At 37.4% G+C, this 62,580-nt stretch overlaps 1 protein-coding gene and 1 long non-coding RNA gene across 2 annotated transcripts; one reads left to right on the top strand and one right to left on the bottom strand.

Annotated features, from left to right (window-relative positions):
* Positions 1–3,241: 3,241 nt before the first annotated feature.
* Positions 3,242–8,267, bottom strand: LOC132030197 (2-alkenal reductase (NADP(+)-dependent)-like). Its single transcript, XM_059419723.1, has 3 exons — positions 7,805–8,267; positions 3,932–4,109; positions 3,242–3,454 (listed from the first exon to the last, which is right to left on the bottom strand). Exons 1-3 carry the CDS (start codon positions 8,030–8,032, stop codon positions 3,390–3,392), a joined length of 471 nt encoding a protein of 156 aa, XP_059275706.1. The 5' UTR covers positions 8,033–8,267; the 3' UTR covers positions 3,242–3,389.
* An 11,010-nt stretch (positions 8,268–19,277) lies between these two features.
* LOC132055935 (uncharacterized) lies at positions 19,278–24,430 on the top strand. Its single transcript, XR_009414681.1, has 4 exons — positions 19,278–20,007; positions 20,949–21,007; positions 22,840–23,040; positions 24,136–24,430. It is a non-coding gene; the product is annotated as an uncharacterized LOC132055935 (long non-coding RNA).
* The last annotated feature ends 38,150 nt before the right edge of the window (positions 24,431–62,580 follow it).

Raw genomic sequence — 62,580 nt, 5'->3', positions numbered from 1 at the left:
CATGTTCATCCGGGCAGCAACAAAGATTAAGAGTGGTTCACTATAATGTTCTCAAAAGGTATTCACAAAATATAGAAAGTTATAATAGAAAGTAAAATTGTGTGGAGAAGTTATAATCAGTTTCAAATTCAAAAATATCAATCAGATATGGATTTAGTAATTCAAATTCAATAAAAAAAAAAGAAGAGTAAAATGAGCTTAAATTTAGGACATGATTGAGAGTTTAGTTAATATTTAAATTCAATTTTTTAATTTTACATTCAAATTATACAAAATTGACATAACTTTTGAAGAAAGAGCAAAACATGCTATAAAACGTGATCACCCCATTATAGGATGATTGTGGGTTTGCTTGGCTAATATTTTGGAGCACGTGCTTTTTAATCTAATTCTGTATTTTTTAATTGTAAATCAGTAGATTTATATTACAAATTCAAAAAATTAACCAATTATTAACTAATTAACTAACTTTTGTCCTAAAACTAACACATGACATTTCCTAAGCTGCCACTTGTCACAATTCTATTGCAAACTATCCTCTTTTTAATAATATATAGATATAGATTTTGCAATAGAGTTATTTTCTCTATTTCTTGTTCTTTATCCTTGTTTTTGGTTCCAAGCAAGGTGGTGATAGTTTTTACCTTGTTTTCAGTTGAGTGTGGTGTTTCTTTATCACGTTAATTGATTTCAACTGGTGACTTAGGGACTTTGTTGGTTCTTGATCATTCAAAAACACGTTTCTTGAAAACAAGTTCTATTTCATACCCAGAACCCTAATTTCCTTTCTATCGTTTTGCCCTCAATATTTACTTGTTTTAAACGATTCAAGAGTTAATTTCATAGGTCAAATCGTCATCTTTCACGTTGTTTTTGAATCACTTATATCCGAGACGTATAGCTTGAGAAACGTCCGTTTCTTGAATCTGCCCATCAAATCGCTTCAAGAACAAGATCCTGGTCGATTGGTTCTTTATTAACTCGAAGAATCACATCACATCAGCACCTCTATTCTCTCTCTCAAGAGGATAAATTTGTCATTTCAGTATTTTTAACCATGTATTACTAATACATGTATTAGTTATTCCATCTTTATCCTCATAAATTAATATAGGAATTGACTCATAACTTGTATTATTTATGTGGGAATGTAAAATGATAACCAAATACCGTACTTTGGTGTGCTGAAATTTAGACAAAGCAATTAAGAAGTTGTCAAACATGGTATTAGCTATGCTAGTTTTTAATGCAATGAAGATTTTGACCTTCAGAGAGCGAAAAGAAGTGCCAAAGGAGAATGTAAGATAAATATAGGTTGATTTACATGCATTTACAAACTAACTCCATCCATCCAACATGCCTTACAGTTCTCCAAGGACAATGCTCCTGCCTGTATTTACTTTCCTAGTTTCTAAGTTATGCCTTAATGTTGACCTATGCAGAGACCTCCCACAAGAAGAGAAATCCATTATGGAAATTGGAAAATGATCTTATCATGCTTTCTCCTGGAAGCTCATAATGGATGGGTTTGAGTTGTCAGTTGACTGTCAGCCCATCCAATCTTGCAGCTATAATAAGGGGCAACTCGAAGTTACAAAAGAAGTTTTGAGCATTATTGGCCATGGGTTGAAAATAGGAACTGAACTCTATGAGATCAAATCTCCTTAACCATCAGCTCTCTGGCTTATTGGTAAGGTGAGAGCTCCAAGCCCCATTTCAAGTGGCTCACCCTCCACACAAGCTCCACCTGACAAAGGGAAATGTCTCTCTCATGGCAAGGTTTTACACATAGGCTACGGTGGACACATTGGAATAAATCCTCATTTCACATTCTCTCACCGGCCTTAATTATAATATTCTTCAGAGTGGGCCAGCCGAGCATACCAGAACTGTTGAAGAAGTCCCATAGCTTGCAAATTATGTTACCACAAAATGTAAAATTGAAGTGACTGAATAACAACCTGTAAGCTGCACCTCCTTCTAGTGTTCTAGTGTATATGTCCTAATAGCTTATATCCTGCATGACGAACCTACTTTGGGCAAAAGATACTACAACACCTTGAAGTGAATGAGAAATCCTTGCAAAAGATAGAAGATGGTGTCCATGTGTTTGGACGAGTAGCTTTCCCCATGTAAAAGGGCAAGGCATACACAATGCTTGAGACTTTAACTTTGGGACATGTCCAATAACCTACTCCTAGGACAAATATGAATGAATATCTAATACTGCCTACTAAACAAGCTGCTAAAGTAGAATTTAAAAGACCAAATGGAAGAACAAAGGTAAAAGAACTCTTCTGCTGAGTTAGTGAATCATGGCACAAAAGCTATTTCCAATTGTAACTCCTTTACATACAAGAGAAGATTCCAAAAGAACCATCAAGGCAGGGGTTTAGCTCAGTCAAGATTCTAAGCATTCCAATCAGGTTAGTCAAGCCAAGGGAGTAAGTGAAAGCTGCCATATAGTGGTGGAGCCACTTGGCCCAAGGACGGTCAATTGAATCCCCTTAGTGACAAAAATGTTTTAGGTCATTGAATCAACTCCCAGCTATGACATTTTAGCATTTTTTTTTTTAACCCCCTAGTCTCTAATCCTAAGCTCCACCCCTGCTGCCATAGCAGGAGCATAAGGCCTTTAAAGGTGAAGAAGAGCTAGCAATACCTCATAGTATAATCCTAAGCTCACAATCATACTCCATCTTACAGTTCGCCACAACATATACCAGCGAGAACATACGCAAAGGCCCTTTTCTTTTCAAATGGACAACTGAGTTCTATACAAAATTAACTCACATACATTTTTTTACAAAAATGGTGTCCGAAGCAACTTGCATTCTTCTCTACTATTCCACCAAGTACCTACTACATACCATCAGGTACCAGGTATCTTTGCCCTGCAAGGCTTAGGCAGATGGAAAGAAGCACCTAACTTTTTGTGTCTCAGCTGGGATTAAAACTCGGATCTCTGATTACCGATCAAAATCAAACCATTTGTGAGTAAGAAGAGCTACACTCCCTTGATAGCATGAGAAAATTTAAGTCATCCACAACTGGTGCTTATAGCAGTAGGGTAGGTTTGTATCATCAAGGAACAACACTAGTATAGCAAAAACAAGTTCCAATGCAAAGTTGACAGCAAACAGTTGATTTTATATACAAGTCTAGACAATCCAATATCAGTATGTAAATCTGAACAGAGAAAAAGCATTTGGAGATGCAATTACAAGTATATCAACAGAACAAAGACGAGAAGGCTTAGGAAGTAGACCTGTAAATTAGGCCTTTTCCCAAGCCTTTTGCTATCATTTGACCAGTGAGCATTAAACTAAACATCTTCCAATCACATAACAGAGACCAAAAAGGGTGTCCAAATGTTGCAGGAACATTCCCTACTTAGTTGTACCAAACACCGTACTTTGTTGCATTAAAACGAGCATCAGCAACCAAACAACCCCTAAATACATGAACATGTTGTTTGCCCCTTAATCTTCACAAAAGGTAGATAATCAAAACTCAAACTAAACAAAATCTTCGATTCCAATGACTTAAGGTGCTTATCTTATTGTACTGGAATCAGCCCTTGTGTCTGATATGTCATTAAGGTATATGTCTTTTAGTTGATTAAAACCAAAAGCTGAGATACACAATACAAATTGCATGTACATGGCTTCACAAAAGGAAACACTCAGATTCGTGCTCATAACTCCTTGGTGGAATAGAAAGCAGTATCAAGAAGGACAGAGTGGAAATAGTCGCTATAAGTGTAAAACAGATTATGAAATATCGCAGGATCAATTCCAGCATTTTTTAAGCAGAGAGGGGGCACTATGATTTGATTAGTTACAAGAAGTTACTACTTGAAATTGCTAAACTATATTACCCAGGCACAATAGACTTCTAAAGATTATATTGAGAGAATAACGTAACTCACCAAGGATTCCAGTATAGTAGGAAAGAGGCACATCCTTGTGATGAATTTTAAACAAAGTCTGAGTAGCTGTTACAATACTATACTCCTCCCATCCAGTCATTCCCCAAACTAAGTCACCTTTCTGGAAGTTTGAATCACCAGACTCCAAAACTTTAGCCACTCCAAGTCCCGTGATAGGCTATATAACACAAAAGAAAAGTTATGAGAAGCATTATCATAGGACAGACTGTTAATGACACAGAAGGTCATTTCCTTAACTCCGGCTTTTTCATATTTCCACTCAATCCACTCATAAACATCATGCATAAGGAATAAACATTCAGTTGGGAGAATGAAGTTCACTTGCCCTTAACGTTTCTAACATCTGAGAGGTCTTGAACAAGAAATGGAAAAAGAAATAATGTTAAATTTGGAACGCCAAAGTCTGCACAATTTACTTGGGGAATTCAAACTTACTTGCGTTTTATAGATAGTTAGATCGGTACATAGTTCATGAAATAAGTAGAAAGCTTGTCAATTTTTGTTTTAAGCCAAAAATGTAGTAAAACTTTGTAATCTGTTTCGAGAATAACAAGAAAATGTTCGTATTTTAGCTAGGGAAATATCCACAATCATAACATGGTGAAGGGAGAGATCATTTTACGTCAAAAGAACAGAAAAGTTTATTTGTTTTGTTAGGAGGAGGAAGAAGAACCAATTGAACCCCGTACTAAATTCATTAGAAAACCACGATCATTAAGAATGATTTACTCCAACCTATAAAGTTTACTTGGATTTAGAAATGTATTCTGATGATTTAGTTAAAATAATCAGGTTTAATGATTAGAAGGGACATGGCGCAGAGGAGATGCACGGATGCCCCAGTGGGACATGTGAAAGGTTGGCTATGGATGGTTTCAGGAGAGGTAGAGGTAGGCCGAAGAAACATTGGTGAGAGTTGATTAGACGAGACATGGCGTAGGTCTAGCTTACCGAGGACATGACCTTGGATAGGAGCTTACGGACGAGACGAATTAGGGTAGAAGGTTGGGAGGTAGCTAAGCGTTGTCCTACCTATCCTTTGATCCTACTAGTCGTAGTATTATTCTTGTAGTTTCTTCTCCTTAGATTTCTGCTACTATTTGTTGTTTCTTGTACTTCGATTGTCGTATTAATATGTGGTAGTTACGGCTCCTTTTTCTCAGATAGCTTTATCATGCTTTTTATAATATTTTGTCATGGCTTTTTATATTGTTTTGAATTGCTTGTCCTTGTGTCGAGGGTCTACCGGAAACAACCTCTCTACCTCCCAAGGTAGGGGTAAGGTCTGCGTACACTCTACCCTCCCCAGACCCCCACTTTGTGGAATTTAACTGGGTATGATGATGATGAAGAATCAGTTTTACTTATCTAAATGGGCATAAAAAATTGATCTCTGATGCCATTTACCAAATACCAGTTCTGATAAACAAATGGAATCAATATCATAATGGTAAAATAATCCAAACCAATAGCACCTACAAAGGGGTCATTTGGAACGTGGGATAAGTAACAATCCCGGGATAAAATTTGGAACTAACCTTATCCCATGTTTGGTTTGGGTATTAGCTAATCCTGGGATTAGGATTATTTTTTTATCCCACCATTTGTACTAAAATGGTGGGACTATTATACAGAAGGTGTGGATAAAATAATCCCATGGGATATGGATATCCTTGCTATAAACTATTAAATTCGCCTTTAAAAAGTTACATATCATTTCCACCAAATATAATAAACTAACTATAAACAGGCTTTAAGGGATTAAAAGAACCTTCAAAAACGTTCCTAACAAGGGCAACAAGAAAACAGTTTTCTGGTTTGGATTGTTTACCCATTTTGATTAATAAACTACTTACAAAATTATATTACTATTACATTCAGCAGAAACTGTGGCCCCCCTCCCCCATACAAAATTAAAAATCTTTTTTCATTTAAAACTAATAAATTAACGGATAAGGGCCAAAAATACCCTTAACCTATTGGATTCGGTTCAAAAATACCCTTCATCCACCTATTAGTCCAAAAATGCCCCTCCGTCTACCTATTTGGATCAAAAATGCCCTCAACGTTATTTTTTGGTTTAAAATGCCCCTAAAACTAACAGTTGACTAGATGAAGCTTTATAAAAAGTCACTTGGCAGTGTTTGATTGGTCCAGATATTAATTAAATGTGAATTAAATTACTAGAAGAGTTTATGATGATCCAGAAATTAAATCACATTTTGACATTCTAGCGTGGGTTACTGTGTCAAAGGATTATTGTATCAGAAAAATGCTCCTACATCTTCGTTGTGTTCCATCAACCAAGGAAATGGATGATGGTAATCTAGCTAGCCAATTGAAACAGAGGCTGTGGAAGCGCATGCACCTAGTTTTTTCATTTTTTTTATTTTTTTTTTATAACGGTGGTGTCCGGGCCAACTTGCTCGCATCCCGACTAATGTCACGAAGGAGTTGCTACCTCCTACCAACACAGGTATCAGGTAACTCTGTCCACCAAGACTTAGACAGATGGAAAGAAATCACCTAGTGTGATTTAATTAGAGACCTCATAATTCTCAACTCACTTCATTAACCAATAGGCCACGCCCTCTGGCGCAGGTACCTAATTGGCGTGAATTCAACATTTTTCTCAACGATTTGTTCAGTCGTGCTAGATACTGATCTCTTATTGTGAATTTATATTAACAGTCGAAATTGCTTTGATTTGCTGCCCTTGCTAGTGGTTCACGTGTGAAATGCTGCTTAGAATTGTGATATGAGTTGATTGAAGATCTGGAACCTCGTTTATGATATTGGCTTCAATAATTGAACTTTACTTTCGGTGTGACTCTACTGTAATTAATGTTGCAGTGAGCTCCATAGTGCAGAAAAAAATCAAGGAAGTTGGGTTTAATTTAGTTGTTGGGTCGGGTTTAATTGAGCGGGCAGGTTAAAATAATTAAAATGGTGGCCAGAAATAATTTGGAAAAAATATATGTTACGTATGCGCCACGTTGGAAAATTAAGATGGGACATGGAGATATAAATACATATGAGTTGAGTAATTCAATTCACATTGAATTAGTATCTGGACTAATAATACACTACCACGTGGCTTTTTATAAAGCCCCATCTAGTCAACTAATCAACCATTAGTTTAGGGCCATTTTTAAGCCAAAAGATAACATTGAGGGCATTTTTGGTCCAAATAGATAGACGAAGGGACATTTTTGGACCAATAGGTGGAAGGAGGGTATTTTTGAGCCAAATACAATAGATTAGGGGCATTTTTGGCCCTTTTCCGATAAATTAACAATCCCAAAGCAACATTGTCCGACTAAAATAATCATATGGGTCATGTAAATTCATGAAAACTAATATACCGTCAACCAAATTACAGCATAAATTTAATCCCCGACTTAATCCAGGACATCTTATCCCGCATACCAAATGACTCATTAGTATTACATTCAGTAGAAACTGGATCGCTCCTTGCCCCATAAAGAATACTCCCTCCGTCCCTGTTTATGTCCCTCCGTCCCATTTTATGTGATATAGTTCGAATAGGATGGAATTTAAGAAAGAAAGACAAATGTTTGAAATTTGAGTTTAAAACAAGTCATAAATATTTGTGTTGTTGTAAATTATTTCATGGTAAACGGGTATGTTTTAAGTTTAAGTTATTTATAAATATAGAAATTTATGATTTCTTTTTGGGACAGATTAGAAAATATATCACGTAAATTGGAACAGAGTAAGTATAAAACTTTTTGAATTAAAACTAATTAATTAATAGTCCCAAGACAAGCAAGAGTAGCAACTAACATTACCCGAATAAATAATGGGTGATGGTAATTTCAAGACACTTACAGAGCCAGGAGTGAAGGACTGAACATAACTACCCTCAATTTTCTTCATGCGAGAACGCATGTAAGGATCACATGACAAGTAAAGATTCTTCAAAACAACACCATTCCTGCCTTCTCCAACATTCAGTTTAATGCTGCTATTCTTGATCTCCATGTCAGATTCCTTAGGGTAACCAGTGATATAGTGCTTCAGAATGATCTGTTTGTTGCTCACTTCTTCTTCTCCCATTTTTTGTTGTGTTTAATGTGAACTGGTTGTCGTACAAGTGAGTGTGTTATATAGAAGAGAGAGAGAAAGGGTCAAGAAGGGCAAAAGGTAACTGATGATGTTTTCACATTTTGGAGTTGTGTGGAAGGACTTTTTCTCCCATTTGGACTGTGCTGACAAACAACCGTCACAACTTCTGACGCTTTCTGTACTGTCTTCTTTCTTGTTTATATTCGTTCCTTTTCAAATTCCAAATCAAATGCACCATTCGTCTCAATTTAAGTATCTTATTTTATTTTATTTTTATCGATCTCAAGAAAAATATTTCTTTCTATATTTAGTATATTTATAATTTAAGCATTCTACGTGGTAGGTTTATAACCACACGATCCAAATAACCTTTTGCTATTTTACACATATTTAATTTAAGACCATAAAATTCAAAAGTCTCTCTTTATTTATTAAATTTCATGTCAAGTCACACTAAGACACTTAAAATGGGACAGAGGGAGTTCTAATCAAGACTAAATTACCTCGTAGGCCTCATTTGTTTGCACTTAATGGAGGTCTAAATTTGAATGGTTCATACCTTAGGTCATTGAGTTTGTCTTTTCGAATTTAGAGAGACTAGGCAAAACACAGATTCTGAGAATCTTTCTTTTTTTTTAAACAAGAGGAACTTGAGGAAAAAGAAGCAGGGAGAGAGAAATATAGGTCTGAGGAATGGTTTAACGATTAATCTCACGAAGGTTTATGAGTTTGTACAGTGTTTGTATAAAAAAAAATAGACAGAGACTAAATTTGATAAGTTTTTGAATAGTTAAAGGACTAAAACCGGTAAGTGTATCGTTAAGGGACCATTTTAGACCTACTCTCATAGATAAGGGACTATTTATGGCTTTTTCTCTCAATTGTGGTCACCAGTTAAGTTGTCACCTCGGGGTCCTCAAATTTCCCATTTGCTCTTTGCCGTTGACATTATCATATGTGCAAAAATAAACAATTCCTCTTGTGACTTCATTGCAGATATCTTGACTCATTTCAGTAATGTTTCTGGCCAAAAGATTAACCTATTGAAATCTAACATCTTTTTCTCACAAAATGCTACTGCAAATGGCAAATCCTCTGTTCTTAACAGTTTTAACATCTCTGAAGGGGCTACTTTTTGAAAGTATTTAGGATTCCCGATTTTACAAAGAAACCCAATAAGAGTGACTTTTAGTTTCTTTTAGACAATTTTAAGGCTCGTTTAGCTGGTTGGAAAACTTTCTTACTAAGGCAGGTCGAGCAACTCTGATTCGATCGACTCTGTTGCTCCCAAACGCACACGCAAGTATACGTGGTCGTACAAGTAATATAGACTGTTAAGTCCAGATATCGATCCCACAGAGACTTAGATTCTACTGTTAAACTAATTCAAATTCGGATGAAACTATTCAAAAGTGAAAATCAAGATGTTGTTGAACTAAACTACAACTGAAAAGTAACCAATTTGTGATGGGTGTTTGTTATAATCGGAATATCTTGACAAAGATTGTAAGAATTATCGGATGAGAGAGAAGATACTGTAGTCGCGCTTTCGACAATCCGATTGATCTTCGACAATTTCACCTATCTTAGTTCTGGGTTACTAGTTGACGGTTAATTATCTTTATGACATTCTATCGAACTATGGCTTTGTAGATATTCTTCTTTACTATATCTCTATGGTCAGAGGTAACAAAGAACGCATTTATTTCTCCGTATTCAACTAAGTAGGGCTAAAGGGTATATCTCTATCCTCGGTAGCGAATCGATTAAATCGAACAAACTATTTATTCTTATTACGTACGTGAATTCCTTTCTCAAGTCGATTGCGCACCATGGGATAGTTAATCTAACTATTGGCCGATAATCAAACAATTAAGATCAAGAATAAATAACCCAAAATATGGAAAATCAATAGATAATAATTGTCATCACATCAACTTTCAAGTCTTTGCCACAACCACTGGTAAGAAGTTTAGCTACCTAAGCTGATTCGTTCATAGACAAAAAAGTCATGAATAATCTAGGTTGAAAAAAGAAGAAAATAAAAGAAACCTAGAGAGAGAAAAAGAGAACGGTGGCTTACAAATCCTTGAATAAATCCCGAACACCGTTCCTCGGCTATTAAAATGTCTATATATATAGCTAGGTAAAAATAATTATTAAGGAATCAAATCTAGTCTAATCGGGAAAACATCCGCGATCCCCTCGCTTTTCCTCACGCGATGCGGAAGGATCGCGCGAGGATGCTTCTCGCCTTTTTTCCGCGATGCGGGCCGATCGCGGAATCGATGAGCGAGTTTGGTTGTTCCGCTTTCTTCAGCGCGATGCGGGATGATCGCTTTGACTTTTGGAGCTTCTGCGCGATCCTTCCGCGACGCGGAAGGAAAGCGATGTTCGGATCGATTACTCTCTTTTTGTTCGCCTTTTGCGGTTATCGACTCGTCACCTCGACCAACCGACATCATCTTGGGCGACTTCCAAGCATTTCAAGCACACTTTCCATCGTTTGTCGTCATCGTACCTATACACGTAAAACATAACGACATAAGTTCAAATACGATTGCCATTTGCGGAATTAGGCGATACAAGTCATAATAAGAGGTTGTAATACGACACAAAACATGATATTTGTGCCAAATATCAGACTCTTAATAGTGTATACGGTAAAAACCGGGTATATGCAAGACCGGTGAGACCAGGGGCCGAGGGTAGGACCAAATGAGCACGAGTATGTTCGGTCTTTTCGTCAGACCGTGGGGATTGCACCGAAGGCGGCTGACCCGAGATGAGAGAAGTGTATCCGTTGATTTTATCTGAGACATGTTTTCTTATCAAATACCCTATACCGGGGACTACCGTTGAAATTCGGCATCTCTTTATTAAATACCCTACATCGGGGACTACCGTCGAAATGCGACAAAGGCAACAAGGTCACGTCGAACCGAGCCAAAATCCTTTAACACCCTCGAATGGGGACTGCCGTATCAAAATTTGACAAGGCAGGGATTCAGGTGTCCGAACCTAATCTATGACAAGTAAGCGATCGGAAAACCTCGGCCCTAAAATGCCTAACGTGATTTGGAGACGTCTGAATTCACAAAGCATAAATAAGTCCCGCGGGCGAATCACTCAATCAAATCCTCAAACAAAAATGTACCGAACGAAGAGAAGCCAACACTTAGGCACAGTCCGAACCTTTGACTATTCCCAACGGGATAAGTGATTAAGGCAAATATCATAACAAGTATTCGGATAAAATAATGAAGAGACAATCAAAAGGGAAATGCTCATTTCATATATGAAGAGTTTTTTACATTTGAACTTTCCACAAAGTCAAAAGCAAAAACAAACCAAAAGGCAAAAACAAAATAAAGGCTAGTGCAGGTCCTGATCTACCCGGTACGACTGGAGCCGGAGTTCTCGAAAACTGTCCGTTCGGAATCCTCAGACTCAGTGTCAAGGGCTTTCTTAGCCTCCTCCTCGATTGCTTTGGCCTCGAGTATCTAGCCCGAGGTCCCACCCCAATCCTTGTTGAGCCCTCGTTCGGGTAACCCTCTGGGATTTTCACCGCTCATACTCGACCTCAATCGTAGTACGAGCCTCGGCAGCCTCCACATCCTTAAGAGACTCTTCTAAGTCAGCCTTGGCTTTTGCCAATTTAGCCGCTAGTTCGGATCTCTCTTCGAGAAGAGTTCTTTGAATTTGGTGAGCCGACTCAAGCTCGGCCTGAAGTAAGTCATTGGCCTCGGCTGCCTCCTCGAACTTGCTCTTAAGCTCATCACTAATCCGGGCTCGAGCCTCGGCCTTCTGCTCGACCACCTTCAACTTCTCCTTGTCTTTAGCATTTTCGGATTCAAAGCGACCGATGCCCTGCGCCATCTTCACGGCATCGGCCTTGGCCGAATCAAGTTCAACCGAAGTTGGGAGATAGTGGCCTCGAGTTCCCCGAGCCTCGAAGTAAAACGGGCATTATCACGCTAAGGCCGGCCTTATCCACTTCCAGGAGTCAGTTCTTTTCAACTATTCCAGCCAACTCGACCTTCAAACGAAGATTTTCGGCCTTCGACGCTTCAAGCTCAGGTTGAAGGTTGGAAAGAGACGGCGCCCTCGGATCTTCTTTTTCTCCCGTAAGATGTCGGAACTTCTCCGTTTCATGACCACGGGCATCCGGTGGCCATTCAGTCGTCAACCTCGTAACTGAGCACGGATAAAGGCCTCATTGACGAGCATAACACTCTGCAGAAGAAACAAATAAAGTTAAACTTGGATAAAGCTAGAGGTGAGGATCACATTGAATTATGGAAAGATTGGATGATAAGCTTACCCGATTGCCTGCGTGTATGCCCTCATTAATGAGGCACTGCCAGGGGACTCCGGCCATATCTTTTCTTATCAAGTCCCGAAATAGAGGGCCTCGGACTTGTTACTCCCACAGACGGGACAAAAGGCATACAATCCTCGGGGACGGTGACCATGGCCGACCTTGTCCTTCTCGGTTCCACGCTAGGGGCTGGAAAGATACCTACTAGGCTATCTCTTGCACCCGTTTTGGTGTCCCGGTTAGCTGCCCTCGTGGCCCGAGGGATAAGGAGATGTCCGAAACCGACAGCTTCTCCGGTTGCAGGTGGGATATCCGAGAACATGTCGTGCAGATTATCGGGCCTTGCCACAGGAGTAGGCTAAGCCGGAACAGCCCCAGTGGCCTCGGGAGAAGCGTACATCGGATGTTGCGGCTTGGTCGGCCGGGCGGTGGGCGGTACCACTGGAGCTATGGTATCGGGGGCCAACTCTTCTCTTTTTTCCGCCTCAATAGTCGAAGCTAGCCCGGATCTTCTAAGCCTTTGCAGGGGAGTCTGCGGATAAGCGTCACACTCGAAATGTCAACGAATTGACCTTAGAGGAGTTGGAAAAAGAACTTCTTCCCCACCTGTGTGCAGAGTCGGAGCGGAAGGTTCTTCCTCAGTAGTAGGAAAGGGAGGAATGGTGGCTTCCTCCTCCAGAACAAGGGCGACGGAGGGGCCCTCACCGACCCTTCTAATAAGAAATTCGGGCTGTGATTCATCCCTCAGAGTCCGAACAACGCTCCTTGCCCTTTTCTTTGGTTTCTGACCTTTGTCCGAGGGCTTTCTCGGACTGCTACCCAAGAAAGAATGGTCGAGATGACCTCTTGAAGTATCAAATTCGAGGAGCGGGTGCAGAACGAGCTCGGACCGGTTCCGGTCTTGGCTCCACTAAGCCCTTAGGTAAACCTAAATACCGAAGGGGTTATAAAAAGAAAAGGAAAAAAGAGAGGATGCAATATATACCAAATCAAGGAGAAGATTACCGTGATTTTAGGCAACCCATTGGCCACGCGACAGGTCCCCCCATGTCCGTTGTTCATAAGAATGTTGACCGATGATTGCTCCAACCCATTCAGTCATGTTCCGGACGGCCGGAGGTGTCCATGCCTCGGCTGATAAATAGAAAAAGGGGAGAAATCACATGTATGTAAGGGAGCAAATGTTGACAAAGCATGGAGGAAGAATAATTACAGAAGGGAGAACTGAGAAACTTACGCCTGTCGTTCCACCTCTCCGGAAAGGGCATGTACTCTAACGGAATAATGTCCGTAGTTCGTACCCGGACATAACGTTCTAACCACCCTCGATCTCTGTCCTCGTTGAGTTTGGAAAAGATTGAGTTTTGACCTCGCTTTGCGAGCTTTATCACGCCACATAAAGAGTCTCTGGAATATAACCGGATGAAGTGCGCCATTGTGAATTCCCTTCCCGACGTTATTGGCAATTAACCGAGCGAGCCATGGGTCCTCCGTATAATCGGTCCAATTTGGGCTAAAGTCACATTATACGTCCGGCACATCTCCAAAATAACCGGGTCGATTGGAGGGTTGAGTTTGAGTGTAAATGGATAGGTGTAAACGTATAGAAAACCTTCTCTATGATCGGTAATAGACTCGTCGGGCGCAGGGGAGGACACTTGCACCGGACGGTTTTCCCATCCGCAGTCGGCCCGGACCTGGTCAAGCTTCTACTCCGTAATAGACGAAGGATATCGCCTTACGTCGAAACCTCTATCCGCAACTGGGGATGGCTTCTCGACGTCAAATTCTTTGTTGTAGGTGGGTTTGGTCGGCACTATGTCCAAGGCAATCGGTTCAACGAAAGTTTTCCCCTTGGGTTGTGAGGCTGGCTCGGCTCCCTGAGAAGAAATCGAGGGAACGTCCTGGGAACTAGTTTCGATGTTGGCAGACATTTGGAAGATGTGAAAAAAAAGGTTTGAGAATTTGAAGTGGGAAACGAAACAGTTGGAGGAAATGTAAGAAATATGGAAAAAGCAGTTGAAGAATGCAAAATGACAAGTGAAAGAGGTAACAAAGGAGCACTTTCAATCAAAATATAGCAAATGGAGAAGATGGTTTCTTACGAGCAAATGAGCAAGAAATGAAGTGAAGAAGTGAAAATGAAATGGCCAAGGGCCTTATATAAGCGTAGGAACTGTAGCGGTTACAGAGAGCAACCAATTGGGTGGCGACACGTGTCCCACAATTAATGAGACGTGATATGAAGCGACGTGTGTTACGGCGGTTCCCGAGGTCGGCCATTCGGGACGAGACACGTGGCTGATGTCAGAAGGACGTGACATAACTGTTCCCGCCAAAATAAAAAGATAAGAACGAGCTTATGAAACCACCGATTTTGTGACTCATCCACTTCCCGTTACTCCGGTTAAACTACGGTCCGGAAGGTGTGGGTACTATCTGTATACGATAAAAACCGGGTATATGCAAGACCGGTGAGACCGGGGGCTGAGGGTAGGACCAAATGAGTACGAGTATGTTCGGTCTTTTCTTCAGACCGGGGGGATTGCACCGAAGGCGGCTGACCCGAGATGAGAGAAGTGTATCTGTTGATCCGGCGTCACCGAACCAAACTCAACGTGGCCGTTAGTCCGGTTTCTCCAAGTCAAGTTTACATGGCCGTTAGTCCGGTTTCTCGATGTCCGAACTGAACATGGACATTGGTCCGGTGAACCAGTTGCGGTGCTGCCACGCGTCAAGACCGTTCTGTTATTTTGTACTGACAACCGTACGGGTGTCGGACCGTATGGTCCTATCTTATCCTTTTAGGGTTTCTTTATTCTAAAAGTCTTTGCATTGTATTCAAGGCTCATGAGGCAAACTTATAAATAGAGGACATTTTCCTACTTTTAGGGGTTGATTTTTGAGATCTAGAACATTGTAATAGAAAAATATATTGAAGCTCACTCTCTCTCTCTCTCATTTTAGTCCGGGATTTGAAGTATACTTTGGTTTGTTCATCCACTCAATACAATATATTATATATATATATATATATATATATATATATATATATATATATATATATATATATAATATATTGTATTGAGTGGATGAACAAACCAAAGTATGTTATATATATCTATATACATATGTATATATATATATATATACATATGTATATATATATATATATATATATATATATATATATATATATACATATGTATATATATATATATACATATGTATATATATATATGTGTATATATACATATGTATATAAATAGATGTGTCTATATACATATGTAGATATACACATATGTATATATATATATGAATAATAGATTAAAATCTATCCACATATCCTATACCTCACTTACAAATTCAATTGTTACCGAGATGCAGGTAAACAAATAGCCTACCCAATCATGTTATGCAAATTGTTAACATTCTTGATCATATTATCAATGGTATGGAACTTTATTAAAGGAATTTTAATTGGGGAACTACTCCCACACGAAAGAAATTGGGCAACTTACATAAATGACTACATTTTGAGGTTTTTTTTAGGCATAGCTACACTTTAGCTAATTACATTTTGTAGCTACATTAGATTGTATTGGCGCGCTACAGTAGATTGTATTCAAAATTCGACTGAGTCAGATTTCGCTGTATTCAATTTCAGATTTCACTGTATTCAAGTTCAGATTTCGTTGTATTCAAGTCAGATGTATTCAACTCAACTGTATTCATTTGTAGCTACTTTTACACTGTATTCACTTTATTATATTAAAAATTGGTTGTATACAAAAAAATATTCTTCAAAATACAAGAAATAAAAATACACCCCAAACACAATTTTGCAGTAAAAATTAATGAATACATTCAAATACTGAATACAAGAAATAAAATACACCCCAAACACTGGATTGTATGCTAAAAAATTAATGAATACACTGAATTTTATACTAAAAAATTAATGAATACACTCATAAAGAAACACTATTTTCCAGATCCGGCACCGAAAAATGATCGGATTTGGAATTACCGGCTGAAGGAGACATGATGCTACCGGCGGCGGAGTTGTAAGTCGTCATCGTTGCCGTCAGTGAGGGATAAGAGAGAGAGAGAGAAATGGCGAACAACAACAACAACAAACAACACCGTCAAAACGGGGAAGATCTGGCCGTTCAGATCTTTTCTCTTTTCTCTGCTTTTCTTTGATAATTTCCAAGTCATCTGGTGGTTGGTGGGGGTCACGGGGAGGAGCCAGGATTTTCACTAAGGGGGTTCAAAAATGTAAAAGAGTAAGAAACGAGGAAGCCAAGGGGGTTCAACATCTACTATTTATACATAAAAAATAATTTTAACTTTATGTGTACATGGTAATTTTTGGTGAAGGGGGTTCGGGTGAACACCTTGGCCACCACTTGGCTCCGCCCCTGGTCATGGCATCGTTGTGTAAGTTCAGATCTGGTGTTGGCGTTGGGTCACGGTGAATGGTGCACGAAGATAAACAGTGAACGATGGAAGGGGTTGTGACGGCGGTCGTCATCGTTGCCGGCACAATGATGGCCAGAGCTCGCCCGGAGTTCTGGCGGCGGTCGTAGGCTGAGAGCATAAACAGTGAAGATAAATTTTTTTTATAAATAATTATAATAAAGTATTCCACTTTAAATCTATATGTAACTATTAATTGTATTTAACATATTACTCTTAGCTATAGGATGTAATTAATCTAAACTATAGTTACTAAATATAAATATGTACTACAGTTAGTTATGCCATGTAGATTTTCCAAGAAACTTCATTTCTTTAAATGGGGAACAGTTACTTCACCTAAAGACTCGGGTGGCCTTGGGATCCAATGTTGGCAAAAGAGAAGAAATATGTGAAAACGAGCAATACATGTCTTTAAATAGTACTAGCAAAGCAACAAACTTAGAGAAGAAATAGAGCACTAGTTTAACACTATCCCATGACCTAAAATATTGGCTAGATAATTGACCTACTACTTATTTTCAACTAATTAAGACTCCTAATGCTAGTTAACTAGAAACATAAAAAGCTCTTAAAAATACTGACATGATGTTTTGAATCAGTCAACTGACACTCCCATTTGATTCAAAATCACACACTCCTAACTTGACCTGAAAAATTCATGCTTGGCCTGAGAAAGAGACTTCGAAAAAATATCCGCTGCTTGCTCATTTGTGCCACAAAACTTCAAAGACTATTCTTCCATCGCCTACCAAATTAGAATGAATTGATATTTCACATCAATATGCTTAGTTCTTCCATGAAAAGAGGGATTCTTAGCCATAGCAATTGCTGATATGTTATCACCAAAAATCTTTGTAGCCTCTTTTTGGTCGTAACTAAAATCTGCAAGAAGTTTTCGGAGCCATAAAGCATGACGCGTTGCTAAAGTTGCTGCTATATACTCCGCCTCCGATGACGACAAAGCTTCTGTCTTCTGCTTCTTTGAACTCCAGAGTTGTAACAGCTCCAGAACCAAAGCTGAAACAGCTACCGAAAGTGCTCTTCCGATCATCCAAGCAACCTACATAATCGTTATCGGTAAAGCCAACCAATCTGAAATTTGACACCTTTGAATACCAAATACCAAAGTCTAATGTTCTAGCAACATAGCGAAGAATTCTTTTTGCAGCACCAAAGTGTTTCTTTGTCGGACTTTGCAAAAATCTGGACACAACACTAACAGAAAAGGCAATGTCAGGACTAGTGTGCATTAGTGTTACACCTCGGAAAAATTTTCGTTGATGCACAGTAAATAGGCTAATGAAGAGCACGAGGTATTCGATGTTTCAATAAGTAAGAAATAGCGTTTGATGGTTTTAAATAAGATTTGAAAGACATTCGAGGTTAGACGAGAAAAAGTTACCAAGAGAAGGCCATGTATGCGATATGTATCGGAAAGGATTTACGAGTAACGAGTTAATGGTGAATTAAAGATATTTTGGAGAAGAGTTATAGCATCCCTTAGATTGGTATTGAGGTGTTAGACAAGTTCCAAGAAGGTTCCATAAGGATTGGAGATCAAACGAGTCGACGAGAACCAGATCGGAATCACTGGGCATCATACGGCCAGACATACTAGCCATATAAAAGATACGGACCGTATGTCCAGCCGTAGGTTCAGCCCATAATGGCATACCTCACTAGACCAGATATACTGTCCGGACATAAGGCAGTGAAAATTATACGGACCGTATGTTGGTCCGTATATTCGGTCGGGGCAGTTTGTGTATTTAATGGGGATCCAAGTTTTATTTCATTTCATTTCCATTTCACCCCCTTCTCTCTAAAACATCTCTCCACATTTCTCCCATAAGTTTTCAAGAGAATTAGTGTTCAATTTCATCAAACCAAGAGAATCAAGTATAAGAAACCCATTAAAGTTCATCCGAAGCAAGAATCCAAGTGAAGGAAAAACTAGGGTTTTTTCTTTTTTTGGGGTATTTGCACCCGAGGTCCATTCCTACACCTTTTAAGGTAAGTTTTATGATGTTTCCATGTTGTTTAAAGTATTTGGAAGTTGAAACACTTGGATTGCAAAAAAGGATATAAGAAATGGGTCATAAATGTGCAATAGTGCCACTTTTGAATAGATGTTGGAATGAGTTATGATTCTTGATACATTATAAATATGATCATGTTATAAATGGTATTGAAAGTATGGAAATCGAAATTGTATGTGAATAAACGTGTTGTTGAGTTATGACTATGAATGTGGATAATTGAAGTAAAGTGTGAAGTAAGAGTAATGTGGTTGATTAAAGGCTATTGTGATGATATTGTGAATGTTATTATTAATGTTTGGGAGTTGATATATGATATAGACACTACAAGAAATCAGACATTTAACGACCACTTCTTAACGAAGGGACATGAAAACGGTCGTTACAAGTGTACTTATCGCGACCAACTATTTTTCCGGTCGTTAAACTTAATTTTCTAATAAACAATAGCGAGAAAATAATATCCCATCGTTAAAAAGTGCAACATCCGGTTGTTAAATTACATTGAAGAAAACAAAAAACCGCCAAACTTTTCCCCTCTTGTTTTCTAATTCCCGCCTTTGCCCACCCACTCCCTTAAAAGAAAAAAAGAAAAAGAAAAACCCTAGACCAAATAAAATGACAGCGATTCCGACTGCTACTTCGTCACTCACTCCGATCGCTTTCTCTATTTGTTCGCTTGACACAAAGCTCCGGTGAAGGAACCATGGTCCATGGACTCAAATTTCTGAAAGCGCAAAATGTTTTGTCAGACAAATGCTGGAATGAGACCCTAAAAAGCGGTTAAGAGTCCAACAGGTTCTTGGTAAGGTTTTTTCAACATAAAAATTGTGAGATTCTGATTAATTCAGGCTTCCCTGTTACGTAGAAAACTATGTGTCGACAAAGAGATGATTTGAGATGGTGCACCCTTATTTTTCAAGTCGAGGATTGAGGACCCATAGTGGTACTTAAGGTTAGAGGAGAAAGAAGAAATATGCGGGTGTGGTTTGGAATTTATCAATCGAAAGCATTGGGATTTTTTTTTTTTTAATTGATGCAGCTTTATTTACAAGGCGTCTCACCTATAGAATACTTTCTTAGTACTCTGGAGAAGAAATACTCTTCACCAGCAATGTCTAGTAAGTAGTCAATTTGCTTTTCTATAATTATATATGCCTTTAATTGAAATGGATGTTTCAAAAGTTGGAATATTTTTTTATAACAAGTGTGCAAAATTATGAAATTATATCGGAAAATGGAATAGAGAAAGGTGATATTCTTGTTAAAAAGATAGTCCCTTTATCATTAGCAAGATGTAAAAAGGTAGTGATTCAATTTACGCCATCAATATTCATAAAATAGTACTCCTTCTTGTGTGAAGGTGTTTGACTGGAGTCGGAGTTTAAGCCATAGATATTTTGTATGACTAGATATCATCTTATTAAGGATAAATGTAAACTTTAAACTTAGATTGTTACTTACTAGCTTTTATGACCTTAGACCTATGCTTATTAATAATGTTTGGAATTTTCTTTAGGCGATTGTTGTTACTCTGATGCAGTGATGACTTATTTATATTTGTCCAGTTTGTTTATGATCCGACCTTCCAGATCTGTCTTCTTAAATTAATTTCAGTATGCTTGGTCAATAAAGAAAATTTAATTCCAGTATAAAGTAGCTTTCATTCACTAATTAGAAAACAGAAAAAAGCTTTAACGGAGATTGGATTGGACTGATGATAGAATACAATCCCAAGAGAATTCATTCACCATTCACTAAGTTGAGCAGATATATATTTTTTCTCAAAACATGTGATAGGACTAGCAGATGTGAGTCTGGATTTGTTGGTTATTGATTAATAAAACAAGCGGTGGGGCCACCAAGTCCTGATAGGAAGTAAGTTTTAGTATGTGATCTTGGAATAGCCTTTCCACATCAGTTTTTAGTGTCTGATTTAGTGTTTAGTAGATTCTCGCCTCAAGCTTCAATGTTGGCTCTCTTGTTTTACGATTGCCCATTTACTTTGTGTTCTTCTATCAGCTGTCAATTCACAATTATCATGAATTATGCCCCTACGTAGGAGAGGAGAGGCTTTCCCGAAGGATAGCTTGACTTTAATTTCATGGATCCAACATTCAGGTATAATGATTTGTGAATCTAATGTTTACTAATTACCCGCAAGGGTGGCTCAGTTGGTTGAGCATGAGGCTTTCATAATGGAGATCTCAGGTTCCAAATTCCCTGCCTACGACAACAGGAGATTTGCCTTCTGGGTCGAGCTCATCGCACGGGGCTTGCCTAGTGCGGGTTATCTCTCCTATGTGGTTTGTGAGCTATTACACCGGAGCTGGGTTTATCCTGAGGGTAGCGGCTGCGGGTTCCCATGTCATCAAAAAAAAATGTTTACTAAATTAGTATGTTCATTGCTTTTTCTATGGGATTTGGAGTCGGTTTGGAAAGGTTTTAAACTTTTTTTAAGAGAGCTATCTACACACACCATAAGCCAAAAGCATTTCTCTTCCTTGAATTTTAAAGTTGCTTGAATCTGTTTCTTTTCTCCTGCTAGTTGATGAATGTTTAGAAATCCTCCCTTTGGGAATTGAGGTCTGGCTATTTATTGGTAAAAATAGTGTGTTGCATCAATTTTGTTTTTGATGTTTCTAAAAGAAAAGAAAGTATGCTCGCTCGACTGCGTGTCTTGGTTTTATAAGGAAAGTTTATCCCTGTATAAAGGTTCAGTGTATAAAATACAGCTATAGTTTTATTTGTTATTACTTGAATTTGATAAATGATTTGCACAAGTTATGGTCCCCAAGCTCCAGTTTAGTTGATATCTATTCATTTCCTAGGAAATTATTCCCGGATCCTCTTCTATTTTAGTTTGAGAGATATGCCTTAGTCATGAAATAACTGTCATCCATGGAATTTATTGCGTCTAATTTTGGTTGTTGTCACTTTAAGTGGGATAAAAAAAAAAAAAAAAAAAAAAAAAAAAAAGCATAAGTGTATATGTGATTTCCTGTTTGTAGAGTCATGCTAGAACTCTTTAGTTGTCTGGAAAGTTTAAGTTTGTAATAAATTCTGGTTAACTCATTTTTGTTGTCTCTGGTAAGTATAAGTTGGGTTTATGAAGTGAAATCTAAAGCTACAGTTGGGTTTGTTGCATAAATGTTTAAGAATCTTTAACAATATACATGCACAATTGTTAAAGTCATTTGCATCTTGAAATGAAATTAGGTTGACTTGAGACCTGAGAGATTCCTTGCTTTGTCTTGACCTGTATGTCTTTAACAAAAAAGGTCGGTATTACAAGGCACAATTGGATTAATAGGAGTACTACTTGGTTGCTGGCATTTAACCTTCCCATGATACCTCTGTGTATTTCTTTTTTCTTTTTAAAAAATCATGACATTAAAAAGTCAATTGGCAAAGATGCAGAAAACCTTATTTCTCTGTTCATGTTCTCGTAGCTTAGCCGTAGGTGCTAGACATAGCTATACATGCTGAATCTTAAATAATTTCCATGTTTGAAGCTTTAGTGCTCTTCCCTTGTTGAATTGGATTGCGTAATTTAACAATATATAGAGAAGTATATTAGAATTTAGGCTATGGACATTAACAGTTTTATTTGTTCTATTCTGTTAGTAAACCTGTTGCCATTGCAATTATTTGGTAATTAGCTCCATTGTTGTTTGCTTATGCTCCCTGTAAGAGTGAAAACCTTCAAAGTTAGTAAAATGACTTGTGGGGATTAAGGTCTATGCGGTCAAGTCCTTAAACCACCATGAAAATCTATTGTTTTTAAATGACTAAGCCGTTCCTTCTTCCAAATCTTTGCTATTAACTTTTTCCGCTATAAAAATATTTATTTGCTATGTTAAAGTGTCTCAATACTAGCTAATTGCCAAGTTCTCAATTACTGGATTAAAGTACTTCTTTAAGTATTTGACATTTTTGTTTATTTTTGACAGACTAGGTAAATGATGTGCTTTATGTGATTTTGTTACGAAGCTACACCTCTAAGGTGGCGTAATTTTCCCGTAACAATTCATTTTCTTTTGGAAGGTGCTGCTTTTTACCAATTAAGAGCTCGCTGTCACTATGTTCGTGATCTCAGAAATGCTCTAGAGTCTGGATTTTTGACTTACTCTATTCTGTTACACGCTTCAAAGGTTTCATCTTTCTCCTTTATCTAATTGTATGCTGTCCGTTCTTTGAAAGTATGCGATCTTTTTATCTGTCTACTGAGTGTAAAAAAATAGTGAACAGCAGGTTCACTGTTGTTATTTGCTTGTTCCTTCCATAGAATCTATGATCTGGTTGTGAATTCTTTTATTTAGAAAACTCTGAGCCATGAAGTTTTAATTATGGGAAAAGGTTTCTTAGTATTTCTAATTTTAGTAGATGGTGTGCTTCACCACTTCTCTCTATACCTATTGTTGACTGTGTATTCTTTGGTTAATAACATATTAATTTTGTCATATTTCCTTGCTAGATGGTGTGCATGTACGAGGATATGCCTCATTGTTTGGACACAATAACCATGTCTAGAGTTCCCTGAAAACTTAGCATAATGGCTATCTGTTTAAATATACGTATTTATGAGCTGGAATTAGGTGCATACTAAAATTTTAGTGGTTATATGAAAGGCAAGGTTGTATTAAAATGCCAGATATCATTCATGATTTTCAAAAGAATAAGAGGGAAAACTTTATTTGAATCTAGCTTACCCCTGACATATGATGTGTATTACTATTGTCTGCTAGCTAATTAATGAAAAGGGTGCTAGGACCTTCTTTCAGTAATTTCCCAAGTCTAGTTATGTTGCCATTTTGTGGTTGATTTTATTGTCTGCCAACAGTGCCAAGTAGATGCATTTACAATATGTGAATAGCCTGTATTGGTTTAATTGAGAGCTAAGATGCCTTTTATTATCATATAAGTACGCGTGCCGTAAGGATTGCATCTTTAGCTTTAATAATCAAAATGGCAAAAAAACATTCCCTGAGACTATACATGTAAAAGCAACACGTCTTAGGGAACTCTGAGCTATTCAAAGTTACTCCCTTCGATATGACTACTCCAGTTAGAAAAGTTGCTATTAAATTGTTATGTGTAAAGGTTGGTTCTGAAACTGTCTTTCATTACTTATTGGAAAATAAAAACAAACTAAGACTTGAATATGTGGAGAGAAAAGTAGTAGCTATTAGGAATAAATAGCTAATTAGTATGTTATTAAATTAACATGAACTTGTTCGTTTCAACAGATCAAGAATCCAAATTCTAAAGAGCTCGTCTTGGAAGAAGGTGCAAAGCAAGTTGAAGCAAACGAAAGTATTAGAGAACGCGTTGAAGAAACGAATATGTTAAATAGGTTGAAGCAGCAAAGGAACATGTTTGCTGCTTCATTAGAGATTAGTTAAAGATGTTCGCATTTGTGCATGCTACAATAATAATTGCTCTTTTGTTAAGAGTTGACAATAGAATGTTAAACAATTTGGATGTATATACATTATGGTTGTGGAAGCTATGAATTGTTTTATGAAGATTGTTATTTTCTTGTTCTAAGATGTGTATGTATATGAAAAATGGCATATTTAAATATACGGTACTTACCACATATCCTCCATGAAAAAATATATTTAATTATTTTTGTTAGAATTTCATATTAACGAAGGGAAATATGGTCTTTAAAACTCTATAACGACGGGTTTGTCAAATGGCTAAAGAGGCATTAGCGAAGGGAAAATTTGGTCGCTAAAAGTATCAATGACTGGATTTTTTGCTGTCGCTAATGGGTTTTTAACGACCGGATAAAGACCGGTCGTGAACTTTTAACGACGGAGCTTTTAATGACCGGCGACGACCGGATTTTGTCCAGTCGTTATCGATTAATAGCGACCGGATTGCGACTATTAACGACCATATTCCCTCTCGCTAAAGGCCACATTTCTTGTAGTGAGAGGAAGTCGTGTATATAAAGGAGATGCTGTCCGATTTTCTCTAGAATTAGTCATGAATGCTAAAGCTATCCATTATCTAATGTGAGTACGCACTTCAATAAAGGTAGAACGTGATCCTTGAAGAAGAACGTACAAGTGATAGAATAGTTGCACGGAAAGGTATGTAAGGCTAACCCTTCTTTCATAAGGCATGGTTCTTTGGCCAAATGGTTATCTTCCTATGAGTTCATGATACTCTCAATGATCCTATCTCTAGAAGCTATTAAGCTTACGATGCTCAAATGATACGATTGTACGAAGTTCCTTATATGACGAGTAATACTCTAAGAATAGAAAGTAATGAATGACGATAGTAAAAAGGTTAAAGATAGATATAACGAATATGTATGTGTGCCCAGAGGCTATTGTGAACACCGAGCTTATATGGCTTCGGTAGAATATAATGAATATGTATATATATATATATATGACGACGCGCGCGCACCACTTGCAGTTGGTACGAACAACCACAGAGCCTTGGTAGGGCCGAGTGTACGTAAAACATCGAACCTTCGTGGTCGGGTATGCTATATAATGAGCTATATGTATGACATCTATATAGTACGAATAAGCTATATGTATGACATGTATATGAGTACGAATGAGCTATATGTATGACATCTATATGAGTACGAATAAGCTATACGTATGACATCTATATGAGTACGAATGAGCTATATGTATGACATCTATATGAGTACGAATGAGCTATATGTATGACATCTATATGAGTACGAATAAGCTATGTATATGACATATATATGAGCATGAGTATGAAAGGAAATATGAACACGAATATGAAAATATATACGAAAGGTAAATGAGCAAGGATATGAATGTACGTACGTGAGTACGCAATAGAAATGGAACGTCCCTATGGAAAGCAGGTAAGTGCTATGACGATGATGCTATTATCTCCCATCCTATGTTATTTCATATGTTGACTATTATGCTTTCATGTTGATATTGATCATGCTTTACATACTCGGTACATTCTTCGTACGTCCGTCCTTTTGTTTGTGGACGCCGCGTCATGCCCGCAGTGGCGGGGAGACAGACTTGATCCATAGCTGTATTTTCTCAGGGACTACATAGCGGAGCTCCATTTCATTCGGAGCTGCAGCTTTTGGTATAGATTCTTTTGTGTACATATTTATGGGCATGGCGGGGTCCTGTCCCGCCCATATGTTATGATATGACGTACCCTTCTTAGAGGCTCATAGAAATTGTGTATATGGTTAGATATGTTCGGCCTTGTCGGCCTATATTTTGGGATATTATTTTGACAGCCTTGTTGGCTTATGTACATTTATATGGGCATAGTGTTAATGATGATATAGACGTGTTGTTGCCCGTTGAGGCTAGAATGATGATGAATAAAAAGCATGATTTAGTATGTGGCTCACCTAGATATGATGTGAAAGTATGCTAAGGGGTGCCCGGGTGGGATAGCACCGGGTGCTCATCGCCGCCCTCTAGTTGGGTCGTGACAAAAGTGGTATCAGAGCAGTTCAGTCCTAGGGTGTGTCTACGAGCCATGTCTAGTAGAGTCTTGGTTATGGGTGTGTTGCGCGCCACACTTATAAACAAGGAGCTATGGACATTTTAGGAATGAATTATCTTCTTTCTTCATAAGAAATCGTGCGATAGAGCTATGATGTAAGGATTTCTTGTTTCTTAACGGTGTGTTGTGTATTTCAGAAATGCCTGTGAAGAGAAAGGCTTCAACCCCGAAAGGGCAAGACGGTGGCGAAAAGCGGGCAAAGAGAACGCCACCGGTAGTAGAAGAAAGTGAGTCCCAAAGTGCGGCTCAATCTCGGTCTTCCCGATCGGTGCCTATATTAGAGGGGCGTGAGGGAGCCTCGGCCCCGGCTCCGGCCAAAGACTCGGCTCCTCCACCGGATGCTTGGACGCCAAGATGTAAAAGAGGCCATAAATTTGCTGACTCAATTGGTTGCAGCCCAGACTCAGAGACCAAGTTCAGGGCAAGGTGATAGGGCAGTTAGTGCAAGAGCCCGTGATTTTATTAGTTTGATCCCTCTGGAATTCTTTGGATCAAAGGCGGATGAGGACCCTCAGAATTTTATTGATGGTATGTTGAGGACGCTTCGGTTGATACATGCTTCAGACACCGAGTCGGTGGAGCTAGCGTCCTATAGATTGAGGGATGTTGCGGTCCATTGGTACACGGTTTGGATGGCTTCACGGGGAGCCAATGCACCTCCCCTGGTATGGCAAGAGTTTGTAGATGCATTTCTCCGACATTATTTGCCTCCGGAAGTTCGGTGAGCTAGAGCCGATAAGTTCCTAAATTTGAGACAAGGGAGCATGAGTGCTCTAGAGTATAGTCTCCGCTTCAATTCCTTGGATAGGTATGCTTCGGCCATGGTAGCGGATATGGGTGATCGAGTACACAGGTTTGTAAAAGGCCTAGGGCCACATTTGATGGATAGATGTTTGACTACGTCCCTTCAGGACAATATGGATATTGCACGCATCCAAGCCCATGCTCAGAATTTAGAAGAAAGCTTACAACAATAAAGAAATGAGCATGATAGAAGGCATAGCAAAAGGGCTAGATCTTCGGGTCCGATGAATGAGTATAGAGATGGGCACGAACGACGTCTTCTCTAGACATTCGGGCTATTCTATGACCAGTGCGCCTCCACGGTATTCAGGCCAGAGATTTGATAGATCTATTCATCCCGGGCCGAGTCAGAGCTTTTCGGGATCTCAGTTTAGAGGTGATTCGGGTCAGGCGAGGCCACCCGTACCACGATGCTCCCAGTGTGGGAAGTTACATTGGGGTCAGTGCAAATTGGGTTCGGGGGTTTCTATTCGTGTGGTCGGCCGGGCCATATTATGCGAGATTGCCCTCGGTTAGTGGCGGCAGGTAGGACCCGGCCTTCGGGGGTCGATGGCGGATCTTCGACATCTATGCGCCCCATGGGGCCGTGTTCACACGCGCCGGTCGGCCGTGGTAGGCGGGGAGAGCCCCCGCCCTAGCGGTCCTCAGCACCGTATTTATGCTTTGGCTGGACGCCAAGATCTTGAGTCTTCTCCTGATGTTGTCACAGGTATATTATCGGTACTCTCTCATGATGTATATGCTTTGATAGATCCTGGCTCCACATTGTCATATGTTACTCCATATATTGCGGGTCGGTTTAGAATCAAACCGGAGTTAATTAAGCCGTTTGAGGTTTCTACACCCGTTGGTGAATTGGTAATAGCTAGCCGAATATATAGAAATTGTGTAATTGTGATTTGTGATCGCCGTACTATGATTGACTTGTATGAATTAAAAATGATGGATTTTGATGTTATTATGGGCATGGATTGGTTGGCTTCTTGCTACGCCAATGTCGATTGTAGAATGAAAATGGTTCGCTTCAATTTAAAGGAGAACCAGGTTTAGAATGGAAAGGAATGCGGCGTCACCAAAGGGTAGGTTTATTTCCTATCTAAAGGCAAGGAAAATGATTACAAAAGGTTGCATATATCATCTAGTGCGAGTTCAAGACGTAGAAGCTGAACCGCCGACTTTTCAGTCAGTTCCCGTAGTGAATGAATTTCCGGATGTGTTCTCGGAAGAGCTTCCAAGCCTTCCTCCCGAGCGGGAGATTGATTTCGCTATCGATGTATTGCCAAACACTAAGCCTATATCTATTCCTCCTTATAGAATGGCTCCATGAGAAATTGAAAGAGTTGAAGGAGCAATTGAAAGACTTGCTCGAGAAAGGCTTTATTAGGCCTAGTTCATCCCCGTGGGGAGCACCCGTATTGTTTGTCCGAAAGAAAGATGGCTCTTTGAGAATGTGTATTGATTATCGGCAATTGAACAAGGTGACAATTAAGAACAAGTATCCTCTTCCAAGGATTGATGACTTATTTGATCAATTACAAGGTGCCAAATGGTTTTTCAAGATAGATTTGAGATCCGGGTATCACCAAGTGAGAGTTAGGGAGAAAGATATCCCTAAAACAGCCTTCAGAACAAGATATGGCCATTTTGAGTTCCGGGTGATGTCATTTGGGCTAACCAATGCACCGGCAGTGTTTATGGATTTAATGAATGATGTGTTCAGGCCTTTTCTAGATTTGTTCGTGATTGTGTTCATCGACGATATTTTGGTGTATTCTAGATCCGAGGTAGAACATGCGGATCATTTGCGTACTGTCCTTAGAATTCTTCAGACTCGAGAGTTATTTGCAAAATTCTCTAAGTGTGAGTTCTGGTTGAACTCAGTGACATTTCTTGGGCACATTGTTTCAGCCGATGGTATTCGGGTAGATAGCCAAAAGATTGAGGGCGTAAAGACTTGGCCAAGGCCTACAACTCTACATGGAGGTACGTAGCTTTCTGGGCTTAGCAGGTTATTACAGAAGATTTGTTGGAGGTTTTTCTTCTATTTCTCGCACCACTTACAAAGGCGGCCCGAAATCGGCTAAGTTTCAATGGACGGATGCTTGTGAACATAGTTTCTAAGAGCTAAAGATAGATTGACTTCGCACCGATCCTAACACTTCCAGGGATTGGAAGGCTATGTTGTTTATTGCGATGCTTCGGAGCGTTGGGTTAAGGTCGTGTATTGATGCAACATGGTAAGGTGATTGCATATGCTTCAAGGCAGTTATGGAAACATGAAAAGAATTATCCAACCCATGATCTTGAATTGGCTGCAGTGATTCATGCATTAAAGATATGGAGACATTATTTGTATGGTGTTCATGTAGATATTTACACAGATCATAAGAGCCTTCAGTATATCTTCAAGCAGAAAGAATTGAATTTGCGGCAACGGCGATGGTTGGAATTGCTAAAAGATTATGATGTTGACATTTTATATTACCCCGGAAAGGCAAATGTTGTAGCTGATGCTCTCAGCCGCAGATCTATGGGAAGTTTATGTGATATACAACCAAAGAAAAGAGGAATGACCCGTGAGCTCCGGAAGCTAGCCTAGGAGTCGAGTAGTGGACTCGGGTAGCAAGGGACTACCATTCGAATTGACGGCCGTCACTAGTAGTGGAAGTGAAAGAGCGACAATACGAAGATCCCATGTTAGTGCGATGCAGATACACTCCCTCAGAAAGAGGAATCATCATTTGAGACTACAGGAGACGGAGTTCTCCGATGTCAAGGTAGATTGTGTGTTCCTAATGTGGCAGGTCTACGCCACCAAATTTAAGAGAAGCTCATTGTTCCCGTTATTCTATCCACCCCGGAGCAACGAAAATGTATAATGATCTTAAATCCATGTATTGGTGGAATGGGATGAAGAAGGATATAGCAGAATTTGTATCTCGGTGTCCCAATTGTCAACAAGTGAAAATTGAGCACCAAAAGCCGGGCGGATTGTTGCAAGCTATAGAAATCCCAACTTGGAAGTGGGAAGTGATTAACATGGACTTCATTACAGGCTTACCTCGTTCTCGATGTAAGTATGATTCCATATGGGTGATTCTGGATAGACTCACTAAGTCAGCTCATTTCTTGCCAGTCAGAACAACGTATGTAGCAGAAGATTATGCAAGGCTCTATGTTAAAGAGATAGTGCGACTACATGGTGTTCCGGTATCTATTATCTCCGATAGAGGTACTCAGTTTACAGCTAATTTCTGGAAGTCCTTCCAAGAGGGTTTGGGGACTCAAGTAAGCCTTAGCACGGCATTTCATCCACAGACCGATGGACAAGCTGAACGTACCATTCAGACCCTTGAGGATATGTTATGAGCATGTATGATAGATTTTGGAGAAAATTGGGATGATCATTTGCCACTCGTTGAATTTGTTACAATAATAGCTATCATTCTAGCATTCAAATGGCACCGTATGAAGCTTTATATGGGCGAAAGTGTAGATCCCCAATTGGGTGGTTTGAAACAGGAGAGGCTAAATTGATAGGGCCAGATTTGGTCCAACAGGCCATAGAGAAAGTCAAGCTCATACGAGATCTATTGTTAGCAGCCCAAAGTCGACAAAAGTCCTATACGGATAATCGTCGAAGGGACCTAGAGTTCCAAGTTAAAGATTGGGTATTCTTGAAAGTGTCGCCAATGAAGGGCGTTATGAGATTTGGCAAAAAGGGGAAGCTTAGTCCCGGTATATTGGGCCTTATGAAGTTGTGCGCAAAGTAGGCAAAGTAGCTTACGAATTAGATCTACCTCCTAATTTGGAGTCAGTCCATCCAGTTTTTCATGTCTCGATACTTCGTAAATGTGTTGGAGATCCTACTAGGACCGTCCCATTAAATGATGTTCAAGTAACAGAAAAGTTAGCTTATGATGAAAAACCCATTGCCATATTAGATAGGCAAGTACGGAGGCTTAGAAACAAAAAAGTGGCCTCAATTAAAGTTTTGTGGAGAAACAATTATCGAGAAGAGACGACATGGGAAGCGGAAGGAATCATGAAATCAAAATATCCGCACTTATTTCAGCCCCCGGAAGAGGGCCAAGATGAGACGTCAAGATCATAAGGTATATATGCTTTCCTTTTATGTATTTGGGTCGTGTGTGGCCAAATTATATTGCTATTATGTTGTGGCCAGGCATTGATATTATGGGTTGTTGTGACAGGATGGTAGTGCCATATTATAGGGGAAACTCTGGCGAAATTTCTGTAGAATCCCCGAGTGCTTAACATTCGAGGACGAATGTTCTTAACGGGAAAGAATGTTACACCTCGAAAAAATTTCCGTTGATGCACAGTAAATAGGCTAATGAAGAGCACGAGGTATACGATGTTTCAATAAGTAAGAAATAGCGTTTGATGGTTTTAAATAAGATTTGAAAGACATTCGAGGTTAGACGAGAAAAAGTTGCCAAGAGAAGGCCATGTATGCGATATGTATCGGAAAGGATTTACGAGTAACGAGTTAATGGTGACTTAAAGATATTTTGGAGAAGAGTTATAGCATCCCTTAGATTGGTATTGAGGTGTTAGACAAGTGCCAAGAAGGTTCCATAAGGATTGGAGATCAAACGAGTCGACGAGAACCAGATCGGAACCATCATTATACGGCCGACATACGGCCGTATAAAAGATACGGACCGTATGTCCGTAGGTTCAGCCCCGAATGGCATACCTCATGGACCGGATATACGGTCCGGTACATACGCCCGTGAAAATTATATGGACCGTATGTTGGTCCGTATATTCTGGTCGGGACAGATTTGTGTATTTAATGAGGGATCCAAGTTTTATTTCATTTCATTTCCATTTCACTCCCTGTTATATCCCGTATTTCATACATTCGGATAATTCGAGAAAGTCGTGGCAAGTTAAGGACAAGATCATTTTCAAGAATTATTTTAATAAATGAGTTGTTAGGAATATTATTTATGAACATTGGTGGTATGGAAATATTGAGAAAGGCCAAGGGTAAAAAGAGAAATTTGCAAAATGGCCAATGGAAATAATGTGGAAGGTTAGGGGCAAAATGGTAATATTGAGAAAAGTCGAGGGGCAAAATGGGAATTTTACACAAGGTTCATGAAAATTCCAAAGAGGCCATATTGGCCATGCAAAAAAAAAAAAAGGGGAAGGATGATGACAAAATAATTAGTCATCTTTGATGAAAATTCAAAAAAAAAAGAAATCTCTAGAAGAATAGGGGGGCATGTGCCATGCACATGGTCTATTAATAAATATGCATATGGAAGGATTAATTCATCATATTTCCTACTCTAGAGAATTCAAGAGACTTGGAAGAGAAGAGAAAAAAAAAAAAAAAAAAAAAAAGAGCAACAAGAAAGAAGCAAATTCGGCCAAGAGAGGGGAGAGAAAGAAGACCAAAAATCTTGCTCAAAAAATTTGTTTCTTCTAGTATTCCCACTAATTCAAGGGTCCTCTCCAACGTGGCATAATCGTTGAAACAAGAAAACCGCTCTTTAGTGCAAAATTCCAACCCTAGCTAAGTGGAGAAGTTGTGAAGAAAGGTAAGATTTCATCCTCTTTTATATGTTATGAAGGGTTTGTTCATGTTGTGGTACGTGGAAATGGATGAAATTCATGGAAATATGGATGTTGGCATAGTGGCCGTGTGTACATGTATGTAGCCGTGCATGTATGTGTGTAGGAGTAGTGATTCAATCATCTTATTTAAGTGTTTTGGGTGTAGTTGTTGTGGACTCTATATTGGCAATGAAAGTTTGATGATTTTGGTTAAGGTTGTGAATGTTGGTGGGTTGGCCGTGTGGTATATATATGTTGTGTAGGAAAAATGAATAAATTTCTATGTAGTAATTTGATTGTTGTTGATGTGTATTCTATGACGAAAATGAGAATTTGATGGTTTAAATTGTTGTTGGAATGGTTACGGGCTGATTTGGAAGCCAACATGATTTTGGTGTCGTTTCCTTATTTATGAGAATAATGTTGCTAATGTGTGTGTGTTGTTGGGATAATTGATGAATTTGGAAGCAAGAAATGCATTGTTGTTGCTCTTAGGGAAATTGGGAAGCATAGTATGTGGGTTGGATTATTGCGAATAATTGTTGGTATTATTGTTGATCTGTTGGCCGAGTTCCATTCTCGAATTTTCTGTGGTATTGTTAGCTGAGATAGAATCTCGGGGATGGTGCATCTACAGGGGAAATGCTGCCGAAATTTCGGCAGAATATAAGTGAATTTATTTGAAAGATTAAGACAAGTATTGATTGAGATTGAATTCTTAAAGCTTTGTGATTAATATTTGGTAAATATGACCAATTGTAGATTTTGGAGGAAACGGGATTTGAATTTGGAGAAGCGTAAGAGACAAATAAGGTATGTAAGGCTTACCCCTTCTTTCTTTGGCATGTCCTAGTTGTAATGGGCTTGATTACAAGTCTCGGGGACGATTCTACTCTTAGAAATCCGAGTTTGAATTTGGCCCTTTTTCATTCAACACAATTGAATTAAACATTCTACATTTTATCGGAAAAATAACTTAAACATCTATAACTTTCATAAATGGAACCGAACTACCCTAAGACCTTCACAAGCGGCTCCATAGAGCCTAAAATTAAGTAATTTATGTACGTCACCTCAACTTGATCCGAGGTGGGCCCACATGTCCCGAGACCTAATTACATTGCTCTATTTGGCCTATTTCGTACGTAATTAAAGGAAACTTTTGGTTATGGTTCCGAGATTGTTATGATTCGTATGCATTCTACGACATAAGAATTTTGATATAAGTGTTCGATACGAGTATCGATTTGATCATTCGATAAATACTCCGATATAAGTATTTTGATATGAATATTCCGATATAAATATTACGATATAAGTATTCGAGTTAGGTATTCGGTATAAGCATTCCAACATGATAACTCGACATGAGTATTCTCGATACAAGCGTCGATATAAGTATTCGATACGGGCATTTCGATATAAGTATTCGTATAAGTATTCGGCTATGAGTACCGGATATGAGTCTTCGATCCGAGTATTCGATATGAGTGTGCTCGTAAGCCCCAATGTTCTTCACGTACGATCTCGGATCGCTTAAAAAGTCCGAAGAGGTTTCTGTATTTCAAACGCTCATAACTTCCCGATATTAATTTGGAAGAACCCGAAATTCGTTTCTGAGCCTTCGAATGTCGGTAAGTGTACGTATTCATCGAGTCTGGATTTATGTGTATATGGTTTCTCACGACTCTGCTCGTGCAAGGCTCAATGTATCTGTTCACTGCGTCCCGGGCCAGGATCTGTTATCGTGCGCATGCCTCTGTGTCTGTCCACTGCGTCCCGGGCCAGGTTCTGTTATCGTGCGAGTTCCCCTGCATGGTTCACCGCGTCCCTCATAGGCGGGCCGGGTTCTGTTACCGCGTCCCTCATTGGAGGGCCGGGATCTGTTATTAGCATATGTATATGATAATATATGGTCAACATGCATAATTTGTGATCCGAAAGTATGCATTTTGATATTACGGATAAGATATGCATTTTACGTACTTCGATTCTAATAATGACTCGTATGTCTTACTCCCCGCACTTCGATTTTGATAAGGCTCGTCTATTATGCCTCTGTATTTCCTACCGACCACGAATCTATCCGTATATCTCTATGCATGTCCGGCTCGATTACGAATACGTCCGACACAACTCCGTACGTCCGACTCGATTATGGGTGTTCGATATAGCTCGTACGTCCGCGTCCGATATATGACCTCATCCGAGCATTCTCGTACGTTCGGTATTCCGTCCGATATATGACCTCGTCGAACATTCGTATGTCCGTCCGACGTGTGACATCACCGGTGCGCTCGTATTTTGCGCACCTCTTCGGACATGCGATCCGTAATTGTAAAATAAGCATTTTAGTACTGGTTGACTCACTTACCTTCTGTACTCCTTCTGATATATGAGACAGGTATGTCTGATTTGTGTCTGAAAAATAAGCGTCTGGTATTTTGACTAATGTATTTATCTTTTAGTCCTGTTTGTTTCAGTTATGGTTCTGTTTTCTGTATTGCATGCCTTACATGCTCAGTACATTTTCCGTACTGACCCCGCGTCTTCGGGGGGTCGCGTTTCATGCCACGCAGTACTCCCAAACGAGTTCAAGTTATTATAGAAGGCGTTCCAGATGGCAAGCTCCATTCTCCCGAGGGTCGCCAAGTCGAGTTTGTTTGTTATGATTTCTGGATGTATGTTAAAGACTTTGCGAACGACGTCGTGGGTATTGGTTGTCGGTCCGTAAGTGGCTTCGTCACCGATATGTCGGTCCGTGTTATGTATTGAATTTTGTATGATTATAAATTTGTTCGATTTGAAGGCTACGAGAAAGAATAATTACAAAAACTTTGCTATGTATTTTATCTCATTTGGTTTAAAAAGTTTGGCGTGATTCGTATGCAAGAAGAGTCTGAGGGTTCGCTCGGCCCTAAGTAAGGGTCGGGTGCCCATCACACCCTAATAAGATCAGGGTGTGACACTCCCCTTCTCTCTGAAAAATCTCTCCACATTTCTCCCACAAGTTTTCAAGAGAATTAGTGTTCAATTTCATCAAACCAAGAGAATCAAGTATAAAAAACCCATTGAAGTTCATCCGAAGCAAGAATCCAAGTGAAGGAAAAACTAGGGTTTTGCTCAAGTGGGGTATTTGCACCGAGGTTCATTCCTACACCTTTTAAGGTAAGTTTTATGATGTTTCCATGTTGTTTAAAGTATTTAGAAGTTGAAACACTTGGATTGAAAAAGGATATAAGAAATGGGTCATAAATGTGCAATAGTGCCACTTTTGAATAGATGTTGGAATGAGTTATGATTCTTGATACATTATAAATATGATCATGTTGTAAATGGTATTGAAAGTATGGAAATCGACATTGTATGTGAATAAACGTGTTGTTGAGTTATGACTATGAATGTGGATAATTGAAGTAAAGTGTGAAGTAAGAGTAATGTGGTTGATTAAAGGCTATTGTGATGATATTGTGAATGTTATTATTAATGTTTGGGAGTTGATATATGATATGGAGGAAGTCGTGTAAATAAAGGAGATGCTGTCCGATTTTCTCTAGAATTAGTCATGAATGCTAAAGCTATCCATTATCTAATGTGAGTACGCACTTCAATAAAGGTAGAACGTGATCCTTGAAGAAGAACGTACAAGTGATAGAATAGTTGCACGGAAAGGTATGTAAGGCTAACCCTTCTTTCATAAGGCATGGTTCTTTGGCCAAATGGTTATCTTCCTACGAGTTCATGATACTCTCCAATGATCCTATCTCTAGAAGCTATTAAGCTTACGATGCTCAAATGATACGATTGTACGAAGTTCCTTATATGACGAGTAATACTCTAAGAATAGAAAGTAATGAATGACGATAGTAAAAAGGTTAAAGATAGATATAACAAATATGTATGTGTGCCCACGAGAGGCTATTGTGAACACCGAGCTTATATGGCCGGGTAGAATATAATGAATATGTATATCTATATACGACGACGCGCGCGCACCACTGCAGTTGGGTACGAACAACCCTGAGCCTTGGTAGGGCCAGGTACGTGAAACATCGAACCTTCGTGGTCGGGTATGCTATATAATGAGCTATATGTATGACATCTATATGAGTACGAATAAGCTATATGTATGACATGTATATGAGTACGAATGAGCTATATGTATGACATCTATATGAGTACGAATAAGCTATATGTATGACATCTATATGAGTACGAATGAGCTATATGTATGACATCTATATGAGTACGAATAAGCTATATGTATGACATCTATATGAGTACGAATGAGCTATATGTATGACATCTATATGAGTACGAATAAGCTATGTATATGACATCTATATGAGCATGAGTATGAAAGGAAATATGAACACGAATACGAAAATAGATACGAAAGGTAAATGAGCAAGGATATGAATGTACGTACGCGAGTACGCAATAGAAATGGAACGTCCCTATGGAAAGGTAAGTGCTATGACGATGATGCTATTATCTCCCATCCTATGTTATTTCATATGTTGACTATTATGCTTTCACGTTGATATTGATCAAGCTTTACATACTCAGTACATTCTTCGTACTGACGTCCTTTTGTTTGTGGACGCTGCATCATGCCCGTAGGTGGCCGGAGGAGACGTACTTGATCCATAGCCGTATTTTCTTAGGGACTACATAGCAGAGCTCCATTTCATTCGGAGCTGCAGCTTTTGGTATAGATTCTTTTGTGTACATATTTATGGGCACGGCGGGGTCCTGTCCCACCCATATGTTATGATATGACGTACCCTTCTTAGAGGCTCGTAGACATTGTGTATATGGTTAGACATGTTCGGCCTTGTCGGCCTATATTTTGGGATATTATTTTGACAGCCTTGTCGGCTTATGTACATTTATATGGGCATAGTGTTAATGATGATATAGACGTGTTGTTGCCCATTGAGGCTAGAATGATGATGAATGAAAAGCATGATTTAGTATGTGGCTCACCTAGATATGACGTGAAAGTATGCTAAGGGGTGCTCGGGTGGGATAGCACCGGGTGCTCGTCGCCGCCCTCCGGTTGGGTCGTGATAGTTAGATAATTTAAGCCACCAACTAAACTTCTGAACAATCTCGGATTTGCTCTCTCAGTTCCATCTACACGCTGCAACTTCTCATTGATATTCATTGGTGTACTTGATGCTTCACAATTCATCATATGGAATTTTTTCAAAAGATCATCTGCATATTTCTTTTGAGAAATAAAAATTCCATCTTTAGCTTGGTTCACCTCAAGCCCCAAAAAGTATTTCAATAACCCAAGATCAGTCATCTCAAAGTTTCTCATCATACTGGACTTAAAATCATTAACCAAAGACTGTGAGGAACCAATATAAATCATATCATCAACGTAAAGACAAACCATCAAAAAATCGCCATTACCTTGTTTCTTCAAGTACAAAGTGGGCTCATTGTCACTTCTTGTGAATCCGCTATCTTGAAAGAATGAATTGATTTTGCTGTACCATGCACGCGGAGCTTGCTTTAGCCGTAAAGAGCTTTTCTGAACCTGTAGACTTTCTTCTCATTGCCATTAATAACAAAGCCTTGAGGTTTTGAAACATAAACCTCCTCTTCTAGATCGTTGTTCAAGAAAGCGGACTTCACATCAAATTGATACACGGGCAAATACAATTGCACAGCCAAAGCCAAAACAACTCTCACTGTTTCAAATCGAGCAACAGGAGAAAAAGTTTCTTCAAAATCTATACCTTGCAGTTGTGAATATCCTTTTGCCTCGAGCTGAGCTTTGTGTTTTTGAATGCTTCCATCAGCATTGTACTTTGTTCGAAACACCCACTTGAGCCCTATTACGTTCTTTTCTTCAGGGAAATCAACTAACTCCTATGTAGAATTTCTTTCAATGGCTTGTATCTCTTCTATCATAGCATCCTGCCATTCAGATTGGTCTACTGCTTCTTCGTAGCAAACAGGATCTGAAACAAGCAAAGCAAATTGATAAGAAGTATTTACATTGTTAGAATATTTGGGATTTGGTTTCTTTTCCCTTGTTGATCTTCTTAATGGAATTGGCTCAACTGAAGACTCATTAAGTTGTACACCTGTTGCTGATGCAATTGATGAGCTAACAGGAGAAATATCGGGTGAGTTTCCTGGAGTAGGATCTGCTACAGGTTCTTCATCAAGAACTTCATCAGTAGATGTCAATTGAATATTTGATCTCACATTCCCAGAATTAAAGTTCCAACTTGCATCTTCATTAAACACAACATTTCTACTTATAATCACTTTGCCCCTTATGGGATTATATAGACGATATGCTTTGGATTGAAGACTTTAGCCAACGAAAATGCATTTTTCAAATTTTTCATCAAGCTTAGAATGAAAATTAACCAAAGCATATGCTATACAACCAAAGATTCTTAAGTGGCTTACTCAAGGCTTCTTCCCATTCCAGGCTTGAAGAGGTGTTCTGATCAAAACAACCTTTGTTGGAGAGATTTTCATAAGATAAACAGCGATTGCAACAGTTTCTCCCTAAAAGTAATCTGATAGACCCTTTGCTTTCAGTAAGCTTCTAGCCATTTCCACCACTGTCCTATTCTTCCGCTCGGTGACACCATTATGCTCCGGTGTGGACGGCGCTGTAAGTTCCTTGCGAATTCCATTCTATCACAGGACAAATTAAATTCATTAGACAAGAATTGACTGCCTCTATCGGTATGAAGTGATTTTATCTTGTTGCCGCTTTGATTCTCTACAAATGCCTTAAATTTCTTGAAATTCTCAAAGGTTTTTTATTTGAATTTCAAGAAATAAACCCAACTAGAGCGGTTGTAATCATCAGTAAACATAAAAAAATACCGACTTCCATCGAGTGATTCTGTTTTCATTGGCCCATACAAATCAGCATGCACAAGTTCAAGACAAGTTGTAGCCCTCCATGACATTCCTACTGGAAATAATCTCCTAGTTTGCTTACCATAAATACATCCTTCACACAAGTCAAGTTCACTGATTTTCGGCAAGCCAACAACCATATCTTTTCGAACTAAAAGTTCCAGCCCATTAAAATTCAAATGTCCATAACGTAAGTGCCACATATTAGTCTCATTGTTTCCTTTGACAACTAAGGCAGTATTTCCAACAGTTGAAATATCAAGGGGAAACATTTTGTTTTGAGTCACAGGCACATGAGCTATTGTGCGTCCGGATTTTTTTTTTATCATTAATATCATATGCATTACCATAAAAAACAATTGAGTACCCATTAGTCATCAATTAGCTGAAACTTAGCAGGTTATGAGCCAAAGTAGGAACATTTGCACATCATATAAAAGTTTCACATTATCTTGGACAATTTTATCTCAACTGTGCCTTTCCCTTCAAAGTGAACTTGCTTGTCATCTCCCAGCCGCACCTCGCTTTTTTGTGACTCATCGAGATCTCTAAATAGAGACTTTGAACTTGACATGTGATTTGAGCATCCGTTGTCAATGAACCATACAACGTTTGTTCTTTCAATTACTGGGGAATGGGCCATGAACAACTTACTTTCTTCTTCCACTTTTTGTGTGAAGTTGGCTTCATTCTACTCATCTTTCTGCTTCGTCCAACAATCAGCTTCTTTGTGGTAGAATTTCTTGCAGTATCGGCACTGAATCGTGCTCTTGTACTGACGTGATTCACCAAATTAGTTTCTACCTCTGCCACCACCACGGCCTCGACCACAGAAATTGCCTCTGCTATGTCCCCATCCTGCTGAATTTGAATTTTCTGCTTTTTCCCTTGTAAGAAAATGCCCCCTTCACCTGAAAGGCCTTTTCTTGAACTTTCTCATGGGACCTACTTAGCCTATCTTCATGAGCTAGCAAGGAACTCATTAATTCATCAAAAGAATAGGTAGACAGGTCCTTAGATTCCTCAATTGTAGTAACAACATGCTCAAATTTGATGGTTAAACTTCTCAACACTCTTGACACAACAATCTAGTTATCAATTTTCTCACCATAAGACCTCATCCTATTAACAATAGTAGATGCTCTAGACATATATTCTTGCACATATTCATTTTCATTCATGAACAATGTTTCAAAATAACGTCATAGAGTTTGTAATTTGACAATAATTACCTTGTCATCACCAAAGTACTCTTGCTTCAAGATCTTCCATGCCTGATTGGAAGTCTCGGTTGCTGAAATGCTAGGGAAAATGTCATCATCAAGAGCTTGCTAGATCATGAACAGAGCTTTTGAGTCTCTCCTCCAATTTTCCCTCAGTTGGTTTGCATCTCCTTCAGGAATTCCAGTCTCAACTAAGTCCCACAGTTCTTGAGACTTGAAAAGAGTCTTCATTTTTAGACTCCAAAACCGATAATTTACCCCTTCTAAAAATTGGAATTAGGGGCTGCGACGAAGTTGTTGTGCCGTTGCTCGCCGTGGAAGTATTTTGGTTTCTCTCAAAAAAGAATTCTCACAATGTTTTTATGGTTTCTCTCTTACTTAACCAATCCTTGCGTGAGGAAAGGATGGATCTTGAACCTGGAGTTTGGCTCTGATACCAAAAATGTTGGCAAAAAGAGAAGAAATATGTGAAGAAGCTGATAAATTTAATTTTTTATTGCACTAGAAAACGAGCGATACATGTCTTTAAATAGTACTAACAAAGCAACAAACTTAGAGAAGAAATAGGGCACTAGTTTAACACTATCCCATAACCTAAAATATTGGCTAGATAATTGACCCGCTACTTATTTCAACTAATTAGGACTCCTAAGGCTAGTTAACTGGAAACATAAAAAGCTCTTAAAAATACTGACATGATGTTTTGAATCAGTCAACTAACATCCAAAGCCTTAAATAAAATAAAAAATAAGGCCTTATTGGCAGCCACATCTTGGCGACTGTTTCACTCTCAAAATTCTCTGTGGGCTGCAGTTCTTCGCACAAATATCTTTATCGACCAACTGTCTCCAATAACTACTTAGCAAACACTTCTCGCACCTAGAAAAATCTTCAGCTAGGCTGGTCTTATTGTCAAAATGGTATAGTTTGGAAGCCTTTTAGGAGGGGAACATATCAATTTTTGGCACGACCCATGGATTCGACTAGCGATAATCCTGCGTAAGCTAATTTCTGGCCCTCTTCAAGGACAAGAATTGCACAACACTGTTAGTCACTATCGCACTCATGATCTCTGGGATTTTTGTTACACCTCGGAAAATTTTCCGTTGGTACGCAAGCGGACGAGCTAGTGATGAGTGCGAGGAGTGCGAGTGTATAATGTTTCATGGGCAATGTAAGTAAATGAGCTAGTAATGCATGAAAATGGATGAGGACGATTAGAACGAAAAATCTTAGAAATACGAAAAGTTAGGTTTGAAATCTGCCCAGTTGGTCGTAGTGCAAATACGACCGTAAAAAACTGGTATACGGTCCGTAAACTGGGAGGTCGTAAAACTCGCTATGCAAAACTTCAACTTTCTCGCCCAACCGAGAAATGGTTAAATACGACTCGGAGAACGGACCGTGAAGTGATTTACGGCCGTAAACCATGGCCGTAAATCACCATGCATGTTGCCAAGGTTTCGTTTCGGCTTAAGCTTAAAGACGACCGCGAGGGACGGTCCGTAAAGTGGAGTACGGACCGTAAACCTCCATGGATCTACCACCGTGCACCCTCAAAGACAGATTTTTTTTCAAGTCATTAAATATAAGGACCAAGACTTGTTTATTTCATTTCATCATTTCACTACTTCTCTCTAGAACCTCTCTCTACATTTATTACACAAGTTCTCAAGGATAATTGAGGATCAACAACACTAAATAAGTGGATCAAGAGTAAAGGAAATCATCAAAGGTCATCCTAGCCAAGAAATCCAAATGAGAAAAACTAGGGTTTTGCTCAAGGAGGAGTATTAGCAACCAAGGCTTATTCCTAAAGCATCTAAGGTAAGATTCATGATATTTATGTGTTGTTTAAGGTACTTGGGAGTTGAAATACTTGGTCTTTATAGGGGAATAGCAAAATGGGTTGTGAATGATGAATAGTGACGTTTTTGAGGCATAGTTGGAATTGGATCATGAATGTTGTTGGGTTGTGATATAAATGTGTTATAAATGGTGTTAAGAACATGAACTAGACACTTTAGACGAATGGATGAAGTTGGGCATTATGACCATGATTATGGGTAAATTAGAGGCAATTGAGAAAAATCTAGATAATGTGAATAGTGTGAATGACTAATGGCTATTGTTATGATATTAATGAAGGTTTAAACGCTATCATCGGAAGGAGTCGTACGAGCATAGAATAGTGCGACAAAAAGGTATGTAAGGCTAACCCTTCTTTCATAAGGCATGATTCTTGGCCAAATTCCTAATTCCTCTATATGAGTATGTTGTGCCTACTTGGTTGACACTCCGAGCTCATAAGCTCACAAGCCATGCTGTGTACTACTACTTGACCAAAGTTCTTCATACGACTAGTAAGTCTATAATGTAGAGGTAACGATAGTGATGATGTTAGTATGGTGACAAGAGTAAAATGATGCTAAAGATGCTTACGAGCTATTATATGTATGGGTGCCTACGAAGTATATAATGAGTCCCCCAGCTCGTGGTGCCGGGTAGGAATATGTGTATAAGAGCATATGTATAATAATATGTGTATATGTATATGTATATAAAGCATATATACGACTACGAAACGCGCGCACACCTCTCCCAGTATGGTACGGACAACCCCGAAGCCTTGGTAAGGCCCGTGTAGATACAACCCCGAAGCCCCTAGGGCCTGTAGATACCCTCGAGCCTTGGTTGGCCAAGTAGATGTGAAACACCGAACCTTCGTGGTCGGGCACGCTATATAAAATATATATGATATCTATATGAGTAAGAATAAGTGATAATGTATAACATCTACATGAGTACGAATGAGCTAGGTTACGTATATGACATCAATAGAGTACGAATATGTTAAGGCTATGTAAGTGCCAAGTAAGGGCTATGTAAATGCGATGTGTATGATATGACTATGTGTGTGTGATGCGAATGCGAATGTGCAAAACTTTGTAAAGGAATGTAGATGCGCATGTACGCGAGAACAACTCAAAGGGGGGTACTTACTATTATGGATACGGAAGACGATGTGTGTACAGGTAAGTGATAGGACGATGATGTTATTGTCTCCCCTCATATGCTATTTCGTACGTTGCCTATTATGTTGCTATATTGATGATTGATCATGCTTTACATACTCAAGACATTCTTCGTCGATACGTCCTTTTGTTTGTGGACGCCGCGTCATGCCGCGGTGCACGGTGGAGGCAGATTGGATTCATAGTCGCTAATCGTAGATTTTCTTAGCACAAACCCATCTTCATTGGAGTCATAGCTTTTGGGTACTTATTCTTTTGTGTACATAATTATGGGCATAGCGGGGTCCTGTCCCGCTCATATGATATGTCATACTCTTAGAGGCTCGTAGTCACGTGTATGTGGATAGATATGTCTGGCCTTGTCGGCCTATATTTTTTTTATATATCATTTTGCCGGCCTCGTCGGCCCATGTACGTTGTTGTGTACGTATGCCCGTGATATGATATATGATGACTGTTGTCCAAATGGGACTATTACGGTGTATAATTGTAATGCATGAAACGACCGTGGCTCGCCTAGATGTCATGTGGTTATATGATAAGGGGTACCCGGGTGGGATAGCACCGGGTGCTCGTCGCGGCCCCCCCTAGTCGGGTCGTGACAATTTTACTACTTTATCTTTTGACCTTCCCCACTCAATACTTTTCTTGATCCAAGCTGTCTACTTTCCTCATTTTTCTCAATCTTGTGATCGCATCCCTTGGGGGATCGACTCACAAAATCTGGATCCTTCACAGTAAAATCCTGTTTTCAGGCCATAGAACCTCACATTCAACCTAATACTTCTTTTTGTTGGATTTGGAAGCTTCCACTACCACCAAAGCTCCGACATTTCTTATGGCTAGGGATGGCAACGGTGCGGTGCGGTGCGGGTTTTGTCATAACTCGCAACATTGCAACCCGCCCCGCCCTGCATAGTTTCTTCACCCGCGTAAACTCGCCCCACGCCCACACCCACACACGCCCACCCTGCACCGCCCTGCGTTTCGGAAAGAAAGAATCCCCTGCTCTTTTGACTGCTTCAATTTTACTCTTTTTGTCGTTTGCTCTTCTTTTTAAATATACAATTGTATGGATTCCTTCTCCATAACTTATCTACCTAATCTCCTTTAACAAAGATAAAAACATAAAAGATTATCTTTCTTCGAAAAGTTTCTCTCGTTGACTTTTTGTGCTATTTTGAAAACAAAGGATTTGACCGAATTTTGTATTGGGTCTTTTGATTTCCAGACTTTTACATGCTATTTGCGCACAATCGGAAGTGCGCATTATAGAACACACCGATTATACACAAATAAAAAATAATTAAAACGAGATACTATAAAAAAAAAAAAATTAGATTGACGCATCCTTGAAGTTTCAAAGATCACTGTTCTTGATTCTTTTTGTTTACATATGCAAAGTTGATGGAAGCATGATACTCAGATACGTAAAGGGAGGAAATAGTGGCGGATCCAGGATTTTCACTCAGGGTGTTCGAAAAAATAACTGGACCTAAATATACACTGTAATATATGTTCAGGGTGTTCAAAATTTAATATATGTACATGAACACAGAAAATTTACCCTAAATATACACTGAAATTTTTTGTCGTGAACACCCTGGCCTCGTACTGCATCCGCCCCTAGGAGGAAACTCGCGACCCGCCCCACACCCGCACTAAATTCTTAAAAAAGACTTTCAATCCGCCCCGCCCCGCATCGCACCCGCACAGAGCCAAACCCGCACCGCCCCGCACCCGTACCGCCCCGTTGCCATCCCTACGCAGCTTCAATTTGCTAGCTATAATGCTTGAAATTTTGTGAAACAATAAAGTGCAATTTAATTCATTCAATGTACTTTCCCTTATTTTTGAAATACTAGATAGCTTAGTGAGAGGAATAAAAGAATACAAAGAATTAGAAAGTAAACAAAACAAGAAGAATTATTTATCTGAGGATGTAAATTACATAACGGCCATCACCAATCACATTGCTAAATAATTTTTTCCTTTTTGTAAAGATCTTGTACCATCTAATCTTAAACTATTCAAACGCTTAAATAAATAATTATCATGAAACTAACTATTATCAATACCTAAAGCGTGTGCTTTAGCCGCTTGGCCCTCTGGCCGGCCCTACTCAGCCTCCGGAGAAGGCACCTGCAATCATCCAACAGAGAAGAATTGTGCATAGTAGAATTGCATAGTAATGTCATTACTTCCTGAGCATCCATATTAATTTCAAGAGGCTGTAGATTGTGCTCAAGAGCTAATGTTAGTCCATGCAGTAAAGCAGTTAATTCAGCCTGAAAATAGTTGTAATTTCGGTGGATGAGGTAAATCCTAAAACCCACTTTCCACCTCTAAAGCTGCGGTATTTTCTTTTCTAGAACTAGGTCTTATTTTTCAAGCATGTTGTTATCTTTTAAATTTCAGATTTGTTGTTGCTTTTAATAACTTTAGTCATAGGTGTATATTGTTCCTTTTTATTATACATATTAAAATTCAAATATGTCAATTAGAAAATATGAATCAGATCACTTAAAACTCAAAAAAAAAAAAAAAAAAAAAGAAGGAGACATAATTCAAACTTTTAATACAATCTAAAAGAAGGAGCTCTTTATATAATCTCAAGAAAGATTATTAAATGGATCATTGATACTGTTAATTGGAAAAGAACTATAAGGAGAAATCGATTATTAATAACATTGGGTTTCAAAAAGCTAAATTAAAAAAATTAATTTCAAATTTGTTTCATATAGTATAAAAAGCTTAAGGCCTCTCAATAAAATGTGACTTCAGGCCACCAATATCATTGTGCTGTTTTATGTGTAGTAATTCATGAAGATTAAGATCAGGATGAATAAGGAAGAAGATGGAAGCTAGAAGCTTAAAGAAGAAGAAACATTCATACACAAGTAGAGAGAGAAATATCTTGTTTATTGATCTTACTTCATTACCTTTACAAGTATTCAATCCAATGTATATATATATACAATCTAACTAATCATAACTAACTAATTAATCACCTAGCCTAATGATCATTAACTGACCAAGGTACACGACTTAACTAACATTTGAATAGTTAGTTACTAAGTTCCAATATAGACAGTTTAGTCCCTAAGTTTATATACTTTGTACTCCAACACTCCCCCTCAAACTAAGTATGGGATATTTCTAAGATGTTGACCATACCTAGTTTGTTGCATAAGTAGTCATGTTGTAACTTTGTCAATCCTTTTGTTAAAATGTCTGCTGGTTGTTCATGAGTGGAGATGTATTGTGTGTTCACTATTCCTTGCATGATTTTCTCTCTTATGAAGTGACAGTCGATTTCAATATGCTTAGTTCTTTCATGATATACTGGATTGGCTGCAATTTGAATTGCAGCTTTACTGTCACTGTGTAGTGTTACAGGTTTCTTTTGATCAATACCAAACTCCTTTAATAAGCCAAGTAACCAGATAATCTCAGATACTGTAGCAAAGAATGCTTCTATATTCTGATTCTGCAGAGCTTCTGGAAACAGTAGTTTGTTTCTTTGACTTCCATGTTATTACAGAATCTCCTAATTTAACAAGATAGCCTGTTACTGACCTTCTAGATATAGGACAAGATGCCCAATCAGCATCACTATATGCAATTAAGTCTAGATTCTTAGTGCTTGAGAGGAGAATACCTTGTCCAGGTTAATTCTTTAAGTATTTCACTATTCTGATGGCTGCATCCATGTGTGATTGCTTAGGCTCTTGTAGAAATTGGCTTAATGTCTGCACACTATAGGATATATCAGGTCTGGTCATAGTAAGGTATAACAGTTTCCCAATGAGTCTTTGATATAGACCTTAATCAGCCTGTGTGTCTTGAGACATTTGATTTATATGTTTCTCAGACTTGACTTGATTCCCATTATCTGTCTGGTTTTGCTTCTCCAGATACTTATCATATTCTCTGTTTGTAAGTTTGATGTTAGTATCCATAGGTGTCATAGATGGCTTTGCTGCTGTTAATCCAATTTCAGCAATCAGCTCTAGTACCTATTTCCTCTGATGCATTAAAATGCCTTTATTGGACCTGGCAAATTCAATGCCTAGAAAGAACCTTAGTTCACCAAGATCTTTGATCTTGAATGCCTTCTGCAGATTCTCTCTGGTTTCTTTGATTAATTGTAGGCTACTGCTAGTTATTAACATGTCATCTACGTAGACTAATACAATGGTAATTCTTTGTCTGACCTTTTTATGTCTAATGAGTGATCAAACAGACTTTGCTGAAACTTATATCTCATTAGTGCCTCAGTAAGTTTTGTGTTCCATTGTCTTGGAGCTTGTTTTAATCCATACAAGGACTTCAAGAGTCTGCATACTTTCATCTCCCCCTGACTCTTGAATCCTTGAGGTAATTCCATATAGATTTCATCATATAGATCACCTTATAAGAATGCATTATATACATCCATTTGATGCACATGCCATCCATTCATTGCTACTATTGACAAAACTATTCTAACTGTCTTCGTCTTTACTACAGGAGAAAATGTTTCTTGATAGTCAATTCCCTCTTTTTGGCTGTCACCTTTTGCCACTAATCTGGCTTTAAATCTTTCAATATCTCTATTAGCTTTATACTTAATTTTGTAGATCCACTTATATCCTATGGGCACCTTACCTTGTGGCAGTTTGACTATCTCCCATGTACCATTACTTTCTAGAGCATTTATCTCATTTTTCATTGCCTCTATCCACTTTGGGTCCTACATAACTTCTTTGTAATTCTTTGGCTCAATATCATTAGTAGTCTTGACAATGTATGCTTTATATTCAGCAGATATCTTGTCATAAGTAATGTGATTAGATAAAGGATAGTTACATTGTGTACTTAGGGACACAAAGTCCTTCATCCAAACAGGTTTAGTTTTCTGTCTAGTAGATTTTCTATCAGTATTACCACTAGCTATAGGTTGTGTAAGCTCTACTGATTGTACATCAATGGGCAATGTAGCATCATTGTCTTGTAGTGACACAAAGTCAGATACCAGCACTTGTTCAGGCTCAGCTGGTACTTGTGAGTCTCTTGTAATGATACTCTCAGGCTCTATAGGTGTATGAGGGAACTGCAGATCAGCTTGATTTTGATATTCATATGTGTACATATCAATACTAGTAGTAGGAAACTGCTTACTACTCTTGATGTTGTATGTCTCAAAAGGAAAGATATCTTCTTTAAATTGTACATCTTTACTCACAAATATTGACTTCTCATGAAGATCATATAAGATGTATCCTTTTTGAGTAGCTGAATATCCCATTAAGGCAGCTACTCTGGACCCAGACATAAGTTTGTCATTTTCCTGCATATTTTTGGCAAATGCCAAGCAACCTATCACTGTTAGGTGATTCAACATAGGCTGCTTATTATACATTAGCTCATAAGCAGTTTTTCCTTGTAGTACCCTACTAGGCATCTTGTTGATTAAGTAAAAAATGCATACACAATGTACCCCCGGAATCCGACAGGATCTTCCCTTGAAATCTTAAGGCTCTAGTTACTTCTAATATGTGTTTATGCTTCCTTTCAGCCACTCCATTTTGCTGACGAGTATAAGGGCAACTAATTTGATGTATAATGCCCATACTTTGAAACAGTGTAGCACACACACTGTTGACACCCAATTTTGGCCCTCTGTATTTAAAAATTAACTTCTTTAGGCTTCCTAGTCATTAAATAGCACAAAATACTATTTTTATACATTTTTTAACTTTAATATAATTTATTGATGATTGTCCTTATTTTTAAATAATAGAATTTTTATCAATTTATTTTCATTTTAAATAATTATTTTGTTACGACGTTTGTATATAAATAACATGCTAATACAGCTTTTACTTCAATTAATTAGCGTCTCCTTAATTCAAATCACATTTTTTATTTTATTCACGAAATTACCTTAAATATATTTTTATACTTTGTTATTTTAGTTACAGTCTATTATTACATGGAAGTCGGAGGAACTAATTTTAAACACAGATAAGATTTAGTACATGATTTTGTGAAGCCCATGGTTTTGGCACATGGGTTTGGATAAAAAGTTATTTATCTTTGCCTATATAAAGGAGGACTTCTCCTCTCATTTTTCTCACCACTTCACACTACCTCACATATATTTTTCTTCTCTCTACACTCTCCATATTTTCTTTTCATAGGAAGACTAGTAAGACTAGCATCTTCCTCCTCTCTTTTATTTTATTTTTTTTCTCTTCTTTTTTCATACATTGTCTTTACGCTTTTATATACCTTGTCTTTACATTCATTATATGCATAGCCTTTCTATTTATATGCATTACATACATTGTCTTTATATTTATTCATGCATTTATCTTTACATTCATTCATGCATTGTCTTTATATTTATTCATGCATTTATCTTTACATTTATTCATGTATTTGTCTTTATATTTGTTCATACATTTTGTTTATATTTATTCATACATTGTCTCTACATTTTCTTCATACATTTTCTCTACTTTTTCTTCAAATTTGCATACATTTTTTTTTACTCCCCTATAAATATTTTTCATACACTTGCAAGCATTTTCTTTTACTTTTTTGTCAATATCATCACATTACATGCTCATTTTTATTTTATTATTTTTTTAAACATTTTGTTCTTTATATTTTCTCTACATTGTCTATACATTATTTTTACATTTACATATGTTTTCATTTTTTTTATTTGTTCTTATATTTTTTACATATATCATATACATATACATTCTTACACCGTGTATACTACACCAATTCTAGGGTCAAAACAAGTTTTATCTCCCTTTTGTCAAGTTTAATAAACTTTATGTCAAATCGTTTTTTTAAAGACTTTATGTCAAATCTCTTTTCAAAGGCTTTATGTCAAATCACCTTTTAAAAGCTTTATGTCACATCCATTATTTTTGACTTTTTCAAACTTCTTTAACTAATATATTTTTCTTTCATTTTACAATTTATTACAAATATTACACTCTTGGCCTATGAAGAAATTTCCGTCGATTTCCAAGGCCTCCCATGTACAAAAGACGGGTTTTTTATGTTAAGTTTATTTATTATTTCTTTAATTCATTTGATAGTTATTTAATCTCTTACTAACATTTTTACCAAGTGCTTATACAGGTATGGGGAAATACATCTCAAAGACGATACTCGGAAGGCAACCGAACCACTGTTTGTATTTACTTTCTGCGTTCTTTAAACTTGTACATAACATAAACTCGTACTATAGTGAAAATATTATTTTGAATGTCCGGTGGAGATATTTATTTACTTGTCATCTTGCATGTTTAATTTAAAGCTTGTCGTTCGCTTTAGGCAAGAATTAGGCCGTCAATACTTTCATAAATAGATTTTATTGACTTGGTATAAATACTTTGTTAATTAATTCACACTTTTGGCGTTTAGGCAAAGATAATAGTTCATACTTTATTTTTTATACAATTTTAATACACATTTTCCACACACTTTTAATACACATTTTTACAACATACATTTTACATTCTTTCGTACACACTAATATACCTTTTATTCAAGTTAAATCCACATTATTGACGCTAGGTACTTATTAGGCTATCCATTTACAATCTTTTATTCTTTAAAGACATTATATCTTTTCACTCATTTTTATACATAATTTATTATATTTATTTTCTACCAATACTTTTTTTTACAATTCGTTTGTTCCCTATTCTTTTGGTGGGATATTCATTAAACAAACACTCTTTTACAAAACGGTAGAAATAAGTCAAATCGACTTCACTTTTTCTGAATTCCTTTATTATATAAGCTCTTTACACCAATGAATACTCGGGAATTCCTTTTACATTCTTTATTCACTGATATACCTAATTATACAATTCTTCATATATTTTATGTTTGATATACACCTTTATAATTGAAATACATTCTTTATATGTTTAATTTACATACATTTTTTATACATAGACACACGATCTTTATTATATTTGATATACCTATTTTACATACTCTTATATCTTTTCTACATTCTTTATATAGTTGTATACATTCTTTATACTAACGGATATACATTCTTTGTACTAACAGATATACTTTTATACTTATGAGGTACACTCTCTTTATACTCTTTTATATATTCTTTTTTACTATACATTCTTTATGAATACTTGATACTTGATATAAATATATTTTTATACACTGTATATACTTAGTATATCATCACCTAGTGTAGCTTTTCATGAGGTCACAATATTTTGAAAACAGGTAATAATAATGATAAACAGATAGATAATCCCCTCTAGTGTTCAGTTAAACTAAGTTTAAGGACCTGCTTCTGGACGTGCTCGAGGGATGCTTAATACCTTCCTGGGTAAATAAAACCCTTATCTAGAATCTCATAAGTTTCGTGGACTAAAATGGAGCAGACACACAAATATATATAGGTTTCCTGATTTTTCCTAAAAAATAAGGTGGCGACTCTAACCCTTTTAAACCAGTTAGAAGAACCGTGAAGTTGCAAACTATCTTGGACCCGTTCAAAATTGGGCGTAACACACACTGTTTACAAATTCTGTACCATCATCTGATCTAAAACATTTAACAACAGTGCCAAATTGTGTTTGCACAAAGTTCACAAAGTATTTTAAGACTACACAAACATCAGATTTCAATTTTAGCAAGAATATCCATGTCATTCTAGAGAAATCATCTACCACAGTAAGAAAATATTTGTTCCCATCATAAGTTGGATACTTGTATGGACCCCATACATCTAAATGTACTAATTGAAATATTGCAGTAGTTTTAATAGAACTAGTAGGAAATTTTGATCTAGCCTGTTTTGCACAAGGACAAACAGTGCATGTGTCTAGTTGTTTCGTAATAGAGTCAATACTAACTTTGCACATTTTATTTAATGGAACTGCAGACATATGTCCCATTCTTTTGTGCCATAGACTAATGTTGCTTGCCTCACTGAGTATATGCTTGGCAACAGTTGTACTTTCAACTGTTAGTGCTACCTTCTTCCCTTGATTCAAAGACTGGTTCACCAGAATATATAGACCATTTTCAAATTTACCAATCTCCCTCACCTTCCCAGTGAAGAGATCCTGGAAAACACAAAAGAGAGGAAAATTTTTTACTGAACAATTTAGTTCTCTAGTTATCTGAGACACTGACATTAGGTTATACTGGAGTTGTGGAAGATGAAATACATTTTGAATGACACTTCTGTCTGCGATAGTACTAGCTCCAGTGTGTGTCACTAGTGATTCATCTCCATTAGGAAGAAACACTTTTTTTGGTTCATTTATTTGAGTTATAGTATTAACATCAAGCAACTGTTTGTCTGCTACCATGTGGTTTGTAGCACCAGTATCAATTATCCATTCTCTTGGACTGTTACAACTCATTAGAGATTTATTTATGTATTTATATTGTAGTAATGCTTTGCATATACTTGATGCCTTATGCACCTTTTTTACTTTCATGATCCTTGACATGGTTGAGTTAGAATTCATACCTCCTACTGCTGATAGTGCAGTATCAGTGTCACCTTTGTTCTTCAGAAGATGCACTATCTGTTCATACTGAGTCTTTGAAAACCCATATGGTCCAACTTGATGACCTCCATCCACATTGATTAGACTTTGCATTGATCCAGTTGAACCTAGTTGACTTCCTTGCACCTCATTCTTAGCTATGACATTGTAAGCTGCATTCCTAGCACCAGAATTTCCTTGATGGTTGTTATTGGTCTATCTGTAGTTGTGGTCTGCAGTATTGAATTGCTTCTTCTTTGGTCTATAGTCAGTAGGATAGCCAACAATTTTGAAGCACTTCTCAGTTGAGTGATTTTTCATTTTGCACAACTCACACCATAGACTTTGAAACTGACCTTGTCCTTGACTCTGATTAAAGTTCCTCTTATACTTCTGATTTCCTGAATTAGTGTTATTCTTAGAGTACATTGCCACATCTACATTTCCCATGGACACAGGATTAGCAATTAGAGATCCAGATGTTGCTGCTATGGACTTTTGCCCTTCATCACTGGTTACCATACCATAGGCTTGGTTTAAACTAGGCATAGGACACATCAACAATATTTGACTCCTTGCTTGATTGTAGCTTTCATTTAGCCCCATAAGGAATTGAAACAACTTCAATTTTTGCAGATGAATCACAAACTCTTTAGACTTATCACAGTTACAATTAGGTATTGGAATTAATGCCTCAAACTCTTCCCATAAACTCTTCAACTTAGAAAAATAAGCAGACACAGTAGTTGTACCTTGTGTGAGGGTTGCTATCTCTTTATGTATATGAAAGGTCCTTGATCCATCAATCTTATTGAATCTTTCATACAGATCTTCCCATACTCGTTGTGCATTTGTTGCATACATGATTCCTCCTAACATATTCTTCTCAACTGATCCCATTATCCATGATAAGACAATCACATTCACTCTTTCCCACCTATTCCATAATGCTTCTGGGAACTTATCTTTACTGCATGATCCATCAATCAGCCCTACTTTGTTCCTTCCAAGAAGAGCAAGACGCATTGAATTATACCAGATCGAATAGTTCTCCACACCAGTTAGTTGAAATGATATGATTTGAATTCCACTTTGGTTAGCAGGAGACAGAAACAGCGGATGATTATAACCAATCTCCACTCCTTGCGTTCCAACATATTGTGTAGATCCACCACTTAGATCTGGCTGAGCATTGCTCTGAGTATTATTGTTGTTAGCTTGAGAATTGTTAGCATTGTTTATAGTTACATTAGGCATATCTTCGATTGCCATTGATGAACACTGTCAAACCTTGAGGTTCTTGACACAGATTTGTTTTGCGAAAATTAATTGGTTTTGAATCGATCTTAGTCGTTAATAATCGCGACTCATGCTCTGATACCATGTTGTTTTATGCGTAGTAATTCATGAAGATTAAGATCAAAATGAATAAGGAAGAAGATGGAAGCTAGAAGCTTAAAGAAGAAGAAACATTCATGCACAAGTAGAGAGAGAAATATCTTGTTTATTGATCTTACTTCATTACCTTTACAAGTATTCAATCCAATGTATATATATACACAATCTAACTAATCATAACTAACTAATTAATCACCTAGCCTAATGATCATTAACTGACCAAGGTACACGGCTTAACTAACATTTGAATAGTTAGTTACTAAGTTCCAATATAGACAGTTTAGTCCCTAAGTTTATATACTTTGTACTCCAACACATTGAGCTGCCCCTGAGGCTGAGTAGTCCTAAGGTGCATTATATCTACAGAAAACAGAACAGGATAGCTGATAGCTTAACTTAACAGCAATGGCCACCATCACTGATGGAAGAATCACTACTACGAAGCTTTTTTGGGACACTCCACCATCTTTGGAAGACATTTTGTGTGCTGGCCGTGATGAAGTGCTGCATGCTAGAAGGGTTAATGCAACAACATTAATCCCTACGACTATGTGTGATGATACTACTTGTAGGACTTATATAAATAGTGCAAGTACTGGTGGTTTGATGACTTCAGTAAATAGTGCAAGTACATCTGGTACTAGGGTGGCAGAGCCACAATCCAGTTTGGTGGCAGGAACACAAATGACTTCTCTGTAGAGCTTTTTGGTTAATACAAAGAATCTCCTTATATATATATATATATATATATATATATATATATATATATATATATATATATATATATATATTAACAAAGGGCGAATTTATGTGTAAAAAATGGGTCACGTGAACACATGATCACCCGCTAAACTCGGTAAATTATGTGTATAATTCATATAAATATATCTAATATTAACTAAAGGAACACATGGTCAAACTAAACTGAATGGAGTACTGGTTTGGCGCCAGGCTCAAGTGCTCAAGGTTGAGGGATGGAATCCCTGTTGACCTTTTGTTGCACGTTGCTTTTATTTCTTCATTTCCCTTCTTCGAATGAAGCATAAAAATGTAGTGCTTGAGATTTGAACTTGAAACCTCAAGGTATAAATTTTGAACCTCCAAAACAACCAAGTCAACTTCTAGTCTTTGACTTATGCGATTCAAAATTTATATATGTGCATAAAAAATAAAAATATTACCATATATATAGTGTGTATTTGTCAAGGGGGTTCAGGCGAACACCTTTCCGCCCCTGATGGTGAACCCATCCTCTTAAATTTCTAGATTTGCCTCTGTATATATATATATACATATATATTTTGTTATGTTTTTGATTTTTATGATTTTAATGTATTTTTTATTTATATGTTTATTTTTATTAATTTATAAAATACTAAAAATTACGTATCCCTGGGGCTTACGCCTTGCCGAGGATGTAAAACGCCCTGCAATACGCTTACGCCTTTTAAAACGCTAGTCTTATCACTCTCTTTTTAAGCAGAAAACATAAGTCGTAGCAATCAAGCTACTGTGGATTGAATGGAGCTCAGAATTTTTTTTAAAAAAAATGGAGAAATTAAGATAGCATTTTCATTCAACAGATACCCCAAATACATTGTAATGTCTCCCAAATACGGGAAATGGAAGCTATAGCTAATATCATCTACTGACCATTACACGTGTCACCCCTAAACTAGACAACTAAGAAGTGCGTAATTGAAAATGGGAAAACTCTTTTAATTAACAAAAGGTACTGTTTTACCCCGAAATTGGATAATAAGTTAAATTTGTAAATGAGGTATAGAATATGTGACACTTTAATCTATACTTTGATGAACAAAAGATGTACGTGTATATGTTGCTTATAAAAGCGGCTTAAGTAATGTATAAGTTGGTATGCTAATGGTTGGGTAAAGATGTTGGGGTTTATATATTTAAGCTAAGATTATATATATTTCGTGCAATGTTGAATGAAATGATTCAATAAATTATTTAAGCTGTAAACCGGACCAAAATCTGGAGAAATCAAAGCGAGAGAGAATTTCAATATATATTCAAAATACAAAGCTCTTGGATACCGAAAAGCCTAACCTTCAAAAGTGAGGGAATGCCCCCTATTTATCGTTTTCTCTATGGGCCTTCTTTACATCATGGACTCCTTTTTTTAGGATAAAGAAAACCTAACGTGGATAAGGTTGGGTCGTACGGTCGACCTCCGACACCCGTACGACCGTCGATGCAGGTGGCAACTTGATTTCCACACGTGGCGGGCGAATAACTGATTATCCGGACCAACGGCCACGATCAGAATGACCATGAAGAAAACGGGCTAACGGCCACGACTGATTCCGCTATGTTTGAACCGGACAAACGGCCACGATCAACTCGGCCATGGAGCGACCGGACCAACTACTATGGTTGAACCGGACACAACGACTTTAATCAAAACTTCAAATCAAGCGCTACTGTTTGCCTTCTTTCTTTTACCACCCCCGGTTTGCACCGGACAAACGCTAACCGGTTTTTACCTATACAGGTACATAAGCTTATTTGGACCGTAACCCATTCAGCTACAGCCCAATAACTTAACAAAAGACTCGAACTAAATTCCTCTTACGAAGCCACGAGTTAGTGACGTGACATTTCATTCTCCTTTGTTCTCAGTGATCATAGTCTAGGAATTGAGATCGGAGGAACGAGTAGTCTTCCCATGTTGCTTCATCTTTCACTACTTTCCTTTCTAGAATGGCCACCGGCTCACCTAGGACTTCACCATCGTTGTAGTACGGGGGTTCATTGGTAGGAACATTTCGATCTCCAACCTTCTTCTTCAGTTGAGAAACGTGAAATACAGGGTGAACCTTCGATCCTAAGGGTGATTTCAGCTCATAAGCCACATGCACTATTTTTCGAATTACTTCCTACGGTCCGAAATATAATACTTGGTAGAAAGCTTCAGATTCCTCCTGACCCCCACATACATTTGTCTATATGGTTTTAATTGTAATACATTTTTCTATATGGTTTTAACTGTACTAGTCTCTATGTTCGTGCTTCGATTGTTATAATATTTATGTTAAATTTATGAATTGTACTTGCATGTGTTGTGGTCACCTAATATCTAAATTTAACATGATCAGATATTGTTAGAACCTTAAAAGATAGATTCTCCTATTTACTCATTATAAATCTTATATTACAAAAAGCACTCTTTTCTTTTCTCTACTAATAAGAAACTTAATAAATAATGTCTTACAAATTAATGATTGGCTAGCTGATCAATTTTTATTTGCTTAGTTGAATTTTGTTCAACAGGTAGCTATCTTTTTGAGCATAATATCAATTAAATCCAACTTTAGTCTTCTTGAAATATCTTTACGTGTATCTTAAAGATAAATTTTGTTCAAGATTTTAAACAATATCTTCAATCCAAAAGAACCACTTTTTTGGAGACGTGTTCTTAAGTGTTTAAGCAAATCACTTCAATTTTTACACTAAAAAGTGATTAATTAGTAATTACATCATCAACAACATTACATGTATTATTAACTTCTATAGTTTTCCTAAAGCATTTTAATTAAAATAAGTTCATTCATGATAAATACCATCAATACCTTATTTACAAAACTCAAGCATTAGAAGGAGAAAAGAACAACAAATACTACTCTATATATTAAAATTTATCAATCTTTTTGCGATTCATACATATAGAAGTATGGTCCAAAAAAAAAAAAAAAAACAACAACAACAACAACACGAGACTTATACTTTCATAGGCAAAAAGCAACACCTCTCTCATATCAATTTGTTTGTGCGTCTTCTTTTGATAAATAATAGTCTCACATATTTAATTTATAATTGCATATATTTAATTTATAATTGCATACATTCTATTAAAAAAAATAAAGAATCAGAAGAAAAAAAAAAAAAAAAACCAAACCAACCTTTAAATAGAGAAGGAAGCGCTGTAAAAGAAAAGAAAGAAACACATGAATATGTAATGTTATTCAAAATTTACGCAAGTTTACCTGGGGAAAAGTTTAGAGGAATTGTCACAATGGTAACTCAATGCATGCTTTTCCACAATGTTTTTAGACTGCTTATTTCCGTATTTAGGTTTGAGTCCTTTCAAATATGTTGACTGGAGCCCTTATTATATGCAATTCGAAAGTCTTCATCACAATTTTGGTTGATCTCATAGTCTTAAATATTATGATTCTACCCAATATAAAATAATGTGTTTGATGAAAAAATATGTTTAGAAGGGTATAAAAGTCGTTCAATATTTGAAGGATATTTTGGTCAACCATCATTTATATTCATGCTTTTAAAATAACTAGTTTGTATGTTCGTGCTTTCCATGAATATATCCTGCTTTAAATGCTACGAAATGCAAACATAAAATATAAAATGTCAACTGCTTCTATATTGTAAAAATAATTGTTATCCTCAACTATGTACAAAGTACAATGATCACTTCCCTAAAATAGAAATTAGCTTTTTTAAAAATAAAATTACCCATCAATAGTTTTTTATTTACAAAGATATCAATTATTAATTTCAATATGGAAATCAACCATTAGAATGATGGCCCTTATCTTCTTCACCGTTGCTTTTTCTCCTTTATCTCTCCAAGTCTATTTTTTTTTTTTTTCAAATCTCACCAAATGTCAAATAAAAAACTAAACATTTTAATTAAACAAATTTGGTAAATTTAATTAAATCCTCTAATAATAAACACTTCTCTTTTTTATTTTTAGAATTGAATTTGTGTACTTATTAATTATTACTATTGTATAAAGAATTATAGTACCAAAAACAATTAGGACAAAAATTAAATATAAACCAAATCAGATCTAACCTTCATCTACGAAAGATAATTAATGTTATTGAAAGTAAGACCATTACCAGAGGTTTTAACTTAAAGAAACGAGGGTCATTGGTAGCTAGCTATTTTATTTTTTTCTTTGAATTAATCTCATCGTTAAATAATACTTAGGAGTTTTCCTTAACTATAATACTGACAAAACTAAGCGTAAATATTGTATGAGTCCTAGTAGAAAATAAATATAATTAAATAATATGAATCCTAGCAGGTATGTAATACGAATTCTGAATTTTACAATTATATCCAACATGGAATTGCCTCATTAGACAAAGTATTTTAGTTAAAGAGTATAAAAGTCGTTCAATAATTGAAGGATATTTTGGTCAACCAACAATTATATTCATGCTTTTAAAATAATATAGACTAGTCTCTATGTGCTTGCGTTGCACGAATATCCCTTGTCGATAATTAGAATATTTATGTCAAAATTTTAAGTTTGTACTTGCATGTGGTGCGGTCACCTAATAGCTAAATTTAATATAATTAGATATTGTTAGAACCTTAAAATATGAGTTCTTTGGCTTTCTAATTGTGGGATCTTATATTATAAAGCACTCATTTTTTACTGATAAACAACTTGAAAAAAAAATATTATGAATTAAATAGTAGTCAAATTAGTGATTAGCTAGCATATTAATTTTTGTTTGTAAATAATGAATACTTGGAAACGATTGTAGTTATAATTTTATTCAATGTGGGATGCATTTACCAAGATAAACTTACAAATTTATAATTATCCCTCTTGCGTTATACTCCCTCCGTCCCAAAAAAAAAATATCCTCTTTTGACTTGGCACAAAGTTTAAGAAATAAAGGAAGACTTTTGAAATGTGTGGTCCAAAACAAGCCTTAAATATTTGTGTGGCTGTAAATCATTTCATAAAGTTAAATTATTTCTAAATATAGAAAGATGACAATCTTTTTGGGACAGACTAAAAAGGAAAGGAGGACAATCTTTTTGGGACAGATGGAGTAATTATTTGTGTTTGACTTTTAAATGGTATCGAATCTGAGTATTTGTCACGGTGTCTTTCAATAATTATACCTTGCGACTCCCTAATAACATTAATGACTATAAATCTACTTTACTCTAAGATGTAAATGTTTTTCTTTAGCAAATTTAATTTGTAGTATCTCTTAGGATAATTTGTGTAATATCTTCTCCGCGTGAATTTGTAACAACCCGATATTTTTCAAGGGAACTTTAGAGTTATTTCCTAATTATAGCTTACTAATTTTAACGAATTTCATATCGAGACAGGTACTAATTATATCCATATAACATGTATGTATATATTTATTGTTGAAAATATTATTTATCTGATATAATATATCAGATGGTGAATTAGTTAAGGGTAAATTAGTGAGCCAGGCCCACTACTTCACTACTGGTCACGTCTTTAGGTAAATGTGAATACACAGAAAGATCATTAGTCTATTGTTAGCCTTAAAAATAAAGAAGAAACAAAAAACAGAAAAGAGAACGGCATAGGGCAGTTTTCGTTTCTGCTCTAAAGAACCATTGCAGTGAAAATTCTATCTTGGATTAAATACAAATATTCAGGTACATTGATTACTATTTTTAGTATGAAAGCTAGATTGCTATTGCAGTCTTATGGAGATATGTATAAGTATATTGGTGATTGCAACAAAAGAATGAAGAGAAGGTCTGATGATCACCTAATGACTAGGGAGAGCAATGATCATAGGAATGATGATTAGTTGTAGTGGTAGGATTGGATATAAGACAAAATAGGTACTCAAATTGTGAAATTACTCTACTGCAACTTAAATTGTTTCATTTTTTTGCGCGGAGTGCCCTTCGTTTGGGGTGGTCTTTAAATTTTGCCCCTCACATTTGAAATCTTTAAAATTTGCCCTTCGGCTAACACCCATAGGTTCCAGGTTCGAACCCACGCGCAGTTAAAATTTTAAAAAAAATTCGCAAGGCAAGTTTAAATTTCGCTATGCGGACCGCATACTTTTGTTAAGGAATTACCAAAGTTATGCGGACCGATACTTATGCCTTGTGGGCGGACTTGGCATAAGTATGCGGGTCCGCATAACTTTGATAATTCCTTCACAAAGTTATGCCGGTCCGGCATAAAAGTTTGCCCATTAAAAGTATGCCCCCACCGGATAACTTTGTGAAGGAATTATCAAAGTTATCGGGACTAAGGCATACTTATGCGCTTATGGGGCGAGACTTGGCATAAGTATGCCGGTCCGCATAACTTTGATAATTCCTTCACAAAGTTATTCCGGGTCCGGCATAAAAGTTTGCCCATTAAAAGTATGCCCCCACCGGCATAACTTTGTGAAGGAATTATCAAGTTATGGGACCGCATACTTATGCCAAGTCCATTTTATAAGGCGTGAGTATCGGTCCGATAAATGTGTAATTCCTTAACAAGTGTATGCTGTTGGCGGCATAGCGAAATTTAAACTGCCTTGCGAATTTTTTTTTAAAATTTTGACTGCGCGTGGGTTCGAACCTGGAACCTATGGGTGTTAGCCGAAGGGCAAAATTTAAACATTTCAAATATGAAGGGCAAAATTTAAAGACCACCCCAAAAGAAGGGCAATTCTGCGAATTGCCCAATTGTTTCAACCCCATCACTGTATCGTTTTCATTTTTTTCTTTCTTTCTTTTCTTTTGTTTTAGTTTCTTTTATTTCTTTAATTACACACTATGATTATTATTTTGGGACTAGAACATATTTTTATAACTGTTTACTAAGAGAATTGAGACTCAACTTCTACTTTTTAAAAGA

Source organism: Lycium ferocissimum, chromosome 1 (genome assembly GCF_029784015.1).
Source record: "Lycium ferocissimum isolate CSIRO_LF1 chromosome 1, AGI_CSIRO_Lferr_CH_V1, whole genome shotgun sequence".
NCBI lineage: Eukaryota > Viridiplantae > Streptophyta > Magnoliopsida > Solanales > Solanaceae > Lycium > Lycium ferocissimum.
Note: the sequence above shows the minus strand (reverse complement) of the source record. Positions and strands in the feature narration are given on the sequence as shown.

What these genes read in the sequence shown, in the direction of transcription:
- LOC132030197 (XM_059419723.1), bottom strand. Translation starts at nt 8,032, where the DNA reads ATGGGAGAAGAAGAAGTGAGCAACAAACAGATCATTCTGAAGCACTAT. An exon ending in AGTCCTTCACTCCTGGCTCT is followed by an intron (nt 4,110 to 7,804) that starts GTAAGTGTCTTG and finishes TGTGTTATATAG; the next exon opens with CCTATCACGGGACTTGGAGT. An exon ending in CTACTATACTGGAATCCTTG is followed by an intron (nt 3,455 to 3,931) that starts GTGAGTTACGTT and finishes TCATGTATTTAG; the next exon opens with GGGTTGTTTGGTTGCTGATG.